Here is a 69,539-nt window from a genome sequence, read left to right on the forward strand (position 1 = left end):
CCTCTGACCGTCTTCTTCCTGTGATTTGCCTCCGCCTCTGTCGCCGCGCTGATCTTAAGTCTTATTTGGCAAGTCACAGGATGTGCTGGTTTATCAGAGATTTAAAAAAGACCAACAGGACTTTTCTTTTTTGTTTTTTTTGCCTCCTGAATTTCAGCGAAAGGGAAGCGTCTGTCTTGGCGGTTGCTGGGCTCCCCTGAGCGCGGCGCCCCGGGAGGACCGCGTTCCTGTATTTATGAAGACTCAGCACTTCATAAATGTCGAAAGGCACTTGGCTTTACCTAAGTGTCAGGGATCCGCCATCTCACAAAGTTGGCAATTATCACAAGAGCCACGTGTGCAAAGTGGAAAAATAAATAATCATCCGGGGGAAGTCGGTTGTTTTTTTTTTTTTTTAATTTTTTCTTGAGGTTGGGGAGACGAGAAACGCTCGTTGGAGGTCCGTCGTACTTGGATGGGATGTCCTGGGGCCGGGGCCCGTGGTCTGTGCGCCCCCCGGGCTCCTTTCCTCGGGGCTCTGTCTCCCGGAGCTGCTTCTCTCGTGGGGCTTGAGGATCAAGGGAGCCAACAACAACGGAAAGGCCCTGAAATGTTGGGCAGCTCACCCCGGACACGGGGAAAGGACATTGCGATCCAAAGAACCACACGAGGAAAACGTCGGGGCCCCGTAGAATTGGATTAACAATGACAAAGAAACCTTCCCCTCCTCGGAGGACAGTGTCAGTGACGATGTCACGCTGCTGCTGCTGCTGCTGGAACCGGGAGTGGAGGGCTTCTGAATAATGCTTGTGGAAGAGCTGTCCTGCACACTTCGCCTGCACGGAATTCACCCACGCTTTCGTGTCCTGTAGACAGAATCCGTGCCTGTAGGGTTTCTCCTGGTCCCCAATCAGGCCACTTGGAAAAGTTGTCATAGCAACCCTGGCCACAGATGAGAAAGCAGGGTGAGGGGGTTCCCGCCGCTGGCCGGCAGGCTTTGTGAGTTCATGCTGTCATGGGCAGCCATGGCTTGTTCAGAGGTAATATTTCATTGCGCCCCAAATGCTCCGTGCGGGAGACCCCTAGAAAAGCCTGCTCTCCAAGTGGACGGGCCATTTAAGCCTCCTGTCCCCCCCCGTGTCCCTTTCCGTCTGGACGAGGCAGGGGAGGCCGTGCGTAACCTTCTGGCAGTCTTCTCCCCCCGCGCGCTTGGTGGAGGACGCTACGTGGCGCTTCTCATCCCTTCTCATGCCTTTACACGGAGCCCGCCGCTTTGCAGAGGCCGGTGGGAGCCTCGTGCAGCTTTCTTGTGCAGTTCATTCTGCCGGCCAAGGGGTGAGATGTCCTGGGGATTTTGCCCCCCGCGCCCCCCCCAGCAGACCGCTGTCACCTACACATAGTTTTCCTGCGCATCATAACTCTCGTGTCAGATGATTGTGTTCAATGATGTCCCTTGCGTGGCTCGGAGGCGTGATTGGCAAAGCCCTGTGCATTTTAGGGCACAGCGGTAGAACTATAAATTCCATCTGTCTTTCTGGCACAGGCTTTTGTGTCGAGATTTCTGTGTTAAGGGTCCAGGACCGGCACGTGTACGTCACGTGGCAAGACTTGCCGTGATCTTCTCCATGGATGAAGAAAAGAATCTACTTTCATTTTCAGTCCTTCTTTGAGTTTTGTCTGTTTTTTCAAAGGGAAATCTCTGGGGCTGCGTTCAGAGCTGCATTTCTCCTAGTCCATCTGCCCGGGTGAGGCTTTACCTGCCTCTGTCTCTTGTCTGCCATCCAGTCCAGCGATCGCACACTTTGAGTGCACTAAGCCCGCACTCAACCACCAGGCTACACTCCCAACCCTCTATGTCTTCTTACATTGACCCTACAGGCATATGACAGGCACCTCATAAACTTTGATTGGGCTGCATCTTAGGAGGGATGGAGAGAAAGTGCGACTTGAGCAAGTGCTATTTTAGTAAGCCACCGTTATCCTGAAGCCTTTCCGGTGCTTATGCCTTACACGGAGAGGCAGAATAGGGCTGAACTTACCCTGCTGGTAACTGGCTGTTCCTTGTTGCAAACCAAGGGCAGATGGACAGGCTGCAGGTGGACTGTGTAGGTGGAGAGCCTTATAAGCTGATTTGATCAATATCAACATCAAGAGACAAAGGATAAAAAAGACAAACAACTCCAAAAGCAATACTTGCAAAACCATTTGGTGTAACCCAACTGAACAACTCATGGGGAGAGAGAGGGAAAGGGGGAGGGGGGAGGGGGAATGAGGGAGGAGGTAACAAACAGTCCAAGAAATGCACCCAAGGCCTAACGTACGGCACTATAACCTCTCTGTACCTCACTTTGACAACAAATAAGAAAAAAGCGAATATTCATATGCTAATCAACATGTGAAAAGAAGTGTATTTGAACGTTGGGAAAATGCCTGTATTGCTCTGAGAAGCCGCAGAGGGTCGGACAGTAAAGCCTGCTGGTTCTGTGTTTGGCTAGCTCCATCAGGTTGATTTGCCGTAGTGATAACATAGCCTGTGTAAAGTGAACAAGGACTGTATTTTGCCTTTGATCCTAGTAACTGCGGCGATGCCCCTCCTTGTGAGGAGCCAAGAGCATGCCCCGTGGGGGGAGGAACAGGAAACAAACGAGGACTGGGGAAGGATGGACCGCCCCATCCCGTCTACACCCCATGCCTCCCGCAGAGCCCGACTCCCGGAACACGGGAGGACCGGCCAGCAGCAGGGCCACCTGGACGGCAGCGCTGCGTGGCGGACTGTCCTTTGATGGAAGCATTGCAGCGGCCCCTTAGTGACCCCCCCACGGAGTGGCACATCTCCACAGTCAGAACGGCCTCCTCGCAACGGCCACAGGGGAAGGCACAGGGGTCAGAAAGCCGCAGGTTGAGTGACTTGGGGGCTGGCTGCTCGGAGCTCTGAGAAAAGATGGAGAGAGGAAGTCTGGGCATGACAGGGAGTAAATGGCAGCGCCTCTTGATATTGTTCCGGGCGCCCCGTTCTTCCTACAGGGCCGTGGGGCCCTGCACGCCCCAAGAATTGAATTTTTGTAATTGAAAAGATTCTAGGATAAAATGTTCACTTCCCACCTTCCCAGCGGGGACAAGAAAGTCACCCAGAAAGACTCCACATCTTCGTCTCTAGTGACTGAGATGTGGCTCTAAATGGCAAAGTTGAAAGATATTATATTTGACTATACCCGCGGTTCCAGGAGTCTGTAATGATATAACAAGCAATGGAGTCTTGCTTTCTATTCAACCCCTATTACAAAAAATGAAATGGCATGATGGTAGGGTGAAATACAACGTATTTGGTCCTCGAACGTATTTGGTGCTCAATAATTATCTGAATCAAAGATGATATTAGCTCTGCGGACACCGTGTTCTGTAATTCAGGACAATCTAATTCAGTTCCGCGTATTTCAGTTCAATTCAGCAACAAGTTAGGACCCTTATTTATAAGGCGCTGTGTCAGTTACGGCAAGATAAGAGAGGATCTTGCTGGATCCTGGCAAATCTTGTTGGACACCCGTGGCTCACGCCTGTCATCCTAGCTACTCAGGAGGCCGAGATCTGAGGACTGCAGTTCAAAGCCAACTGGACGAGGAAAATCCACAACACTCTTATCTCCAGTAACCATCCAAAAGCTCAGAGTGGTGGCGTGACTCAGGAGGTAGAGCGCCAACCTTGAGCAGCAAAAGCTAAAGAAGAGAGCAAGGCCCAGAACCGGTACAGAAGGAACAGAAAGAGAAAAATGTATTGTGCGTGGTGCTCAGTGGGATAAACAAATGTAAGAGCAGCCCGCAGACAGCTTCGCCTTCCAAGACGAGACGTTATCGAAGCACGCGAGTGCGTGGCTGCGCTAGCACTTGTTCAGTTAGCACAGTGAAGGCCGAATCAAGCGGAGTCCACATTTGTAGCCAACACAAGTGGATCGTGCCTTTCCTGAAGCTTCCTTTCACAAGAGACGTTGCTTGGTTCTGTGGGAGACACACAGCTCCTTTTGCTCCAAACGTCCTGTGGTCGGATGGTTCCCGCTCTCGTGGTTAGCTTTGGGAAAGCCGGTCGATCCCTCGATTCTCAACGCTTTCCATCTCCGAAATGCAAGTGGTATTCCCATGAACGCAACGCACTAATGTGCAGGGCTGTTTCGAGGATTACGAGACGTAATGCATGTAATGGCCTTCGTACAGCGTCTGGCACATGGAAACCCTCAACGGAGACCTCCTCCCCCTCCCAGTTCCCCCTCCCCACCAGGTAAGCCGGAGCCCGCATGTCTGTCTGTCCTTCTCATGCTCTCCCCTTCCCTGTCCATGGAAAAGGGCGCGGGTCCTTCTGGGCAGCTGTTTTCTTTTTACCAACACTAAAAAGGAACCAGGAAAAGAAAATTAACAGCCTGTAATGGATGCAACACGTTCAACTCAATGTGCTAGGGAGTCTGCTGTACGCGTTTACAATATAATAACCATGAACAATTTATAATAACCATGAACAATTTAAATAAAGAAGCCAAAATAAAGCTAGCCAGTCAGGGATTACACATTTAACACGTGTGACTTAAAATCTTTAGCATACGTGGTCCAAGATCTTGCACATGGGTGATCTAAAATTCCCTCACTCACCGTTGAGTTGTAGATGAAAAATAGCAGATTCTGGCTATAAGTGTGTGACAAATATTTTATTAGCAGTATATCTCAGATTTACTTACTTCTTTCATATGTGGAATTTTTAGAATGGGACAGCGTGTAACCTATGAAGGAAGATGATGGGGAAATGCATTTCTGAGCATCTGCTCAGCCCCCAGAGTTGGAGCTTCTTCCAGGCATTAAGCTCACTTCATTTGATAGTTTTTCTTACCTCAGATGTTTCTTGCCTTTCTTTCTTGAAGGGTTTCCAGAAATGTAGATTTTTCTGTATCTTTGTACCTCTTATGTTGTGGTTTGTACCTTATTAAGTATTTACTTACATAACAATGTCCAAGGAAATTTTTCTCAAATACAATTCCCTGTTTGTGATTTTCCAACTTTGTTCTGAGTACTCAGACATTGTTCATCATGGAACATTGTTCCTCTCGCTCAGATATGAGAGAAACACAAAATGCTATGCCTGGAAAAGTTAACAGAAAGTGGATACTTATATTCACTCTATTCAATGAAAATCTAAAAAAATAGGATAGATTATTCAAGTGAAAATACTTAAATTTATTATTTTCCTATATTAGGTGTGAACAGATTTTTACTTCCTTCTTTTTCTTCATTTCTCCATTTCATTTTCACTGAGTAATGGTGTGAAATGGGTGGGGTATATATAGAATCACAGTGGCTTGTTCTCAATATTTTTTTGTCTATGTTATTTGCCTCTGACAGCTCTATTTCATATTTAATTAGAATCATGGGCAAGTGGAAAATACACAGCAACCTACCTTATTTTTATGCTACCCTGTCTTCTCAGAGGTAAATTAAAATGGATATTCTTCACTTCATTATACAAACAAACTTAGTGAGAACTTGTGATCGGCCAAGCCCAGGGCTAGCCACTGGAAATACAGTGATGAATAGAAAAGAGCCATGAGTGAGAGTTTGGGGTCAAAAAACAGAGATTTTTCTACATCCAGGGCAGTTGCTATTCAGGCCAGGTGTTTGACAAAGTACATTCAGCGTCTCCGAAGAGTTCTGATTAGATCTGCTGGTTAAATAGATCCCTGTTTGCAGTTCTGCAAAATATCAATAGTGACGAGAAAAATCTTGTCTCTTGAAGTTCCACCATGGATTAGCGGAGGATTATTTAAACTGAAAAAAAAAATTAAATCATTTAAACTCCTTCCACCGCCACGCGTTTCCCTCATTTGCTAGGAGCACTGACCTCTGTGACTGACAGCGGCTCGAAGGACCGCGCGGAGAGCCGAGTTAGGAGTCCGTGGTGCCGACCCGTGCCAAGGCCGGGAAGTTGGAGGGAATACTTGTCTAACAGGCAAGTGTTATCATTTTTAATAAATGATAAAAATAACCTTTCCGATATTTAAATCATTTTACTGCCAAGGGCATTTAATCAGGCCCATTGCCAAATGCTAATTAACGATACAAGTGGAGGATTTTATTTAAATTTGTTATACTAATATGTTGAAATATAAATAGAAATGCCAACTGGGAGGAACCGTCAAGGGTGGAGTGCTGTAAGGTGAAGGCACCGGCACGGAACTGGAAAGCAACGCACCTACCCGCTGGGCGAGCAGAAAGAAGGTAACGGATGCGGAGGGCCGGCGAGGCAAGGAGCTTGCTTGCCCAGATCCTCTTCCCTAAGTCCTCAACGGCTGGGAAACTACACACCTGAGGATCATTTTAGATTAATGGACATTACGTAGCCAAGTTAACTCAGTTGTAAGAGAGGTTGCTGCTCAATCAGTGTTACGACACACATCTCCTTTGTTGTGCATGCATGTCTGTGTGTGTATCTATCTGTCTGTGTATCTGTCTATCTATCTACCTACTTACCTACTGGGGCTTGAACTCAGGGTGTGGGTGCTTTTTTTTGTTTAAGGCTGGTGCTCACTTAAGCCACAACTCCACATCTGGCTTTTTGGTGATTCATCGAAGATAGGCGTCTCAGGGGCTTTCTTGTCTGGGTTGGCTTTGATCTCAGTCCTCAGATCTCAGCCTCCTGAGTAGTTGGAATTTAGGCATGTACCACGGATCCCTGACTTAGGCACAGTTAGGAGTAGCTTAACGGTGGGGATCCATTGTGATGACTATGTCACTAGGAGACTGTGTGGTGGGAATGTCAGAGAGCACAATTACATACACCTAGAAGGTGCAGGTCAGCTACTCAACATGGCCTTTTTTTTGTTGTTGTTTTAAAACCCACCGGATAAACGGCACTCGCGGCCTCGGATGGCAGGGTTCCCGGGGTGGGCCTTGATTTGTCACTGCCGGTCTGCGCCTGGACCTCGCAGCTGGGGAGGCCGGGCCTGTCCACTTCGGGCTCCCTCGCCAACCGCCTCGCGCGGTGAAGGTCAGCGATGAGCGCGGCTGGGAGGGTGTCTGCCGACGGCTCCCATCGCGGCCGGGACGCCGGCTCCGGGAAGGCGAGTGGCCCGTCCCTCGCGCCTCGCGGTGGCTCTGCCGCTTCCGAGGGGCCCGGCGGCGTCTCGTTAAGGGAAGCGTGCGCTGTGCGCCCCGCATCCACGTGGCGCGAACATCTGGGTGCGCCCAAGATAGACTGGCTGGGATCCGCGTCGCCGGCCCACTGCGAAATGCCTGACGAGGCGTTTCTGGGCTTCTTTCTGCTTACAGAAGAACTCAGTCGACATTTGGATTCGTCTAAGTGCTTCGTGATCCAACTCCAGTTGTCCCCCCCCCCCCCCCAAGGGCAGCAATTTCCACTTGCCCTTTTCCACATGGGCCTTGCTCTACCTAGACCTCTTCCCTTCGGAGCTAGGACAGGGGGGTTACAGGACGTGTTCAAGGTCACTTGGCTTGTCCTTGGTAGAGCCACTGGGGGTCTGCCCTGCAGTTCCCTCCTGTCTGAATGCCGTATCAGCGCACAGATGGCTGCACTCTTCCACCATCAGTTACAGACCCAAGTCTAAATTTCTCAACTGTGCTTTGTGTGTGGCATGTTCTCTATATATCATCTCAGGCTATTTTGATCTTCATCCATCAGTCGTCGAGAGTCTCTGTCGGCGAGGCTATTTCACAGACGAGGCGCCGGTGGTTTGTAAAGTGAGCAGCGTGTGCTTGCGTTAGGCTCAGCCCACGGAGGCAGCATCGTTACCACCATTTGAACTCGGGTTTTGACATTTTGTTCTGCTAAAGAACAAGCGTTCGTTTTTCCTCTGCTCTAGCGTGGCCAGCTCCTGTTAGGCCTAATAACCCACATTTATAATGAAAATGGTGACAGTAATACCCGCCCGCCTGCTGGTGTGAAGCATAGCGTGGTGACATCCATGAGTCAAAGTTCTGGGCTGAGCGCCGGTGGCTCACGCCCAGAACCCTAGCTCACCAGGAGGCTGCGCCCCGAGGACCGTGGTCCAGAGCCAGCCTGGGCAGGAACGGCTACGCGGCTCCTACCTCCAATGAACCACTAACTACTGCTTCCCAACCCCCCCCCACGCCCAAGACGTGGCGCCGTGGCCCAAGTGTAGAGCACCAATCTTGAGCAAAAAAAGCTGAAGGACAGAATCAGCCCTGAGTTCAAGCCCCAGCGCGCACACACACACACACACACACACACACACACACACACACACTCTGACTCTCCAAAATTCTTGGTCCTGTACCTTACTTCAATGACAGCCGGAGGGGTGTGTGTGTGTGTGTGTGTGTGTGTGTGTGTGTGCGCGCGCGTGTGTTCCCAAGAGAGGCCTGGTATGTGTGTACAACTGACGTTCATGCTTAGGGAAGGGGTGGCTACCGGCCCTGGGCCCACGTGAGGGGACCTTCCATTCCTGCTCGTCCTGGCCACAGATTCTTACACCGAGCCCCCATTCTATTTTCCCCAGTGCTGCCTGACTTCCAGAGCGGCGGGGATTCCAGTCGGAAGCGGAGAGTGGCTGTCCTCCTTCCTCTGTCTTGCTGCCTGGGTACCGTCTCCGCATCTCTTAGAAAACGGTTTCTGTCCACCATGCACCATGTGGGCACCATTATAAACCCCAGTGGCTGGGAGGAGGGGGGACCCCACACGCCTGGGTCCTACCCGGGCCACTGTCACAAAGAGCCGCAAACTAGCACCTGGGTTCTTCTGGTGGCACTGGGGTCGAACTCAGGGACTGTCTCTTTTGATTTATTTCTGTGGTGCCAGTACTGCGGCTTGAACACGGGTCTTGGGTGCTGCCTCTGAGCCTTTTTGCTCAAGGCTAGAACCCTACTACTGCTCCACTTCTAGCCTTTCGGTGACTAATTGGAGGTAAGTGTCTCATAGACTTTCCTGCCCTGGCTGGCTTCGAACCACAATCCGCGGATCATAATCTCTTGAGCCACTGGGATTGCAGGCATGAACCACTCCCCCCGGCATTGAGCTCGCATTTTTTTTTTTTTTTGTTTTTTGGCCAGTCCTGGGCCTTGGACTCAGGGCCTGAGCACTGTCCCTGGCTTCTTCCCGCTCAAGGCTAGCACTCTGCCACTTGAGCCACAGTGCCGCTTCTGGCCATTTTCTGTATATGTGGTGCTGGGGAACCGAACCTAGGGCCTCGTGTATCCGAGGCAGGCACTCTTGCCACTAGGCTATATCCCCAGCCCCTGAGCTCGCATTTTTAACATGCCGTTAGCCGCGTATTACGTACATGCAACATTAGACACACGACACACAATTAAAAACAGTTCAACAATCGATTCAGGGATAACTTTTTAATCCCATTTCCACAATCACGCTGTTTGAATGATAAATACATGTGAGAAAATAACAAAGGCGTCTCCAGACGTTGCTTTAATTATATTTGGCGGCTGGGCTCTGCCGACCTGTTTAAATCAATACAACAGAAAGATTGGCAGTGACCACGTCGGCGAAGCCTGGGAATTCAGCGTAGGGGGGGACGGTGCCCTGACTCTTCCAGTGAAGCGTGCATTTTCTAGAAGTTTCCCTCAGAGGCTTTCATAATGGATGGCGGGGACCACTGCAAGTTGACTGAGACCGGGAGAACATTGGAGCATAAGGGCTGGAATTAATTAGCATCCTTAAAACAGCAGCACGAGGCCTTTGGATTTGGGGAACATATGAATGGTAACTGTTGATTTCTCAACCCAAAGCTGAACATCTGTTCCTTTGCAAAGAGTGAAACGCAGAATTGGAGGGGGGTGGGGAGGGGAGTTGTTAGGAGAAGCAGTTTGAATCATGGCTGTCCTTTGGATGTATTATTAGACGGTGCTGGGTGTAATTGCTTTCTGGAGAATTTTTAGATGTCTGAGCCATGCATTGTACATCATGTCGGCTTTTAGTGGCCTAATCCTCTGTGAAGTTATTCCAGTCAGAAATGACACGGCACCATGTAACCAATGGCCTAGGGAGTTCATTTTGAATTAAATGCAATTCATTAATTGAGGATTTTTTTTTTCTGTTGTCCTATTGCCTGCCTGAATATTTGAGTGATATAAACATGTATAGAGAGAAACATGTGATATAAAGAAAGGAAAGAATGAGGAGGAAGCAACAGAAAGAATACACGGAGGTCAGGAAAAGACGGCCCTCCTGTAGGGTATGATCATACAGAAAGTGCCGGATTTTCCTTCAGGGTGGTGGGATTTGAACTCACAGCCTTGGGCTCGCGAGGCAGGTATTGTTCCGGCAGTCCCTGTCCGTGATGGCTGGTTTTCAAGATCCAGCAGTCTCCGTTTATTCTCAGGCTGGCCTAGACGGAGCTTTGCTCTGTGGCCGGGGTGACAGCGACACAGCGCCGCGTGGAGCCGCTGGTTGGGATGGCGTCCCATGAATGTTCATGCTGGCCTGGGCACGACAGTGGCTTCTCACGTCCGGGATTCCCCAATCGCCAGGACCACGGGCCTCGGCCACCCGCCTGGCCACGCATCGGGCGTAACCATGTCCACTTGAATGCTAGGAGTCAGGGGGACGTTGGACCTCAAGCCAGCGCCGCAGCGTTCTTCTCCGCTGGTCTTTGGGAGACGATTTCAATTTTGGTGGAAGGGGAGCTTATGTAAAATCGAGACGCTGCTTCCTTCCCGCGGGCCTCCTGTGGGGATGAAAGGGAAGAAGAGTGTGTTCCAGGGCCCAGTCCAGGCCCTCGCCCCGGGTCGACTAGGTGTTTTCGCATCCAGACTTGGTGGAGCTGGATTACTCAGTGACCGCTTCGCTAAATGAATAGGCAAGTAGATGGCTGACGGGCACTCACTGTCTGGCTGGTGCACTCTAAACAACCATGGTGTCTGTTCCGCACAAGGCGGGGTGCAGGAGGGGCCCGCGCCCGCTCCAGGGCTTCTCGGCTCCCAGTTCTCAAGGGGAGACTGCTCGGCCTTCTGTTCCAGGTGGAGGATGTACTGCTGGGCTTCAGGAGCATTGACAAACACTTTTTCCGTGAGTTTGTTCCAAAGGCACACGCGGCAGTCTGCTGTAAGGTATTGAGTGAGAGGGGAGGGGAGGGAGAGCGGCCCGCGGGTTTCGATCGTTAGCATCGCCGGGACGCCGCTCCTTCCGGTGTCTCCTGCGGTGGCTCCATCTCTGGACGTGGTTCCCCTGGCTCCTCGCTGAGCAATCGGTGCCGGGGAGCCACGGCGCCAGCCTCCCCGACGCCTCAGCTGTGCTTCCGAATCACGCCTGCTGTTAATGGAATTAATTCAGCCCGCGGATCTGACCGCGGGAGCTGGCTTTCGTGGCGCCCGTCCCTGTGTCCCGCGCAGGGCTTGGGGAGAGGCCGGGCGGGGGTCAGCCGCGGGGGTCCCGAGCCGCTTCGTCCGGACGGCCGCAAGCCAGAATTCCCGCGTGGCCAGAGGGGAGAAGATAAAACCTCGGTGTGAGAAGGGGCGTCTTCACTGCTGGCTTTCACCGCAGAGCCTCCGCGACGTGTTTCCACCGTTCCTCAAGCCTTTGGGCCCTCAGGCAAGGGACGGCCGTTTAAGAAACAAAACACACCAAGCAGCACGATGCTGTCAGGCAGTCGAAGGGTTGTCAGGTCACCTTCGGCCTTGTTTCTCTTGGATACGAGTGACCCGGAGGTACAAGGACTCCGTGGGGCTGGGGATTAGGTGACCGCCATGAAGTCAGCACTAGAAATTGGGACTGACATTTCTATTTACTCGTTTTTTTTTCTCTGTAAGAACTGGGGCGTCCACGCAGGGTCTCAAGCTCTCCCCTGGGTCTTCTGCTCAAGGGTGGAGTCTACAGCCTTTTGCTTCCTGCCTGGTAAGTGGAGACAGAGTCTGACCGGCTCCTCTGCCCGCTCTGGCTGTGAGCTGTGATTCTCAGATCCCAGCCCCCTGAGCTCTCTAGGGTCACGGGCGTGAGCCGGGGTGCCCTGTTTGCCATCGGCGTTCTTGCTTCCCACTGAAGCGAGACTCAACTTCCTTCCACAGGAAATGTGGCAAGGAGCCGGGCCGGGGCGTTCTCCAGTGGTTTTGATTTGTTTATGTTTTGGGCAGCTAGGATGTGGGGTAAGCCAGTGCAGGATAGTAGTGAAGCTGCAATGGATATATAGTACTGATACTGGAGAGCAGGATGGAGGCGGTGGCGGGGATCAAGATGCGTTGTATTCATAAACTACCTGGCCGAATGGCCGCTCCTTCGTGCGACTCCTGAAAGATAGCGACAGAGAAAGAAGAACTTGAAAAACAAGATTAAAAGGAGTGCTTGCGCTAGCCGAGGTGCCCCGCGACGGAATCACGCCCCTTCCCCGGGAGTTCTCCTTCCCCCCTTTGCCCGAGACGCACCTTTCTCTCTCTCTTAGGGTGTTGGGGTTTTTGTTTTTGAGTGAGTGCCAGAAGGAAGACACACAGGTGTCACACGCGTGATTCCCCTCTCCTTTCCCCCCTCCCCCGCCCCCCGCCGCCATCGCCTCCAAAGGAAATTTCAGGCAGATTTCGCTAGGGGATGGTATTCATGGCTGAACCGCAAATTAGATTGCAAGCGCTTTGGGCATTCTTAGTAAATTATACAGTGAAAGCCTGGAGCGGTACGAAGCCCTTTGAATCTAACTGGACGCTGGCAGCCGCCAGTGGTTTAAGGATTTCAGCGACCCCGGCCGCGGACGCTTGCTTGAACGCACGGGGAGGGGCGGCTGCGGAAAGGACAGGCGGCCGGAGAAGGGGACGCCCGGCGCTGGCCTTCCACCGGCCGTGCGGAGGGCCGCGCCGCCGGGGCGGACACGGCGCATCGCGAGCCCTCGGGGAGGCGGGAGCACGGCCCTCAGGGCGCGGAGCCGCCGCCGCGTGGCTGGGCCCGTGTCCTCCGCAGTCTCCATTCCGGGCAGCGGGGTTCGTTTGCGTGCTAACCTGAGGGTGACGGATGAGCGGGCGTCCCCCGCTCTCTCCGCCGGGCCGAGTCGCAGCCCGCGGGGGCGCGCTGCTGGTCTTCAACAGCCCTAAGCGTCTTTCACAGGGAATTCAATTAAACCGTTTTCCAGTCCAAGTGTCTGCTCGGTTTCTTACCTTTCGGCAGAAGGAGGTTTTTTTCCCTTCCTGTGAAACTGCTTAAGAGCCGGCAGTTGGGGGGAGCGGGGAGCGGGGAGCCGGCGGGGCCGAGGGGGCCCCCCACGCCGTTTGCCTCCGTCGGCTGATTGTTTCAGCCTTTGTTGCTCGGTCCCCCTGGAAGATGAGCTGTGTTTTAATTACCGCGGGAGCGATGAGTCTTGATTAGATGGCGGAGGTGTCGGTGCTGCTGAAGGGATGGAAATGCGCGGTGGGGGGGGGGGGGGAGGCAGGCTAAGAGGATGTCGTCCTCCTGGTTCTCCCTGGGCCCTGGCCGGCGGCACCTGGCCCTGCTCGGACCCGAACTGGGCCCTGGCCGGGACACCCAGCTCCGAAGCAGACTCCTCCTGGCTGGGGGCCGAGGAAAGTGGGGGTGAAGGCCGGGCTGCCTCGAACCCAGGGCTTTCCCAAACAAGGCTTTGGATTTCTCTTTGGCGACGTCCACTTGTGGAAGGAAGGACAAAGGTGGACCCCTACTTGGAGGCAGGCGTGGGGTGTGGGCGTTGTTGGCAGCGTCTCGCGATACCGGGAGGCGCGTAGAGACGGGAGAGCAGCTTTGGAGGGACTACGCGATGCAGGAGTTGGCTGGTGTGGAAGGACAAGCCACGGGCCGAAGCCAGCGAGCAGGGGCGCCTGGCAGGGTTGACCCCTAACGCGTTACTGCGTATCTTGTTTTTCCCCTTCAGTTTGACAGTGCACACGTATTTAAAGGTCTGTGTCTCCCTAGATCTTAGAATGTTGGAGAAAATAATGAAGGCATCTAATAAGGGGTGTGTCCTGGGGCTCTGGCTCCTCCTTCTGGGCCGAGGTAGGTGTGTTGCAACTCACGTCCTCTGTGTGTGAACCTCTGGGCCCTCCCTGCTCCTGCATGACTGAGGGCCTTTTCATGTGTATTGCTGTCACCATGGCCCTGCCCTGCTGGCCCCATCAATTCGAGAGGGTTTGAAAGTTTCATCCAAGCAATCACTAGGACTAGGATCCCTGGACAAAGCAGGAACTTGCCGGAAAGCAACTCCTCATTCGTAACAGCATGTAGCTTCACTAAAAGAGCTTCTTGGAAGAGGGCAGCTGCCCTTAAAAATGGTGGCTGCCCATGTCAAGCAATCACCTTGACAACAAAGATGCTAACGTCTACAGCTTGAAGGTAAGGGGTGAAGTAGGTATCTTGGTATATCAGGTCCCAAAGCCTTGCTGTTAAAAAGAACAGAAAAGCAGACTCTATTAGGTTGGCGTTTTCCTGACAGTTGACACAATTAAATGAACCCAAAAGATCATGCTGCCCCTCAATTTAAGATGGGGACACCCCTCATTTGGGGATTTGTGGAGGCGTCTTCCTTTCCCTCTGTTCATTTTTTGATAGTTTTTTTAAAAAAATAACAAAGATAAAAGACCTGGTTTAGTTAAGGAAACTATTTGGTTCAAAATATGTGTATGCGGTATAGATTAGCTTAATTTCACACAATAGAGACACAAAACCTAAGTGGATATTTAACCTAAGGCAACGTTCAGATGAATAACTAGCTCCTGCCTCTAGACTCACAAAACATGCCGCATCCATCCATTAAGAAACGATAACGTCTACCCAGACGCCCGTGGCTCACGCCTGTAATCCTAGACACTTAGGAGGCCAAGATCTGAGGCCTGAGGTTGGAAGCCAGCCCAGGCAGGAAAGTCCCTGAGATTCTTATCTCCAGTTAACCACCAGAAAACCAGAAGTGGAGCTGTGAGTAAAGTGGTAGAGTACAAAAAAGCTCAGGGACAATAGCTAGGCCCTGAGTTCCAGCCCCATGACTGACAAAACAAAATGAAAACAAAGCAAAAAAAAAAAAAAAAACAAACAACCTTCCAATTTCTTTATAAAAGTCACTGGGAGACTCATAAATGCCATTTCCTTTTTTGTCAGTGCTCTCAGTGAAATGGCTCTCCTGAAGCTGGTTGTTAGGAGCATAAACATTGCTCTTCCCACCTGACGGAGAAGAACAATCAGAAGCAGGCAGAGGGGCTACATTCGGGCACCGGGCCGTCTGTGTTGGGGAGTCGGCCCTTCGGCTCTTGAGGTTGTGGCTGAGGCTGGAATAAGTATACGTGCTACCCTTGGAGTTTAAGATTTTGATATCCGAGACTACTTCCGACAAGTTGAAATGAGGTAAAAAAAAAGTAAGGAAAGTGTTAAAAATAAAAAAGGAACATTGCCGGTTCTGGAAGAATTTGCGTCATAAAATAGCATCTTTTTTTTTTTTTCATCATCATAGAAGGCATAATTTCGCCCATCATCACGACCAGAATTTGTTTTACTTAAAGTACGGGATTATTGAATGCCTGATAAGTACGTACTCTATATATGGTGCCTCCATTCATATTTAGGTGTATGGGTCCCCTCCCCCAATCTTGCTTCTTGAAAGTTTTATTTTGGGGGAATAAGAAGGACATTTTGAGGTCCTGGAAGATCAATGAAAGTTGAAACTTGGTTTTATGGAGATACTATCCTAAGTCTGATTAGATTGTTTCTAAGTAGGAAGTATACATTCATCTTTTAAAAAAAAGTAAAATTGGGGGGAAATTTTATTTATTTTAAATTACTTTCATCCTCAAGTGTGAAAGTGAATGTTAGTGGGGTGTTGGTGCATGTCTTCTCCTGGCTTAGGCTTGGTTTGGGGAGGAACTGAGGGAGGGCTAGGTTATCAAGCAAGAGGAAAATAACCACACGGAACAAAGGCCAGTCAGTGCTCTTCCAGATTCTTGTGGGAACGTGCCATTAGATAAACGTTGAGCAAGGAGGCCGGAGTCAGAAAGCAGGTTCATTGGTGGCACAATTTTCCCTGGCTGGAAGCTTCCAGAACTAAAAACGGTGAAGTCACTCATCAGGGTGGCTCAGGTTTGCCTCTTCACAATGACCAAGAAGAATCATAATGAAGGGGATGCTGTTGAAAACCAGTAGAGGACAAGTAAGCCTTTTGGAAAGCCTTGATTTTCTCAAGTTAGGAGGAAAATGGCAAGATTTTCTGGGCGGGCAACACAAATTGTGCATACACTGGGTAAAGCCAGTCTAATCATTATGAGCAAAGGAAAGGTTGAAAACAATTCTTGTTGGAAAGTCTTGGAGAGTCCGCTTGGATCTGTAGGCACAGAGATAGGTTTTAATCGGTGACCCAGGGCAGTAGAGAGATAGAATCCCCCCGAGTCTGTCTGATCACCGACTGTTCACCCGTAAGGCCCCGAAGAAGCTTTGTACACTCTATCTTACTCATGTTTGTTGTGGAGGAGAGCCACCCACTTAAATTGAGTTGCTTCATCCAGGGGAGTCAGGTTGTGATTCTCCCTCCAAGAAAAACAGTGTCAGAGAGATAGTTTGTTAGAAGGTCTGGAGAGGCCTGCCTTCACCTGCTGAGTTTCAGTTTTAGGGTGGGGTATGCGGACCTGGGGGTTCCCGAGGCACCTGTTAAAGCGAGCTGGGGGCAGGGCTAGGCTGCTGTTCGTGTGGCTCTGCCGGAGCGTAGCGTTCCTGCGGCCTATCCGGCCCGAAGAGGGTGAGAGGGCGGCGGCCCTGCCTTCCAGCTCCCAGAAACCTCAGACTCTTCCACTACCAAGTTTTCGGGAAATGGTACCTTGCTGAGATCTATTGATCTGGCATGTGGAACACGACTATACATAACTCATCTTTTGGTTTGCAGATTTTGTTGCCTAGGATGACAAAGAAATTAGTTCATTTTCCACTTTGTGTGTTGTAGGGTTTCGGTAGGGCAGGATGGGGTTAGCATTAATGTGATGTGTGTGTGTGTGTGTGTGTGTGTGTGTGTGTGTGTGTGTGTGTGTGTGTCAGGATTGACTGTCCCTCTCTCTCTTTTTTTTTTCTTTCTTTCTTGAGATTGGCTCACTGTCCCTTGAACCACAGCTCTGATTATGAATTTTTAGAGGTTTGTTGGAGATAAGAGTCTCACAGATGCCCCTGCTCAGGTTGACTTTGAACCTTGATCCTCAAATCTCAGCCTCCTCGGTAGGTGGGATTACAGGCATGAGCCGCTGGCACCCAGCTAGGATTAATGTGCTTTATCCGTGAAATAAATTCTAGCAAACATGTTGGTAAGTACATGACTTTTTTTTTTTTTTTTTGTCAGTTGTGGGGCTTGAACTCTCGGCCTGACCACTGTCCCTGAGCTCTTCAGCTCAAGGCGAGGCTCTACCACTTGAGCCACAGCGCCGCTTCCTACATGAAGTTTTTTAAGAACTGGAAATTTAGGATCTTTATTGGGAGAGCAGTTGCAAGTCCCTGCCACCAAATAATCAGAAATGGATTCTTCTTGACTAGACTAGAGGCGCCCTATCTCACTTATTAGCATAATCCTCCAGCGTGTGGAAGGGAGTTGGGAGATAAAACTCCAATCAGCTTTGTTCCCTGCTCACAACTCTGGCAAACTGTTGACACTTCTGGCTAGCATCAAGTTGGGGAATTCTCTACGGATTTTTGTCATCTGTGTGGGCCTTGTTGCCATAGATAATCAGTCCTTCATTGCGTAGCACACAGCAGATGCAACCTGGCTCTTTCTTTGAATGAGAAATCAGAGGTAATGCAAATGAACGCCTTCACCTTGTCGGGAGGGGTAACATTAAGGGACGCATTGAAAAACTCACCCAGTCTAGGAAACAGAAGAAGTAATCTTAATCATTGGGTTTTAAAGATAAAGACTTCAAGGAGAAAGCAAGACATCTATTTGTCTTCTCCTTTTTTTTTTCAGCAGAAAACTATACATTTTCATTTTCTTTGATATCAACCAAAGGCGACAATTCAAATTGGGTAGATGCTATATTTTAACAAAAGAGGATTTATAAAAACACCCATATGTGAAAAACAACTCAAGTGAATTCTCTCTTCCTTCTTTTTTTCCTGTGACATCTGTGTAGGTAATTAATACAATATTGAGGAATATTTAATAGTTAGAATTTAGAAGTGGTAATTAAAAAAAACCCTGTACTTTCTTGTTTCAATAGTACTTACTCATGGCACAGACTTCAGAAGTAACACCAGAATATTAACAGGAAAATAGATATTTTTATATTCTGTGTGTGTATGTGTGTGTTGTGGTCTGTGTGTGTGTGTGTGTATGTGTGTGTGTGTGTGTGTATGTGTGTGTGTGTGTGTATGTGTGTGTGTGTGTGTGTGGTGTGTGCTAGTACTGGGGCTTGAACTTAGGGCCTAAGCACTGAGTTTTGCTTTTGTTTGTTTGTTTTGATAGGCTAGCACTGTACCACTTGAACCACAGCTTCACTACTGTCTTTTTGGTGGTTAATTGCTGAGACGAGTCTCCGGAATTTTTCTGCCTGGGCTGGCTTTGAACATGAGTCCTCAGGTCTCAGCCTCCTGAGTAGCTGGGATTATGCGTATGGGCCACAGTGCCGGCCTGGTGTTCTTAATCAACTGCTTACTTACGTTTATTTTGTACCTTCCCTAAGTGGAATCATACTTCTCAGGTTTTCTTTTTAGTTATATATGAAATCATGAAATATGCTCTATAATAGTTTGTCAACAAGTTTTTCTTAAAAAACAGCATACATTAAATGAACAAAGAATTTCATTGTGATATGTCCGTACATACATACATATAATGTGCTTTGATCTAATTTATTTCCTCTATTCGTGTTTGTTTTCCCCACCCCACCATTTTAAAAATGAATTTTAATGGTATTCATTATTCTGTTTTTATGCTTGCATATAAAGTACTTTGATCATATTAACTTATTTTCCACTGGTCTCTCCTATAATACTAGTTTAAAATGGAACATAGCATTTGACACTAATATTCTAGGATTTATCTCTTCAGTCCTCTAAAGCTAGACATTTAGTAATTTCCAGTTTTGTTCAACTACTTTAAAGAGGCAAAGGCTGAATATCTTTGCTAAATCTTCACATGAATCTGTGATCTTTCCTGCTATGTAGGGAATAGCTGGCTCCCAGGGCATCTGCGGGTTCTACTGTTTCATACCGGGTAACCTGAAAGGGGAGTTTTGTTTTACTCACTGGTTGCAGGGGGTTATGCAGAAGATCTTTTTTTTTTTGGCCAGTCCTGGGCCTTGGACTCAGGGCCTGAGCACTGTCCCTGGCTTCTTCCCGCTCAAGGCTAGCACTCTGCCACTTGAGCCACAGCGCCGCTTCTGGCCGTTTTCTGTATATGTGGTGCTGGGGAATCGAACCTAGGGCCTCGTGTATCCGAGGCAGGCACTCTTGCCGCTAGGCCATATCCCCAGCCCATGCAGAAGATCTTTGACAGTGATTGAACTATCCTTGGAACAGGTGCAGCGGCGTGACTACCATGTCTATGTGTATGCGTTCTCGTGTTCATTTGGCAGGAGCTCCACCACTTGAGCTACGCCTCCTCCGGTGTGTGCATACTCTTGTTTGTCTTCCTTTTGCTTCTATCCATATTTAAAATGAAAGTGTTATTGATGCTGTAGTGTGTTTGGAAATACGTTGCTTTTTAGCTTGTTGTGCTACTTGGGCAATCTCCAGTACACGTGAAAAGAACAAGGACGACGCTGGTATCTGTCGCCTTGGCGCATTTGTGGAGAACAGTCAGCTGGGGGGAGAAGGAAATCCTTCTTGCTGCTACTTGGGGGGAAAGCGGAGCAGCAGCACCCCCATCTCACACGGTTCTGTAAAGCGAGCGCCTCCGTCTCCGTTTTGCCGGTGAACGAATAAGGACTTGGCGCGAGTGAGCGGTCCGTACCGGGTAAGTCATTTACACAGGCCGGGAGGGGCCGATCCGCACCAACATCTTCTGGCTCCATTTGCTTCGTTATGAAGTGCACAAACAATAAAATGTTCCACAAGCCTAAAACTGAAAAAGAAAAAAGAAGAACAGACGCGCATTCCTGTGGCTTTTGAAAGGCGTGGTCCCGTTGTCCGGGTTCCCGCCGTGGGGGTCTGTGTGGACTTGGGGAGGCCTGTGGCCCGGAGCTTAGTCTCTAGAAGGTGCTGTACGGGGTGTTCGGTGGTCGCTGCCTGGTGCCTGGTGGGCAAGGTGCTGATTCCCGCTGGAGCGTGGGGAGGTTTGGGGGTGCGAGGGGCTCCATCCCCCCTGGGAGATGGCCTCCAGCCTCGTCCGAGCCCCCGTCTCTCCCGGCCGAGGCCTTCGGGCAGGTGGCTGAGGCGGGAAGGGGTGGTGGATGGCTTCTGCCCTCACGAAAGGGAACGGGCGTGGGCCCTGGGCCTTCCTGGGTCTTCCTGTGGGGAGAGGAAGCCGGAGGCGCCGCCTTGGAGGGAGAAGACGGTCTTCATCTCGGTTGCGGCCTTCGGAACGACGAGGCCACGCGCCTGTCCTTGTGAAGGACTCGGCGTCAGCTCGGGGCGGGAGTGCCGTGGGGGCCCCGCGTGCCGTGGGCTGGGGGGGGCCGGGGCGGCGTCCACGTCGGCGAGTTCTCGCCCTCGGGGCTCAAGCCTGGCGGGCGAGGAGACCCTGGGCGAGCTTGCTCCACGTGCCCGGTGGTCCTCCGCCCGGAGAAACATTGCCATCGCGTACGCGGGGACTGGGAGTCCAGACTAATCTCGATTTAAAAGAAAAACAGTGCGCCGGCTACATCCCGAATGCACGAAGGCGCTGGCTTTAATCAATCACGCGCATCGATCCTGGCAGCTTCATCGGGGCGTCAGACGCCAGCTGCAGGTGTCCGCGTAGAGAGATGGTCTTCTCGGAACTGCACAGCCCCGTTCAGTACCTGCTGCGGCTCTGACACAGGTGTTCAGGGCGATGCCAGCCGCTGCCAAGACCACAGACGACGGGCCGGCCACCTCAGGGGGTCGGTAGTGAGGATCTGCACGCGCCCCTCTGCTTCTCCCTTGTCACACGTGAAAGCTAATGCGTGCCCTTTGCACCGCCGCACGCCTCCCGGGGTTTGCGCTCAGTGCGGCTGGAGGCTGGAGGTCGAGAGTCTGTTAGACGGGTATGTTACAGACCAAAAACAACAACAACTCCTCTTCTAGACCATGACAAAACGGACTGGTAGTTTGTCAGCTAAATTAGTAAGATAATATGTATGCACGCTAGTGCGCAGTGTTTGCCTTTCATGTTTCCAAATTGAATAGCTTTCCCACCATTTGCTGTGGTGACTCACCCCCAGAAATCCTAGTGACTTAAGAAGTGGAGACTAGGAAGGTCCGGGTTCAAGGCCAGTCCAGGCAAACAATTCAAAACACCCCCCCCCCCCACAAAACTGGGCGTGGTGGCAAAGCTCAGCATCCCTAGGACGGTCCCTGTGTAGGTTAGTTGGGAAATAAAGGCAAGCACGTATCTAAACAGTAACTAGATTCAAAGGGCTGTCATATTTTTAAACCCAAGTTAAAGTATTGGCGTGTTCTCTGTGTGGATGTAGAGCTTCCGTGGACCAGGTCTTGGATTTTTTAAAATCTCGGTTTGATTCTTTTCTACGATGTTCGTCGTACTGGAGGCGTTTCTCGGGCCGCAGATCACCCTCTGCGTTTTGGGAAACAATTGCAGCTCCATGATGGCCCGGGCCCCATCCGCTTTCCACCAGGGGCCTCCTTGGTGCTCTGAAGTCTCCCGTCCCTGGACCGGATGGGCCCCGGTGACACTCAGAAGGAACAACACTGGACTCAGGCGGGGGAGCCCAGGGAAAGGTGTTCGAGGTTTGCGTCCCCCAAGTTCTGGTGCATTTGAAAGACCGGAGAAGGAGATGAAGGGAAGACATCCCATCTGCGTCCTGCACGCGCGCCGTCATCCATCACGGGAGCTCTGTCTTCCGCGGGGGCCCTGGGCCAGCGCCCCGGGAGGAAGTCACGCGTGAAGGATGTTCTCGGGCTCCACGGCCGCCCGCGGGAGGCATCGTAAAGCGGCCTGCCAGGGGGATGTGTGAGCGAGTGACAAACGGCGCCGGGCTCCAGGGGAAAATAGACTTTGGGAAGCTTTTAATGCCAAGCTTCATAATGTTTAGGATGAAATACTGCATCGGGTTTCTCATGGGGATGGAAACGACCTCAGATCAGTGCACAAAGCCCTTTTCCAGCAGGAGAGACCGGGCTTGAAGAGAAAGAAAATAACCGACTCCTTACCGCTCACAGAGGAACCCCTCTGCCCCCCACAGCCCGGCGCGCCCCCCTTTCATCCTTACTCCCACTCTGTAACGCCCTCCCACCTTCACCTTCAAAAAAACACGACGGTATGGATTTTTCGGAGTTGGTTCAGAGAGCAAGTACTCGGCCCCATTGAACTCAGCAGCACCTGCGTGATTTCCCAGCCGCGCAGCCTATTTGTTGTTGTTTAGAAAATACGGGTGCCATATTGACATCTAACCACAAAACCAGTTATCAATTCCTTCCTTGCCCTTCAGAAAATCATTTTTAATTTCCATCCTCCTCATTCTCATTGTCAGTATCTTAGCCCAGATCACTTCAGTAGGAGTGGTATCTTTCACCCAGACTGGTAGAAAGAGAAAGTATAAGGTAGGTGCAAGAGATAGCGCTAGGGAAGATGTGTGTGGCTTATACCGTAATAAAGGAGTGGATGGCGGAGTCCAAAGTCATTCCTAAGTGAAGCCCTCCCCACTTGAAGTATTTGTGAGTGCTTCTGATTGGCTGTGTTAAGGTAGACTTTGATAGTTCATGGCACTACCCTTCCATTTGAGTTGCTTAGTTTAATTTGATCCCTCAATTTAATCTAAGATTGTGCTTCTAAGCTTGGGCATCTGGCTGCAATGAACCTGTGGGGATTGATTCTTCCTTGTTTTGTCACAAAAGCTTCTACAAAATGGAGTAAGATTAGCTATTTTAAAAGGACTTCCAATACCTAATGCACTCGACTTACATTCTTAGGAAAGAAATGATTTTCTAATCTATCTCTTTATTCTACCTCTCAATTATGTTATCTAATTTGAGAATTGAGATCACTTTATACTTTTGCTCTTTTTCTTTTGTTTCATGACTTGGTTTGATAAAGGGAGCAGACAGATATTATTGAATATTATTATACTGAATATTGAATATTATTCAAAAATGAAGATACATTGAGTATTGATTATTTGATTCTGTTTTCTTTTTCTCCCCTTCAAAGCAACCGAGGCATGAGTTGATTTGATGTTATTTTCCCTGGCTTGGGATTTGCAGGTGATAAGTGGAGAACCCATTTGATGTGTTCAATGGAAACAAAGAAAGGAAGGCCAGGGAAGAGAAAAATATCATGTCTTCAGCTTCTGTAAGGTCATGGCAGAATTCACTCACCCTGGGTATTTACGTGGTTGAGGTTGACAAACGTGAAATTAGTGCAGATTCAGTTTCTTTGGCCTCAGTCAACTTTTACAGCAACGAGAATGTTTTCACAATATCCCAACTATTATTTTTTAAAACATAGACTAGCTAGTCAGCTCGCTTTAATGCTTAACTATATAGGGCTGAAGTTCCAGAGAACTCAGTTGTTTTTTATGGGGTTTATTTTTTCCATTGTGAAAACAATATGTGCTCATTACAATGTCAAAATCTAAAATAGAAGGGGAAAAACTTTTACCCATACTGCACTCTCTACTTAAGGCAACCGAAGCCAGGCTTTCATAGATTAGGTGTTATATGAACTATACATGCATGTGTATTAGTGAAATGATGCTTGTAGGAGGGTCTTTCTGCTTATTTTTTAACGGATTTATAATACCACATTAATTATAATCCTGTAACTTCTGCAACATAACTTATTTGTTGGGCATTGAAGTAACCGACAATTTTTGTTATCTTACATAAAAAACAATGCTTCACTGAGCTTCTTTGACTTTTCCCAGCAATTAGACACAATTATTTTTTAGGCTGGAGTATGTGAAGTGGATGTTTTTAAGGCTCATAATTTTGCCAAATTAATCATGGAAACGTCTTCAGTGTTCGAGTGTTGTGTGGGATCTTTCACTAAAACAATATTAATTTGCATTTAATTTAGTTTTTTAAAAAAAATTCTATCGGGGCTGAAAATTTTCCAGTGCGAATTCTTCCCCTAGTCTTCTCATTGAGGTCCCTGTCACCAATTATTTATGTGAATCGTTGGCAAGTTGTTTGCAATATTAGTGCTTTCTAAGTCTACAGTCACTTTGGATGATGGTTACAGGAACTTTCCACATGTTGGACCTTCTCTTTTGTCACTAGTTACTGTGCCACATTGCACTTTGTTATACAGCAAATGCATAATCACTCAACTTTCTTGGCAATTAAAATCAATTCTAGGGTGGGCTTAGAAATTTGTCCTCCTACCTAAATATTGTTCTTTATTTCTTTTCTTCCTCTCCAGGGTGACTGAAAAGGAAACAAAGCAGAACAGTGTAAATGGGAATTAACGTTCAATTGGTAGGACTTGTAAATGCTAAGTAGCTTTTTTTGAGTCCGGGTCTTGCTGTGTAGCTCGGGCTGGTCTGGGAGTCGAGAGCCTCTTGTCTCTCAGGTGCTGGGATTACAGATATGTATTACTAAACTCCGCAATAGGCATTTAAAAAATTGGAATAGGGGCTGGGAATATGGCCTAGTGGCAAGAGTGCTTGCCTCCTACACATGAAGCTCTCGGTTCGATTCCCCAGCACCACATATATGGAAAACGGCCAGAAGTGGCGCTGTGGCTCAGTTGGCAGAGTGCTAGCCTTGAGCAAAAAGAAGCCAGGGACAGTGCTCAGGCCCTGAGTCCAAGGCCCAGGACTGGCCAAAAAAAAAAAAAAAAAATTGGAAATAAATAATATTATGTGATTTTTTTTGAAACCCATTTATCCTTATTTTGTGATATGATTGAATAAACCAGAAAAGAGACCGAGGCTGGGCTGCATAATGTTTTCTCTAAAGGAATGCAGAGTAGTGGGCTGTCATGTTTTCCTCACAGGGACATTGAGCAATGTCAGGAGACCTGTCAGGAGTAGAAATGCGAGCTGCTGGAGGGAGATGGGAACGGAAGCCGCTGGCCTCTGAAAGACAGAAGCCAGAGACGCTGCCAAACACCTGCCGGTGCGCAGAGGAGCCCGGGGTAAATAACCATCCCGCTACCCAGGCCTCGGTGCTCGCGCGGAGACCTCTTGCTTCGAATACTGATGTCTGTCCGCAGGTGGGAGAGGCGTTTACTGCCACCCGATGTGGCGCTCCCTCCCCCACCGCCGCGTCTTCCCCGGGCTCCCGTATTTCCCGCTTTGTCTTCCTCCGGCGTTGTTTTCGCGGCTGGCTCTCGGGGCCTCTTCCGGCACTTGGCAAGCCTGGGAAGCGTGTTCGCGGGCGGGGCGGCTGCCCTTCCTGCCCGTGTGAATGTTCCCGCGGTGGACACCCAGCTCCGGGGCACCGGCAAGCTCTGTTTTCCGTTTCCCGTCCCCTTCCTGCTTGGAGTTGATCACCCAGAGATCATGATGCCAGCAGGGAGCTGGTGGCCGCACCGCTTCCGTGGGCCACGGCTGGCTCTTCTGGGCGGCGCTGAGCCAGGTGGAACTCAGAAAGGGGGAGGGGGCGAGTGAGCAAATAGAAACCTGCCCGGGAGCAACATGGGCACAGAATGATCTGGAAACAGCTAGGCTACCCCCGAAAAAATGGAGCAACAGCCTCTCTTTAGGTTGTTTTCGCTCTCTGTACAAGAGACGGCCACACAGCCGCAAACCCGACAAGTTCCACAGGCAGTTCAGTTTGGAGCACAGACTCGAGCGCATTTAAACGAATCCACAGAACAACTAAGTCGGATTCTTGGTTGGTAGGACATCTAGAATCTTCCGTACGTCCGTTCTCGCTGGGAATCTGAGGGAAGAAAGGCCTTACGGAACTGCATTGTCCCATAGGTTTTTTTTTTTTCCCCCATGGCTTGCACCAGTGGATCTAGCTCGAAGCTGTAGGGCTACGTAAAAATGGTGGCGTGGCCCCATCCTGAAAGCTCACAGGCCTCCCGGGGCACAGCCCTGGACTGAATGGGTTTGGGCAGCGGTCTTGCCACGGGCAAGGCCTTCCTTCCTTCTCCCTGCCTTCCTGCCTTCCCACTGTGTACCCCAAACTGGGCTCAACATCACTGTGTAGTTCAACCCGTCCTGGAACCTGTGTTCCTCCTGCCTCAGCCTCCTGCACACTGGCATTAGCGGTCTGTACCATCACACCTGGATCCAGAGTATGTTTTTAGGTCCCTTGCAGGCCCAGAGACATCTTAACTGTGCATATATATATTTTCCCCCTCAAATGCGTAGAAAATAATTCACTCCCAAAGGCTTACTGATGGTTCTGTCCTTCTAGCCTCCTTCCTTTCAGTATCCTCAGGAGATTCCGGGTTGCAACAGGACTTTTTAGAAATAAAACGCATGGCTGGTCTTCCATATTGAAAGGCCAATAATGGTGGGCATGGGAGGAAGAGTGGTACGGCGGAGCCTGATAAGCAACCAGAGCCTGAACGGTAGGACAAAGACCTGGCTTGAGACAGAGCCGTCGGTATCCGCCCTGAGTCCGAAGTCATGATCGGTGGGTGGCCTGGGACTGAACTTCAGACGGAGCAGCGTCCTGAGGCAGCCGCTCCTGCACCAACGCCAGCACGTTGCATTAATCTTGCTGATGCTTTTTTTTTTTTTTTATCTGATTCTCTTCTAGACTTTGAAAGCCCAACTCAGCAATTATTTTAAGGAGAGGTCAAACAAGCAGGCTGAAACTACAAAAGATTATTGCTGTTTTGGTTAAAGCTACTAGAAGCTGTTAACAGCTAAGTGGTAGGTTTGGCTCTAAGAGAAGGGAAGAGTCAGAAAACATTTATCGTCTGGGCAACTCCCTTTAGGGGAACAACAGCTAGCTTCTTAGTGAGTGCATGGGGAACAGGAACTTGCTTCCTCTGTCTGATGTGATTGAAGCAGAACTCTCAAGTTAGGCAGAGAGAGAGAGAGAGAGAGAGAGAGAGAGAGAGAGAGAGAGAGAGAGAGAGAGAGAGAGAGAGAGGAGTTTAGACCTACGATCACCCAGCCATTACTTACCACGTTTCTCTGCTAGGTAGAGGATGGCTTTTTAGGAGAGAGAATAGTAGAGGTGTCTCGGCCGTGCCGGTGGTTGTCACTGTCAGTGAACGAGCCGGGCTCCATGCCCTGACACTTGTTGTGTACAGCGGACCAGGCCTCATGAAGATCCCTTCCCTTCCCTCCTCCCCCCCCCAGGCCTGCAGAACACAAGGTAAACGTGGCACAGCGCCTCATAGCGTGGTCAGCGCCCCATCACCCTAACAACATGCCCAGGACACTCAGCTTTTCAGAGACAAAGCTTAGCATGGCCCCCGTGGTTTATACCCGCAATCCTAGTGACTCCAGAGGCTGAGATCTGAGAATCATGGGTTGAGACCAGCCTGGGCAGGAAAGTCTCTGACACTCTTATCTCCAACTAACACTCCCCAAAGCCTGAGGTGGAGCTGCGGATCTCTAGTGGTAGAGTACTAACCTTGAGCATGAAAGTTCAGGGACAGTGCCCAGGCCCTGAGTTCAAGCCCCACAACAGCACACACACACACACACACACACACACACACACACACACACACACACACACACACACACCCAACACAAACCAAAACCAAAACCCCAAACCTCTTGCATAGAGAGGTTGACTGTGACTCGCAGTTTGGGAGGGCCCATTGCTTGGGACCGGTGGTTAAATCAGCACAAAATGACCGGGATACTTGGTGGACCAAGCTCTCTTCCGTCATGCGTAAGGGAACAAAGAGAGAAAGCAGAAGGGGCCAGGGTTCCTCGGTCCTCTTCCAGGCCACACCCCCGATGACCTAAAGGCTTCTCCGTAAGCCCCGCCTCGTAAAGAGGCCGCTCTCCTGGCAGCATGCCCCGAGACCACGTCTTCAACACGTGGGCCTTGTCCTCGAGCAAGGATGAGCTCCTTCTTCAGGAACTTGCCCTTACGCGGTAGAGCCCTTGCCTAGCCCCGCGTGAACAGAAAAAGCCAGAAGGGGCGCTGTGGCTCAGGTGGCAGAGTGCTAGCCTTGAGCACAAGGAAGCCAGGCACAGTGCTCAGGCCCTGAGTTCAAGCCCCAGGCCTGGCGAGAAAATAAATAAATACAAAGAAGAATTTGAGGCCCTAACTCTGTGAGCCCCTGGTCCAGAGGTGAGAGGCGACCTTGACTCAGGGGACGCTGGGCAGACGGGCCTGGCCTGGCGGGCTAAACCGAATGGGAGGAAAGAAAGCGGGGTGGTATGCAGACAGGGGCAGTGACCTTGTGACTTGGGGTCTCTAAGGGGCTGATGGAGAGAAGGGCATTAATTGGTGATGCCTTTTATGCCCTCATTCTTAGGAAGCCGCGGGGCTCCCTCTCCTCGCCCCGAGTCTCTCTCGAAAGGAATTGGGCGACGGCGTAGTAGGCAAAGGACTGGTGGGGAGCGCAACCGCTCCCCTCTGGAGAAACGAGGAGAGAGTGGAGCGCCGCGGCTAACGAGAGCTCACGCGATGAGGTCCGAGGGAGAGAGACGGTGAAGGGCTCAGTAAACCTCGTTAAGGACCCGGGAGTTTATTCTGTGTGCAGGGGAGATATCCTGGGAGCTTAAGTAGGGGAGTTAAGTATGATTTACTTAGGAGGATGGCTGGTTCTTGGGGGGGGGGTGAGCACAGGAAGCCCAGGGGAAGGGCCCGCGGCAGCAGAGGGAGATGATGGAGTCCTGGCACTGGGCGGGAGCTGCCACCGCCGCGGGTCATTTGAGAGGGGCAGGGACGGGTGACCACAGAGCTGAGGAGGAGTCCCGGGCGTGCAGCTTGGGATAGGCTCAGTCGTAGCTGCGTCTCGCTGGCGCTTTGGGGGTTGAACCAGGGTGGCATTAGAGGGCGTGGCTTTACGGGGGGCATGGGAGCCGGAGGCCAGAGACTCTAGCGGGCCAAGTGGGAACGGAGGGGAGGGCGGAAGGTCTTGGAGGGCAGGAGCAGCAAGAGGATGGTTCCACCCGCACGAGCTCTGCCCTCGGGGTGCGCGAGAACCCAGGACCGCGACGTGGGTCCCCTAGAAGAACGAGGGCGGCGCGGCCGTTGCCAGCGGAGGCGGCGTGGGGCTGGGGCTCAGGGCTGCCGAGGCGTGGGTGGATAGCACGTTGGCCAGTGCTCCATCGCCGGAGGCAAACACTTGCGACGAGGAGGTGGCGACCGGGGCTGGCGGGTTGGGAGGTTTGACTGACTGGCTGCGTGGACTTTTGCTTTGGGTCCTGTAGCGCAGAGAAACCTGTTCACTCACTGAGATGGTAACACCACGGAGAGAGGAAGAGGCCCCCCTTCCTCGAGTCCCCTCCCCACGCACCACATCTGCCCCTCTCTTGCCCCTCTCTTGCCCCTCTCTTGCCCCTCTCTTGCCCCTGTCTTGCCCCTGTCTTGCCCTGTGCTTGTGGCTGGGGGCTCAGCGCCTGAGCTGGGCGTGGAGAGGGACTTGCACTCGGTGCCCCGCCGATAGAGGACTTGGGGGAGACACCGAATGCCTTGCATGCCGCCTTCTCCTCGCCGTGGCCGGGGGGGGGGGGGGTGGATTTTTCCTTTCTTCTTCTTTAAATTTTTCTTCAGAGGCAGAGCCAATTTATAGTAATTAATGTGCTGAGGACAGCAGCTGCCGCAGTCATGAATTCCTTAATCTGGGAGAGGAGGGAGAAATGGATTAGCGGGAGATAAATATAGCGTGTAGCATTTTATCCCGAGAACAGCTCGTGTAGGAAGCGTGTTCCTGCCGCAGCGTGGGGGCGGGGGATGTCGGGGCCTCTCCCCTTTCCTGTGGGGAGCGACCCCCCCCACGCAGGATGGGGTACGGGCGAGGGGAAATGGAGGTTCTTTTGCAGTGGGGGAAAGGTGACCCCAGCCCCAGGGGCTTCTAGGTGAAGATTCAACATCTAAGTTTCCACGAGTGTTTTATGCACGCATCAAATCTCTGCCAAGCTAAGGGAGGAAAAAAAGAAAAAACACACACCCAGAAACCCCACAACCAACGAGCCAGCTTGTCTTCTGGTGAGCGAGCCATTTGTTTTAAAATGAGATGAGAGGTTGCTCAAAGATGTTAATGGAAATCTTTGCAAACACAGGCTGAAAGTTTCTGCAATCCGCAGAGTCACTCAGCCATAAATATGTGTGGGTTATTTAGACGCTTCCAAAGGTTACTTGAAAATTGCCTATTTTTCCACAAAGAAGGGAGCTGTTTATTGCTTCAAAGCGTGCCTCCCAGTGAGTGCTTTTCTTCATCTGAGAAGGGAAAATACTGAAGGATGAGATGCTGGGAGAGGGTTTGATGGGTGAGCCGGGTGGGGTGCAGAGCGGGATTTTAGGGCGGCAGAAGAAGGCGTCCTCAGCCTTGGAGCGGTGGGGAAAGGCAGGGGCGTTTGCCCTTAGGTGGCATGAGCCCACGCTAGTCTCTTCACGGATCAGATAAAGGCCTTGGGGCAGGTTGCGGGGCAGAGAGGAGCCTTTGTGTGTGTGTGTGGGGGCAGTGGGTGTGCCCCAATATGGACCAAGGAGGGGAAGGAGCCCCCACTCATCGACCCCCAGCAGTAAAGCCGGACTCCAAACGCTCTTGATGGAGTCTTGTTCAAGCATGGTGCAGGAACCCTACCGAAGGGTCCCAACGAAGGGGGGCCCGTCTCATTCTCGGGAGAGACCTAGGGCGTTTTCTGGCTGTCTGGATGGATGGGCGCCGGCTCTCAGCGTGCCGTGGTTCAGGTGCATCTCTCTGTGGACTGTTGAGGTAGCCATATTGGAGGTAAATTTGTGTCTAGTTAGTTGGGGCCCAGGGCGTAGTAAGCGTGGCTGTCGCTCTGTCCCTGCGGTAAGGAGCCCAGAGGATCGGCGCCCACCAGCTCCTTGGCACGGGGGCCTTCGGGGAGGCTGGGAAATGGCATCTGCTGGGCTGGGGACTTGTTACTGGGATTTGTGTGTATGTGTGTATGTGTGTGTGTGTGGGGGGGGGATTCCTGGGACTTGAACTCAGGGCCTGAGCACTGTCGCTAAGCTTTTGTGCTCAAGGCTAGCATCCTCCACTTTGAGCCACAACTCCATTTCTGGCTCTTTTGGTAGTTAATTGGGGCGACAAGTCTCATGGACGGCTTTGAACCTCAGTCCTAGATCACAACCTCTGGAGTAGCTAGGATTACAGGCATGAACTACCGTCTTCCAGCTTTCTGAAGGAGTTTAATTAAACCTCATAAAACAGTCCTGAAAGAATCTGCTCACTTTTATATACAAGTTACTTCGGTAACATGTCTGCAATTGGAAGAGATAGAGAGAGAGAGAGAGAGAGAGAGAGAGAGAGAGAGAGAGAGAGAGAGAGAGAGAGAGAGGCCCCGATAGAAGTCTCTTCCACTGGTGAAGGCGGCAGTCCCCTGCTCCAGCCTTGAAGAGGGCAGAGTCAGCCCGGCTCACCTGGCTCCCGGCTCCCCGCCGCTTTGATGAAGCATCTGAAGGTTTACTGTGGTGCACATTGCCCTTCCTCTACCGCGTCTCAGCAGGCTGCGGAAATCACAGCCCTTCCACTGATGTTGATCAAGGCGATAGAGGTTTTCTTCTCCTCTCTCAAAGCCCCGAGGACTGAGACCAAATGGAAATCACATCGTGTTGTTATTTGCACACTAACTGAAAAATTTATGACTCTTTGTAAAAATATAGACAAATATGTTGTCTGCTGAGAACTGAAGATAAGAAATAAACCAAGTTATTGGCAACATTTCCCATGGGTTCCTCTTGAACGAGAATGAATCATTCATTGAATGTTCATGGCGACAGCTACCACCAACCCTGCTTCTTTCAGAGACTGGGGAAAAAAGAGTCAGTTTGTGGCACTGCAGCAAGAGGAAATAATAAAACAAATTAATTTTGAATCCACACAATGCCCAGGTCTTCTTTTAGGATGATTTAGATTCATGAGTCTGTTTGTGGAGAGGCCTGTCTTACTTATTCACTCTGATGTTTTGAACCTTCTGGAAGATACTCCTGCATAGGCAGGCTGGTTTCAGGTCTTGTGTTTTATTAATTTTTTTTTTTTTTTGGTTCCCAAAGCCTGACTCAGTTTATAGAGCTTTAAGGCTAGGTATCAATCAATCACTCCCTTCCTATTTCAGTGCTGGTAGTAGGGTTTGAACTCAGGGCCTCAAAAATAAATCATGCTCTCACTTTGCTCTTTGTTCTGTTTTTTGCTCAAGGCCGACCTCTACCACTTGAGCCACATCTCTATTTCCAATATGACCCATTTTTACCAAGCCTCCAGGCAGTGCAGAATAGTACATTGCTAACGGGGTAAGAGTTCCATCGGCATTTGATTTTGATCATTAAAACTGATAGAAGATAAACTGCTTAGCAACTCCCCACAACGATGTAAATTGGGTGTCCAACAGAGTAAAACTCCAAAATGCATCTTTGAAACCTGTGGAAAGGAGCATTAGCAGAAGAATTTCAAATTTGCTTCCGTGGAGTTTGCAGTAATCCCAGAGATGAGGGCAGCAATCATTACTTTGAAAACCGATAGGTTGCTAGGTCAACATAGCAATACTGAAAACTGATGTGTTGAGAGCACTCGCTCTGCAGGGAAAAGAATGTCACATCATCATGACTAGCCCTTGAGTTTCTGTGCTCTCACTGAGGACAGTCTGTTGAAGTCGGGCTTCACTCCATCATGGGGCTGTGTAGCCAGATGCCTCCAAAGGTAATTGTGTTCTAATTTTTGGGACCTGTGGCTCTGTCACCTTGTGTGGCAGAAGGAACCTTGTCAGCACGGGGTCTTCACAAATGAGTGGGCAGAACCCTCAAAGGACAGGACAGGAAGGAGACAGAGGAGAGAGAGAGGACTAGATCATTTAAAGCTGGCTGCACTGCTGGCGTTGAGGACAGAGGAAGGAGGCTACAAGCCAAAGAATGCCGGCAGCCTCCGGAAGCCAAGGCGGAAGGTGGGCGTCAGCGCCTCGGCCGGAGCCCCTGGGCGCGGCTGCCCTCCCGGCGCCCCGGCTTTCGCCTCACGCCCCCCACTTCCAACTCCTGACGGACGCGAGTGAGTGTGTTTCCGTGGGGGTTGCGTGAAGGTCCTCGGTGTGTCATGACTTAGTGTGCAGCGACAGGAAACGGAACAGTCGATGAGATCCGGCACGGGAGCCCCAAACTGCTCACCCAGGCGCCCGCGGGTCCCCCGGGGAGGGAGGAGCCGGGCTGGTGGCCCTGAGCTCAGGCTCGGGTCCCAGGAGCACGGAGGGAGGAGCCGGGCTGGTGGCCCTGAGCTCAGGCTCGGGTCCCGGGAGCACGGAGGGAGGAGCCGGGCTGGTGGCCCTGAGCTCAGGCTCGGGTCCCGGGAGCACGGAGGGAGGAGCCGGGCTGGTGGCCCTGAGCTCAGGCTCGGGTCCCGGGAGCACGGAGGGAGGAGCCGGGCTGGTGGCCCTGAGCTCAGGCTCGGGTCCCAGGAGCACGGACGGGTCCAGAAGGAGGTGACGTGGTGGAAACGATGCGGTTGCGACGTGGTGGCTGCCCACGAGCAAGTGGGTGAAGGCTGAGGGTCTCCCGCGGGACAAGGGGGGCGGCTCGTGACCCCACTCAGGAAAGAGGGCGAGTGAGTGCGAGGGCACGTGCGCGTGCAAGAGCACACTTCTACTCAGTCGAGAGGCGGCGTGCTTCGGAGATAGGTTTATTGCTGGCGGCCTAGAGTCACAGAAGGGCATCTAATGAAGGATGTGTGGTTTTTTAAAATGATGATGATGTGTGTGTGTGTGTGTGTGTGTGTGTTTAAGTGTGCGTGAGAGAGAAAGAGCAGAGACGGAGAACTCACAGAGCACTATATATATATGAGAGAGAGAGAGAGAGAAACAGAAATCACAGATCGTTACAGACTCTTCTGGCTATTCTCACAGGCACAGTTGGACTTCACAACTAGTCAGGAAGGTATTAGGGGATGCATTTTGACTTCTAAGACATTAGTCCTTCCCAGAAGCATTGCATATAATTTTAGTGACAGCCAGTGTGGGAAGTGTTTGACTTTTGGCTTGGAAGTTTCATGGTCCAGATGAATCAATACTATCTGACACATCTTTTAACTCCCCCCCCAATCACGTCTATAAAAGGCCCTCTCTAAGCGGAGCATCCGCATTCGGGCAGGATCAGATGGTCTATTAATTCCAATTTGCATGAAACCTCAGCTCTCTCGCCTTCACCGCCGGGGTGTGGTGCTCATAAGTTATTAAAGCCAACGCGTACACCGGCCGCAGTGCCGCACCTAATCCTCCGTATGGCCCCGGAGTGAAGTCTCTCCACATTACACTTTTGTCTTTGGCTATTTCAGACCCAAAGCACAATTAAACTTGGCTGTCAGGCAGTGGGAAATCTGTCATATTTCCCCTATAGGACCTGCACTTGGTCCAGACCAATAAATACAAAGCCACTTGCCCATAGATTGCAAACCGAGCTTGCAGCTCGAATACACATGGGCTTAGATTCACTTGTCGCTGGCGTGCACGGCTTCCTGGCCCAACAGTCTGTTTCCGTGATTAGTGCAATTTCATAGCTGGCCCAGAAAAACAAGGCTGAAAAGCATCACGCTAAAGCAGCAGATGGCTCCGGCCCGCCTTCCCGCGAAGGGCAGCTCCCCCAGAAAAATGGGCTGTTTAGCTGCTTGCTGTCTAGAATGGAACTTCAGAATTGGGATGGGTTCAAATCATTTCCTGAGTATGGCTCCATAAAGCCGTTGTTATTATTTTTGTCCCCCATTCCTTCTCGAGATTTCAAACTGCATTTGTAATACGCTTTGCCTGGGCACGACCTGTCACGGGAGAGCGACGTGATCGATCGCCGGCGGTGTGAGCTTCTCCGTCGATGTCTTCCAGGGCCAGCTTCTGCTTGGGGAGACACACACAGCGGCCTAGCTTCACGGACGCAGGGACGCCACGGGCCTCTTTTTTTTTTTTTTCTCTCCAGAGACTGTTAACTACCGTGAGATTTATTGGGGGAAAGAGGGGGATGCTAACGCCAATTTCCTCTCCCACTACTGGTCTAACTTAGAGACACAATTTCACACAAAGATATGTGTTGTTTTTTTTTTTCCCTAGCGTGTCATTGAGTTAGGCTGTAGAATTCGCTGCTGTGAGGGTATTCAGTGAGGTGATTACCCTAGACTATTTAGAGGCAGGAATTAGACAGTTGCTGTATGTGAAACAGAAGAACATCTCTATTTGCGGGCGCCGCTGTGGAATGGAACCCCCAGACTTCCGCATATGGTGCCTGCTAAGCAAAGTGATTAGGAAATCAGGTCGAGGGGAAAAAAAGAAAATCCCAGGCGACACACAACAGAAAAAGAGGCGGCCCGTGGGGGGTACAGCCTCCTCGAAAGCCGCTTCCGTTGGACTTAGAACACAAGAAGACGACCAAGTCCAGCACCCTCTCCTGGCTTCGTCTGGCCATTTCCTGTTTGGAAATGGGAAAAGCTCGGCTAATGTTGTGTAGCACTGCGTGCGTGGGGGTGCTTGCCTTGCCCGCGAAGCTTCTCACAAGTGGAAAACAGCTACCTGTTCTTTGAGGGCTGTTGAAGCCAATAAACGGAACAGGCGGAGCAAATCGTACCCGTGGTGTTTGGGCAGGGGTATGCTGTTACTGAAGTGAATTCGTCTTGAATTCATACGAGACTTTAGATGTGTTCCTGACCCCAGATCAAGCTGTGGACTGCTCTAGACTAAGGATCACAATCGTGGGTGAGGGAAGGGTGAAGGCTGAGTGTCCGGGAAAACAAAGATGCTTTACACAGTGCTTTGTGGTCAGGAAAGACGCCGTGTCTGGTCCCTACGTCTTGCTCCGGTGGGGATGGTGGATGGAGAGGTGAGAGATGATCGGAGGGTCACTTCCGAGCCAGAGCTCAAATCTTATTCCCTTAGCTTGCTGTCCACTCAACTTCTCTCCCTTCTCCCTGGATAAGCGTCAATGGTGTGCGTTTCACCAAGGTTCTTACTCGACAGCGTCCACCTTGTGCGTGGCACTTAGGAATGTTGTTTCCTATGCCTCAGGTAGAAAAATGAGTAACAGTAGACCAGGAAGCGACCTAATACCTGTTGTGTATTCTGTGTCCGCAAGGGCTTGACCAGCTACACTGTCCAGTGCGTGGCTGTCCATTTCTGCCATTGCTGTTTTCTTCTGACTCGCTCTTGGTTCTCCATATTTTCATTCCCATCTTTGTCTCATGAAGCCCTCTCTTTGATTTTATTTATTTATTTGGCCAGTCCTGGGCCTTGGACTCAGGGCCTGAGCACTGTTCCTGGCTTCTTTTTGCTCAAGGCTAGCACTCTACCTCTTGAGCCACAGCGCCACTTCTGGCCGTTTTCGGTCTATGTGGTGCTGGGGAATCGAACCCAGGGCTTCATGTATACGAGGCAAACATTTTTGCCACTAGGCCATATTTCCAGCCCTGATTTTTTAAAAATGATAATCCTGGGGTTTGAACTCAGGGCTGTGACCTTGCTTTATCATTTGGGGTACTCTGCCAGCCCCTTTTTGTGTTGGCTGCTTTCAAGATGGAGTCTTGCTTTATCCTCAGGCCAGCTCGGACTGTGTCCCTCCCTCCTACCTGTGCCTCCCATTTTCGCTGGATGACAGGCACCCACCACTGTGCCAAGTATCTTTTATGTCTGGCCTGGAACCATGATCCCTCCATTTCCACCTCCCGTGATTGCAGGCTTGAACCATAGTGCCCAGCTATTTTTTTAATTTTTAATCAGCATACTGTTTCTTACCTTGATTGGCTTTATTCTTGCTTACTGCTCCTTCTCTCTTATTGTGGGTTTGACTGTTTGTGTTCCTGAGTTTAGCTCCCAGACCACACTGAAGATATGCTTTCCGTAAGAGGAACAGGGCATGAAACTTCCCGTGTGTTGAGCATAGACCCAGGAATCTGGAAGGATCTTGAAGGCAAGAGATGGAGACATCTACTGGAGATCTGTGTGCTTTGACGGGCAGAGAAACATCAGAAAGCAAGGGCCATGGTGGAAGTTCCTCTGCTCTAATGACTGCTGCTTTGTAGTCTGTAGATAAAACCTTCTGCTGGAGCTGGAACTGCCTTCCTAGAAATTGTTATGACCACAAAAGCTTGGAACTCATGAGCATGTAGGAACAGAAAATAGAAACATTGAGGAAGTGACACATGGCAGAGGTAACAGAACCCTGCACAGAATGACAGATAATGCCTTCAACAGATAAATTATGGATGAAATGGGGTCTCGTGGTATTCGACACCTGGTTTTGGGCATATACCAATAAGCCCAGAAGTTTCTGGCATGCTGGTAGACAGGTGATCCTTGTATGTTAACGAATGAATAACTAAGGTAGAGATTGGCCATCGTTAGTTAATTTGTTCTCCCGGTTTGCTTTTTATAATTCATCTGTTCAAAAAGTCTTTGCCTGTTCTCTCCCTTTTGATGTTTCACGACGCACATCGGTGTGAATTCTGAGGTAGCTGATAGTGGACAGTTGATGGGGAGCTTTTACCTGAAGAAAAGAACTTGGTGAGATGAACTCGTAGTGGCCACCTCACCGTTGGCACATCCTCACCGAGCTCTTCCCTATGGACACAGAGGCGGGCGTGCAGAGGTCAGGCCCGGGAGGACAGACCCGACCCCAAGGTCTCCCTGAGCGCCTCTCGGGGGAGCCTCTCTCTCCCATCATCCTCTCTGCTACCCCAGTTTCCCAGGGGTCTGCTTCTTACCAGGGCACAAGACCCGAAGGACTGCGAGGCTTAGCTGCTGCGTGAAGATTCTGTCGGCACCCTAGAGAGGAAGAGGGAAGGAGAGACGGGCGCGAAAGCTCTCGGGTAATGGGGAGATCTGGGCTACGGCCCTGGCTCCTGCAGGCAGGACGCCATACCACCCCTTTGTGCCAGCGTGGATGTCAAGGCCAGGGCTGGCTACATGCTCTCCTGGGGGGGGGGGCGGCCATCGTGGTCACCCCGGCCTCCTGCAGGAGTCAGGATATAAATGTGGGTGTTTACGACAGTCAGTGGGGCTGATGAATGCCCTCCAGGCAGTACTTATGAGGCATTTTTTGGCCCATCAAATGGCTAATAACAAAGTACAGTCGTGCAATTTGTATTTTTACTGCAGGCCAATTAAGAGCGGGGAGGGCAAGTGGTAAGCGAAATGACATGTCCTTGCAGAACAGAAACAACAGTCATCGCAGCAGGAGGGAGAGAAGACACCAGAGGAGAAAACAGGCAGCTACTTAGAGCAGTTAAAAGGGTCAGGCGCGCAGGTCCGAGGCCCACCTCCCGGGCGCCTTCCCTTCCCCGCGGCGGGCGGGCCACCCAGGGCCGCGACAGGAGCTCCTCCCGCCAGGGGCCCGGGCTCAGAAATCAAATTAGTATCTTCAGAAAGGAAGGCTCGGGTGAGGAAATGCGTTTTGTGACCGTCTTACCAGGATGCTGTGACGACTTGGCATTCTTGGGCTTTGTGCCTTAGTCTTCTCCCCTGCATGGGTTTCTACTCTGCCAGTTGAAAGGAAAATGATATTGTTTGTCCTTCCTTCCTTCCTTCCTTCCTTCCTTCCTTCCTTCCTTCCTTCCTTCCTTCCTTCCTTCCTCCCTCCCTCCCTCCTCCCTCCCTCCCTCCCTCCCTCCCTCCCTCCCTCCCTCCCTTCCTTCCTCCCTCCCTCCCTCCCTCCCTCCCTCCCTTCCTTCCTCCCTCTCTCCTTCTCCCCTCCCTTCCCCTCCTCTTCCTTCCTTCCCCTCCCTTTAGTGAAGGCCAGTGTGTGCACGTGGGTTTATAACAACTAGCCCCTTGGGTAAGGTTGGGATGTGCTAATCCGTATCTTTCTCTTTGGACACACACGTGTCTCTCACCAGGCTATTTCTTCATTTTCCGTTGTTTCCTTTGGAGCACCTGGAATTGCTGGAGATTAGGAATGAGAGAGATGGAGGACAGAAGAAGAGTGCAAGAGAGCAGAGTCTAAGGGGAGGTCCAGAGAAAAGAAGCCAGGGCCTACGTGATGCTCTGCAGAGCCTACCTGACGCAGGAAGGGGCGGAGGAAGGAAGGGGGAAGGGCGGCTTCCTGAATTTCACGGAAGATGAGTAGCCCTGGAACCACCCCAAGTAACACATTGGCAATCAAAAAGAAAAGTAGAAAATGAATGATATAGTTCCCCTCTTGGGAAGAGGAAAAAAAAAAGCAAGGTTTTATCGATATTCTGCAGTTTGTGCTTTTCTAAGCATATTCGTTCACGTCGGGGACTGCGAGTGAATAAAAAGGTTTTCAGAAGCAAGGGGGAGGAACTATCACTTCTGGATGAAAAGAATTCCTTAAGTTTTCCTTAGCCTCCCGACTATATCCTTTCCCTCTCCCTGGCTATGATTGCTTTCTGGGGGTGCCAGTCCAGGGCCGGGGTGCTGTCCCTCAGCTTGGCGCTCTGTCACTTGAGTCGCAGATCTACTTCCAGCTTTTTTTTTTTTTTTTTTTTTTGGTTAGAGTCTCATGAGGGAGAGAGGGGAAAACCGGGGAGAAAATGAGGGAGAGGTGGCACTGTTCAGTAAGGCAATGTACTCAGTACCTGACTTAGGTAACTGTAACCCCTCTGTACATCACCTTTACGATAAAAATTGAAATTTAAATGGAAAGGAGTCTCGGGAGACTCCTTTGACTTTGAACCGTGATCCTCAGATCTCACCCTCCCGAGTAGCTAGGATGACAGACAGGCGTGAGCCTCCAGTGCCTGGCCTTTCTTGCTGTTTTAATTTCCCTTCTTAAAAGGTAATGTTTAGCTTTATGCTTTTGTCTTCATTATGAAAATCCAACCCAAACATCAGCACGGGGCCCCCCGTTTTCAGGGGGTCAGGGGAGCTGGTGTTGGCAGTTTCTTGTTCCCCGCTTGGGTTCTTGTGGGTTAGAAAGCAGAGCCAGTGGCGTGAGGAAAGGAAATGCTCACACCGCAATCAGCTTGACCCTTGATCGGAACTAGACATTCACAGGAACGACTACTGGCAAAACAACACCTTTGTCTGGGGTTCACATTCTCTGTGTTCACAGCCACAGTCTGCCCTGCTTTCTTAGCTGTGTTGTTATCTCTAAGGAGTTGCAGGACGGGGTTGCAATGCAAGGTGCTCGTTTATGAGCTCAGTGCTCCTGATGGAGGTATTTCCTCCATCGCCCCGCCCCCATCTCCCCTTGCTGGTCCTTGAAGCCCTGCCATTTTTCCTCCCTGGCTCTCCAACCATAACTTCTGTGAAAGGCTCTCTTGAGGCAAATCTCACAATGGGCTCCAGGCTACATCCAGTGCCTTCAAAGACATGGCCAGATAAAGGACCGCTGGTATCGTAGCTCCTGGAAAGTTCTCCAAAACCCAAGCCTCACGCCTCCAAACACCTTCCCTGCTGCGATCCCACAAAGGGACGTGTCTCTTAAACTGTTTAGCAGATCCACGAATCTAAATTTTTATCAATGATTGCCCATTTCTAACATCCATTATGCTCATTAACACCCCATTAGTTTCCCCTATGAAAACCCATTTCTGAAATTCCGTATGCTAATTAGCAAAACCTTTCTTGTTGATTAGAGATGTGGATTACAGAAGGGCTTTTAGTGATCCCCTTGGAGTGGGAGTATGGCCTCTTTGATAAAATGCTATCTGATCACCCCAGGGTGTGGATTCTTGATTACAACAATTGCCCCCTCCTAGGGCAAGCTTAAACCATAAAGAGAAAACCCATGGCTACATATCATGTGTATCACACTATATTTGCTAATGTATTTAGTAAATTACAGATACCACAGCTCATGCAAATAGAAATATTTGTACTGAAAACTTCAATGGCTACATTAATGGTCCCTATGTCATAGTAACTCCTTTATTTTTTGTTGGTCCTGGGGCTTGAACTCTGGGCCTGGGTGCTGTCCCTGAGCTCTTCAGCTCAATGCTAGTGCTATGCCACTTGAGCCACAGCACCACTTCTGGTTTTCTGGTGCTTAATTGGAGATAAGAGTCTCATGGACTTTCCCTGCCTGGGCTGGCTTTGAACTGTGATCCTCAGATCTCAGCCTCCTGAGTAGCTAGGATTACACGGACACCTGGCTCTGAAATCTCCCTTTTATTTGCATTCTTAACTGGTTTTTAATAATCTTGTTGTATCAAAAGTCAAATGACATAGATACATCAGAAAAGTGTTTACTATCATGCCACTTTTTCTTAAATGTGCTTCCTTCACATCAGAGAGAATTTTCATTTCCTCTTGCTTTCAATTTCATCTTCCCTGAATTTAATTTCCAAGAAACTTTCTTATTTTCTCTAACAACCACAGAGCATTTCCAGCTGTTTTTCCCTAAGCAAAGAGCTCTCAGTCTTGACAATCGCGCTCTCCCTCCTTCTTCCTCTTTGTCCGCCCCCTCCCACCCCGCCATGGTCTATTATCATGGGCAAAATTCCCCCCGCATTGCTATCTGCTGGCCATGATGCTTTGCTCCACCGTAGAGAGAGAATTGTGAGGTGAAGACCAATGCCATGCTTATATATTTAGTAGCAGCTCTATTACAAATATTTTGAATCCCACAAAATGTGCAGATTTGCTATTTCAACAACCATAAAGACCTGCTTGACTCACAGAGCCTTTAATGAGCAAACGTGCCTGGAATGCTGACGGACGCCATTTGGCTGTAGCGTTCCCTACACTTGTTTTGGGCAAAGTTTGTAAACTTAGGCTCTGAAGTTATTTTTCATCTGTGCTTGCTACGTGTAGTCCGTCCACCTCATTTGGAAGCGAGCCTTACGCCTCATCCACACGACGTATCTGTGAAGACAGGAGGGAACAAGAACCAGGAAACGAGGACTCGAGCAAAGCAGGCAGCGGAAGAGGCAGACAAGGAAGGCCAAAGCCTGTTGAGACTCTGGAAAGGAGAGCATCCTCCGCAGACACCTGCTCTCATGGAAGGCCTCAGCACCCCTAGAGGCGTGAGAACAGAACCTGCCCCCCCCCCCCAGCCCTCCTCCCTGCCGGACCCCCGGCTGGTGACTGTGTTCCTCTACGGGACAAGAGGAACTCGGCCAATGTGATTACGATCTGGATATTTAGATAGGAGACAGGAGGGAGGCGGGAGAACCAGAATGAGACGGGCAGAGGCTGGGTGGGCACACAAGCCGAGGCGTGGGGGGAAGCTGGAGCTGCTCCTGGCGTCCCGCTGTGCGGCTGTTGGTGACTCAGGCTGTAGGTCCCGGCTGTTCATGGCCGCTGCTCTGGGGCCGTCGGGGCTGATTAAGATGATGGAATGACTTGCAGAAGAGTCCACGCAGTTACAGATGCTTGGTCGGCAGGCATGTGGAAATTTACAGTGAGGAAAAACTCACCCCCAGGTTTTCTTTGGCTCGGGGAATAAGCCAAGTAAAGGCTTTCTCCTCGTCTTACAACCTATTTCTCTGCAACACTGAGGTCTCTCCTTCTCTTTTCTTATCTGAGATTCTAATTCTTGGACGTATCTTTGAAGAATGAGGAAAAGGGAAGAATCACAAAGGCACGGATTTTACCCGAAGCTCCTGAAATGCATTGTTTATCAAAGCGGATAAAGGTGTCATTAACATTTTCTTGTTTTAAGGAAAACATTTTTATTTGTAACTAAGAAGAATACACTTGCTGGTTGATGGCTCTGTCGCCATGGAGACATAGAATTGTTTTTTTTTTTTTTAAGGAAAATGTTATAATATATTAACTTTATTATTATTTTTTAAGATCATCTCACCCAACCTACCTTTTCCCTTCAGGTGCGGCACCGCGGAAGAGCCTGACTCAGCCCTCGGCGGCGCGCAGGGACGTCGGGGGGGGGGGTGAGCCACGGGTCCCTTTGTCTCACGACTGCTGTGGATTGGCCAGATGTACGCTGTGCTTTTAACTTGTTTGGATGCTGGCAGTGGAGCCCAGCCAGGGTCGGGGTGCGCGCGAGGGGAATGTTCTGCCCTCGCCGCGGGGCACCCCTCCTTCGAACGTGGCCTCCCCACACCAAGGGCCGCGGAGGAGAGGGCTCCGGTACGTGTGCGGAGACCCGCGGACTCTGCAGACGCTTCGCAAAGCACACTGCATGGCGGGAACACTCAGACGTGAAAGGGACGTCACTTGGGACGGCTTTTAGGTAACGTCTTAGTCCAAAGTAGCTACTGTAACCAGGTGCCTTAGACTGGGTACTCTCTAGGCAACAGAGATTGACTGCTCGTAGTTCTGGAGGCTGAGAATGAAAGATCAAGACACGGCAGAGAAGTTATGAAAATAGCCCAAACGCTCTACCTATGATGAATGGGTCAAGGATACACACACACACACACACACACACACACACACACCGGAAACACACACACACACACACACACACACACACACACACACACACACACACACACCCCAGAATTTTATCCATTAGGAAGAATAGTATGTCATTTGCAGGGACATAGATGAGCCCAGAAAAATGGATGCTGAATGAACTAAGATAAAGGGCTGGCCCATGTTTACGCTTGTATGGGAAAGTTAACTCTAACATATAAACATAGGAAAACACACACAGGGCCATGTGCATATGTGTTCAATCAAACTGCCTAGAACAGGTGGCGTTGGAATGGATGAGGCGTCAGGGAGAATCGAGACGGGGTGAATAAGCGGCGTGGTGTGCCGCAATGGGCACGTTGAGTTGAAACCCCTTTGCACAACTACTTAAAGATAAGAGAGAAGATGGAAGAAAGGGAGTCTCCTGAGAGGGTGTTCACGGCAGTGTTGCTGAGCCGGTTATTCCCGGGGCTCCGGCTGGCTGTGAGGGGGAGCCGGCCCCGGCCTGGCATGAGCTCGGGCTGGAAGGCAGGCAGGCTTGGGGCTTGGTTCTTCCTCTGCTTCTGACTACGATGGCAGCCTGGACAAGCTGACCAAATCTCTGTAAGCCTTAAGGTCATCATCTGGAGGGTGGAGTCAGTACTTCCGACGTCACAGTGAGGGTGCTGTGTTGGTAAGGTGCTGAGTGCTTGGTGGACGGTGGCCATCACGCTTGGAGCTCCTGAGATGTGTAGGCTTCGCTCCCGGTGCTTTGAATGGAAGAGGAGAGCCTTCTCCCTCAGCCTGGGGTTCCCGGAGCTTCTGAGTCCCTCACGGCAGCCCCCCAGGAGCCTCGACCCTTCCTGCAGCTCTCCTGGAGGTCGGTGAAACACCACCACATTTCACTTCAGCGCCAACGTGAAGTTGCGTTCTCCTACCTCAGCGCGCTTCTCTTTTATGGACTCAGCCATCGGCTCCCAGGCTCGGTGCCAACCCCGGGGAGGCGATGGGAGGAACGCAGACCCGGCCTCTCGGCGGAGGGTAGAGGCCGTGCCCGGCCACGGGGGTGGAAGGAAACAGAGGCGTGGCACCGGAGGGCGGAGCGCAGGGCGGGGTGAGAGCCGTCGGCAGGAGGACTCGACCCCCTGTAACCCGGGGAGACCTGTGAGCTGGTTGGGGGTGGGGGTTTGTTCAGGGCGGCGGAGCCCTGGGGGGCCGGGCCCGGGCTGGGCTGTGGGAACCCGGCCCTTGGAGGGATGGAGAGACGTCCCGACAGCTGCAGGCGGACAGACGTAGGACGAACGCGGGATGTGGGGGGGAGGGGTGGGGGATGGGGGGGCGGAGGGGTGGGGGGGGGAGGTAGCCGCCCCCGCTCGGTGCTTTGACTTGCTCATGAGCGTGTGGTGGGTGTCAGCCAAGTATCCCCACAACCGGCTGTGGAGAGCACTGAGCAAGTGAATGCTTGAAATTATAGGGGAACAACAGGCAGGATAATCACCAGCTTGTGGCCATTTCCACGGTGCCCCGTAATCTTTGCATCAGGTGTCTTGTCTGCTTTGTAAGTGTTAAAATAAATAAAATCTCCAAACTCCTATCTGGGATGGATTTTCAATTTCTCCCATTACAACGGGCGGTAAAATGGATGTCTTACTCCGTCCCCGCGTTTGACAGTCAGGGCTGACCGCCGGGCTGGAGCGAGCGGCTCGGAGATGCGGTCAGTCACAGATCTCTGGCAGATGTGCAAACGTGGCGCGCTAGTGACTTGTCACATCATCTTACCTCTCCGTCTCTTCCCGATTGCGTTTTTTTTTTTTTTTAAAGTAACGCGGTTTATTTTCACGCGTAGCTTAAACCCGAATTAATCTTAGGTTGCGAACCCCGCAGAAGCTGCACAGGATCTTGTGAAACAAAGGCAAGCGACTCCCCCAAAGTCTGAATGAAACCCAGAGCCAAACTCGGACGGAGAGCACGCTCACGGGCCCCGGCGGCTCCGGCGCTGCGGGGGCGACGCCCGCGGACCCGTCCTCGAGGCTCTGGGCCTCGGGCAGGTCTGGGGCGGCCCGGGCCCTCGGGCTGCTTTGCCTTTGCTGCGTGTCTCTGGAGTGATGGAAAGGGTCCTGGGGCGTGTCAGCCCGCGCTGGGGTAACGAGCGCGAGGCGGCCCGGGCGGGGGAGCAGCCCTCCCCAGCCAGGCGGCCCTTCCTCCCCGTGCGCGGCTGGGAGTCCGGGCCGCGGTCGGCGTCCGGCTCCCGGCTCGCTGGAGAAGGAAGCCCTGGCTCGCCGCCCTCTCCGCCCGCCAGCGCCTCCCTCTCGAGATGCGGGCTGCGCGCCCTGCGCCTGGTTGTTTTGGCTCCATCTGTCTTTCATCTTCCCTCCCTCCCTCTCTCAAGGCTGCCTTGCACACATTCCTCACGTGTGCAATCCACTGACGCGTGCTTCCCTGACCTTCCTCCCTCCACGTCCCCCCTTTTCTCTTCGTTATATAACTAGGCTCGGCAAATAGCCTGCCCGGGTGCGAGCTATTATGTAAGTAGAGACCTCAGCCTGCGGAGGAGGCTGGCGGTGGCGGGGGAGGATTGAGGGGCAGCCTTCGGGGAGGGGCTGGGGCGGCCCGGGGAGGAGGGACCAGCGCGGGGGTCGTGTGCAGGTGCAGAGACAGCATCGAAGACCCCGAGGTCTGGGGTTGTGGCCTGCTGTGTGCCCCCAAATTCAGCCTTGTCTCAGCCCCCCCACCCCAGTCCCACTTGAAGCTTGCAGGGAGGACTTGGCCTGCAGTGGGCACCCCCTCTGTGTCCTCTCGACGAGGCGTCTGCCATGAGGGCGGGGGGGGGTCCTTGGGGACCGGTGGATGCGTTGGGGTGACAGGCAGGGTGCCGGAGAGGGCGTCCGGCTCCACCATCTTTCCCTCCCGGCTGCCCGAGGGCCAGCTGGGCTCGTTCCCCCGGGTGCTGCAGGTGCCCGGGGCTGGGCACGGACGGGGCTTCCCCACAGGAGGCAGAGGGGCAGCGAGGAAAAGGGCAGCAGGTTCCTGCGGCTCCTTCATCAGAAAATTGATTTCCTCTAAGGAGGTCAGAGGTCAACTGCTTTAAAAGACCCATCTCCCGGCTGGGCTCCAGGCGAGGGCTGCACGGAGAAGTCTCCGGAGAAGATTCGGGCGGCAGGCGAGGAAAGGGTGGGCGGCCAGGACTTTTCACTGACTTTCCTGGGACCTTGGGTTCAGCGGATCCGTGTGGGGTCGCCGGTGGGCGTGGACCCCAGGCGAAGGCCGGTGCAGATTGCTCCTGGGCTTCCGGTGAGGGGTGAGAGGGCAGATCAAAGGCTTCTCTGCAGATCATCATTATCTCTGCATTCGGGGGAAAATGGACAAACGAGTCGCTAAGCCCACGGTCCGAGCACCGGTCACCCTGGAAGGATGGCTGTGAGCCGCTTCTCCACACGCTTCCTCAGGGGACGGACGCGGGCTGGTCTTCCGGTCTTCCTGCCGGGAGACAGACCAGGCCCATCGATTTCCCCAAGCCACCGCTCTGGGCTGTGGTGCCGACACTGGCTTCTCTCAGCCCGAGCCAGGAAGATAGATGGCTTGTTTGTGTGATTGCCGGAGTGAGTCTCTCGTGGCCTCTTCATTTTCCACCTTCTTTCTCTTCCAAACACACTTCTTACCCCTGGCCAACTCCTGAGATACAGTTAATCTAGAAAGCAAGAGACCAAAATGGGAGAGAAAAACAAAGCCCAGACTCTTAGAAGCGAAACTTCCAGTGCTGGAAAACAAACGCATCAAAGGTTGTGGTATTTCAGTGGGGTTTGGAAAAGGCCAACGTATTCATTTATATGTATATTTTAAAAATTCCAAGTCTTTCCTGCGTTTAACTTCCAGAATAAGGACTTACTCATTAGAAGAAGGTTCAAGGTCTTGATTACAGAATGGTCTCTGATGTGCTTTCCAAGTGGGATTGTTCACTCCAGATATTTTTTTTTTTCCCCTGAGCTAGCTGGAGAAGAGGCAATACGCAGGGGCCAGTTCAAAGGCAGGTCGTTGTATGACAGATCAGACGTTGTTACGTCCCTTCCTGGTGATGGGTGGACGCTACCTGCTTCCCCTCGGGAGGAAGGTGGCGTTTTGTGAAGGCTTTTATACACTCCCATCTTTCCCCTGGTCTTCTAAGATGGTTATGCACTTAGCCCTTCCATTTTATGGCCAGACAAACACCTGAGAATCTTGTTTCATCTGGTAGGTAGAAGAATACGAAGGCCATTTTAGTGGGGCAGTCTCTTATTCTAAAACCTGTTCTTTGCCAGTTGTTTACTATTTGTTAAATTGTGAGGAACAACGGAGATCATAAACAATTAAAATCGTTGCAAGTCAACGTACATGAGCATAGCTCATCATTCCAACATATTTATTTTCGACCAATCCTTAATATTCCTTTCTTTGAAAGAGAAAATGTTCCATATTTTTTGCTAGTTCACTGGTGATTGGTACCTAGAGGTATAAATTATGTGCCAGATTCTAATTACAGCCAAGAATATCCCCAACATCGGGTGGCCGTTACCGTGTTGTATCGTCGGTTTGTGAAAAGTAGACAACGGCAATCCCAATTATCTCCAGAAATGACGTAAAAACGGTACTGGTTTCCTACAGCTGCCTTTACAAACTCAGTGGCTTAATGCACCAAAGCGTTATTGCGGTTCCGGGGGCCTGACGTTCACAATGGTCTGAGAGACCGGAGAGGTCTGCTCCTGCCCCGGGACTGGGAGGGGGCTGGCTTCTAGGGACGCTCTGGTTCCCTGGGTGGAGGTCTTCCGTGCTGAGCTCCAGCAAGGCCTCATGCTACGCTGTCGTGAGACAGTTGGGACACTTCTCGTCTCAAGTCCTGCACGGCACCCATCGCCAGGTCTCTCGCCTAACCGCATCTGCGACCCTCCTTCCCCGTGCACGGTCACACGCCTGTGGGAGTCCCGCACGCAGACACATCAGGGTTGGGGGTGCCATGTTGCCTGTTAGAGACGCAGAGGGAACAGCAGACGAGAACATCACTTTTGTAAGCAAGCAACAGGAATGCTCCTTTGGAGAAGTGTTTCCCCCCCTTCCTTTGTTGTTTTCAATTCCACACAGGCTTGAAAATGGCAAAAACATTAATTGGATTTTTGTTCAACTTTGATTCATGATTTATTTCATGAGTGTGGAAAGTACGATAGCTTGGGAGTATGGAAAATTTACTTCCTAATGTTTTAAAGGTCGAATGGAAGAGAGAACCCGTTTCAAATGCAAGTTGCTACATGGAGGAGCCATTTAAGGAGAGAGGGTAAGAGTGTGGATTGTAAATGGACGCGGGCAGATTCAGATGGAGGGGAGCCTACTGAGGCCACAGGGGACTCAGGAAAATTCAGAGCCTGCCTTTGGGAGAACCCATGGAGATAGATATATATGTATATATATATATATATATATATGTCTATCTATCTATCTATCTATCTATATCTTCATCGAAACAATGCTTCTGTTTTGTCATTAGCTTTGCAGTTAGCTTCTCTTCACATCTACATATAGACACCAAAACCCAATCTCTGGATGACGCTGTGCCCTGGGTCTGTTTTGGTGTGAGCGGGACGTCACTCCCCTTGCTGTGATGTGTCGGGATTCGTAATCAAGTGAAAGGATGCTCTGGAATATTTGAGTTCTTTTCCAGAACAAACAGTCGGACACAGTCCAAGTGCCCCTCATCAGGAAACAGCAGAGCTCTTTTTCTCATGTCGTCTGGGCTTGGAGACCTTCCTCAGAAGTGGCATTTCTAGATTTTCCCATGGCCTGCTCTTGCGGTGGGGCAGGCTGGGGGCAGATTTCTTCCCAAGGTGGTTTCCCTGGAAACTCCCTTCCCTTCCCTTCCCTTCCTCCCCTTCTCTTCCCTCCCTCCCCTCCCCTCCCTCCTCCCCTCCCCTCCCTCCTCCCTCCCCTCCCTCCTCCCCTCCCCTCCCCTCCCCTCCCCTCTCCTCCCCTCCCCTCCCCTCCCCTCCCCTCCCCTCCCCTCCCCTCCCCTTCTCTTTTCATCCACTCCCTCTTTTCTGTTTGCTTTATTCATGTCTTTCTCTTCCAGGATAAAAGGCTAACTGTGGAACGGCCTCATCTCGTGCCAGTTTCTCTGGAATAAGTTATTTTGTGCTTCTCACGACTGGCGCTTTCTGGAGGGATGGCTTTGCAGTAACAAGCACCATTAGAAATGATTGTCAGGGGCTGGGAATATGGCCTAGTGGCAAGAGTGCCTGCCTCGTATACATGAGGCCCTGGGTTCGATTCCCCAGCACCACATATACAGAAAATGGCCAGAAGTGGCGCTGTGGCTCAAGTGGCAGAGTGCTAGCCTTGAGCAAAAAGAAGCCAGGGACAGTGCTCAGGCCCTGAGACCAAGGCCCAGGACTGGCCAAAAAAAAAAAAAAAAAAAAAGATTGTCAGTCACCATCAATGGCATTTACGATTTTGTTGGTGATTACCATTATTTATTAGCTGGAGGGAGTCTTGCGTTACCCGATAATATCCTTTTGAGTTTTTAGAAAGCCCAGTAAAAGTATTAATCAGCACATGCTTTTTTATTATTCTATGGATTTGATAATATTTGGGAATTCTTTTCCCTTTCCTTTTTATTTTATTTTTTTTAGTATGGTCTGAGCCCGCGACTCCAACTCAGTACCTGCTGCTTTCGACGGTGCTTTCTTGTGATAGCGTCTTCTCCGAGCAGCTTGGGAAGAAGCCTTCGGCGAGCGCAGTGTGATCACCTGCGTTGCTGCTCCCAGGGCTTGCGGTTTTCGGGCTTGTTCCCCGCACACAGGTTGAAGGGTGATCTGAACTCAAACGCGCCCGCCGGGGAGCGGAGCGTCGCAGGCCCGGCATCGATCTCCTCCAGCGGGGGCGCTCCGTGAATGTCTCCCCCGTGAGATTCTAAAGGTTACACGAAATAGGCCTGATTCCTCAGCATTCTCCGCGGGGGGATCGCTTAATTTATAAGCAAAACGGGGGCGGGGGTGAGTGGGGAGGGAGGGGGGGTGGGGAGGGAGAAATCGAGGTACCGGGACGGCTTGTTTCGTAGTCAGCGCCCAGCTCGCGCTGTTGATTAGCGTGTGAACCCCGTGATCCGGACGAGGGGCTGTGCAGGGGGGAAGCTTGGAGGACGGAGGGGCTGCCCTGTGGAGGGTGGGAAGGACGGAAGGACATCCGGGCGGCGGAGACGCTCGCGCCCTCCTGCGCGCCCGCCGTTCCCTCGCCAGGGGGCAGCGTTGCACTTCGGTTGGGAGAGGATCCCGCGGCCGGGAGCCCTTTAAAGGGAAATAGAGCGACTGCGTGAACAAAGGGAAGAGCCAGAACCTCAGCAAGAGCCCCGAAAGCCAGCCACGCCGAGCCCGGAGCCCGCACCGCCTCTGGGAGGGCGTGCCATCGTTTCTCTCGGTATCGCAGCAGGAAGGCTCTCCGGGGCGTAGTCGATCAGTGCAGTCGCAGGCCTAGGGGTGGCGGGAAATGCGGCCAGGTGACTTCTCACGTCTCAGCTCACCGTGGCCTCCTTGCCGACCGGCACCTGCCCCTCCGATCGGCGTCTTCGAAGGTGGGGACGGAGGGGCTGTGCTGCCGGGCATGTGGCGGAGTCGAGTGGAGGGAGAGAGACCTCGGAGGGAACGCTTTCTCCGGTTCCCACCCGAGGTGAAGCCGGGCTCGCAGATCTCACCCCCTGGGCCAGGCCCCGGGAGATGATCGTTACGCCTATGCACCCTCATACACACACACTCTTACACCAGCCAAGCCAGGATTTTTTTTGCAGGAAGCGTCACAGAATACATACAGGCTAAAATAGTGCATAATAGCAACTGCCTAATAGTGCATGATAGCAAGTCCATATTATTAGTAGGGAAAGTGTGGACGAGTCAAACACAAATCCAGCTACTGACTTTAGAATGTAGGTTCCCCTTGGGGGGGGGGTGTGTGCCAGTGGCTCACTCCTGTAATCCTAGCTACTCACTAGGCTGAGATTCCAGGATCTGGTCCAAAACCAGACAGATGAATCAGAGAGATTCTTATCTCCAATTAGCCAGAAGTAGGCCGGACGTAGAGTTGCGGCTCAAGTGGTGGAACACTAGCCTTGAGTGAAAACAAGCTAAGCCAAGCAAGAGCAGAGGCTGTACGTTCAAGCACCAGTCCTAGAAAACAACAACAACCACCCCAAATGAACAAACAGAAACAGTATGTAGAATGTAGGTTCCATCAGTGGAGGAATCTTATTTCATTGCGTACGGGCAAACACTCAGGGGATGTGGTGCGCGGTGCCTTCGTTAGCGCGGAAGGTTCTCAGTGGAGGCCGTCGGGTGGGTGAAGGAACTTCAGTCTCTGTGCTGCGATCAGCACCCTTCGCGCACCTTGGCTTTGGGCTTGCGCAATGGCCGATGGGAGTCAGGCGAGGCTCGGTACACTCTCCTGGCTCCCTCCCTTGTCTTAGTCGCTGTGTGGTTATTTATTTTTTCCTGTCTCGGCCTGTGCAATCCCAGCAACTGAGAGTTTCAGAATGGAAAGTTCTAAACCACCCAACAGATTTGTTTCTCTGATCCTTGCACATCAATTCACATGTAATTTTTGGTGCTAACTCTGTCATTTTGTGGGGAAGTTTTCATAATAACCAGATTTGACGTTTCCTGTCTATTACTGCTCTTCTACAGAGACGTTTTCTTCCCCCTATTTTCTCTTCTTTTTCTTTCTTTCTTTCTTTCTTTGCAAGAAAGAGTCAGGTTGGGAAACTTGATGTTGAAGAGAAGCAGAAGTATGAGCAGGGCCGGAGAACAGGCACTGGGAAGATGAATGACCCTCGTTGGAATCTGGCTTGACTGGCGAAGGTGAGACCGTTCAATTATGTAATCCTCGGCGGTGCTGTTGGCACCCCAGGTCTTGGGTACTAGCACAGCCTCCCTCGCTGGTTAATTTGTAGGAGGAATCACTCTCCAACTGATGTTCCCAGGTGAACCCTCAGGCAGAGGGAGGAGAACCACCATCTGGGAAGGCCATGCTTCTCTGCATTGTTTGAAGCTGTGTGTGTGGGGTGTGTGTGTGTGTGTGTGTGATGTATGTGTGGTGTGTGATGTGTTAGTGGTTTGTGGTGTGTAGTATGTATGTGTATGGTGTGTGTATGGTGAGTGTGGTCTGTATATGATGTGTGGGTGGTGTGTAGTGTATGTGATGTATGTGTGGTGTGTGGTATATGTTGTGGAATGTGTTAGTGGTGTGTGTGGTGTGTGTATGTGTATGTGTGTGGTATGTGTGTGGTGTGTGTGGTGAGTGTGTGTGTGTGTGTAGTGATATGTGTGTGTTGTTGGTGTGGGTGTGTAGTGTATGTGGTGTGTATGTGATGTGTGTAGTGTGTATGTAGTGTGTGTGATGTGTGTGGTTTGTGGTGTGTAGTATGTATGTGTATGGTGTGTGTGTATGGTGTGTGTGGTCTGTATATGATGTGTGTGTGGTGTGTGGTATATGGTGTGTGGAATGTGTTAGTGGTGGTGTGTGGTGTGTAGTGATGTGTGTAGTGCATGTGTGTGGTGTGGTATGTAGTGTGTAGTGATGTGTGTGGTGTAGTATGTAGTGATGTGTGTGTGGTGTGTGGTGAGTGTGTGTAGTGATGTGTGTGTGTGGTGTGTGTGGTGTGTAGTGATGTATGTGGTGTGTGTAGTGTGTGGTGTGTAGTGATGTGTGTGTGTGTGTGGTGATGTGTGTAGTGGTGTGTAGTGATGTGTGTAGTGTGTGATGTGTAGTGGTGTGTAGTGATGTGTGTGTAGTGATGTGTGTGTGTAGTGCGTGTGTGGTGTAGTGTGTGGTGTGTAGTGATGTGTGTGTAGTGATGTGTGTGTGTAGTGTGTGTATAGTGTGTGTAGTGATGTGTGTGTATAGTGTGTGTGTAGTGATGTGTGTGTAGTGTGTGTGTAGTGTGTGTAGTGATGTGTGTAGTGGTGTGTAGTGATGTGTGTAGTGTGTGTGTAGTGATGTGTGTGTGTAGTGATGTGTGTGTGTAGTGATGTGTGTGTAGTGTGTGTGTAGTGTGTGTAGTGATGTGTGTGTAGTGTGTGTGTAGTGATGTGTGTAGTGTGTGTAGTGATGTGTGTGTAGTGTGTGTGTAGTGTGTGTGTAGTGATGTGTGTGTAGTGTGTGTGTAGTGATGTGTGTGTAGTGTGTGTGTAGTGATGTGTATAGTGTGTGTAGTGATGTGTGTGTAGTGTGTGTGTAGTGTGTGTGTAGTGATGTGTGTGTAGTGTGTGTGTAGTGATGTGTGTGTAGTGTGTGTGTAGTGATGTGTGTGTAGTGTGTGTAGTGATGTGTTTTGTGTGTGTAGTGATGTGTGTGTAGTGATGTGTGTGTGTAGTGATGTGTGTGTGTGGTGTGTGTGATGTGTGTAGTGGTGTGTAGTGATGTGTGTAGTGTGTGATGTGTAGTGGTGTGTAGTGATGTGTGTGTAGTGATGTGTGTGTGTAGTGCGTGTGTGGTGTAGTGTGTGGTGTGTAGTGATGTGTGTGTAGTGATGTGTGTGTGTAGTGTGTGTATAGTGTGCTGTAGTGATGTGTGTGTATAGTGTGTGTGTAGTGATGTGTGTGTAGTGTGTGTGTAGTGTGTGTAGTGATGTGTGTAGTGGTGTGTAGTGATGTGTGTAGTGTGTGTGTAGTGATGTGTGTGTGTAGTGAGTGTGTGTGTGTAGTGATGTGTGTGTAGTGTGTGTGTAGTGTGTGTAGTGATGTGTGTGTAGTGTGTGTGTAGTGATGTGTGTCGTGTGTGTAGTGATGTGTGTGTAGTGTGTGTGTAGTGTGTGTGTAGTGATGTGTGTGTAGTGTGGTGTAGTGATGTGTGTGTAGTGTGTGTGTAGTGATGTGTATAGTGTGTGTAGTGATGTGTGTGTAGTGTGTGTGTAGTGTGTGTGTAGTGATGTGTGTGTAGTGTGTGTGTAGTGATGTGTGTGTAGTGTGTGTGTAGTGATGTGTGTGTAGTGTGTGTAGTGATGTGTGTTGTGTGTGTGTAGTGATGTGTGTGTGTAGTGATGTGTGTGTGTAGTGATGTGTGTGTGTAGTGTATGTGTGTAGTGATGAGTGTGTGGTGTGTGTGGTGTGTAGTATGTATGTGTATGTGGTGTGTGTGGTGTGTGTAGTGATGTGATGTGTGTAGTGGTGTGTAGTGATGTGTGTGTGTAGTGTCTGTGTGTAGTGATGTGTGTGTAGTGATGGTATGTAGTGATGTGTGTAGTGATGTGTGTGTAGTGATGTGTGTATAGTGTGTGTGTGTGCGTGTGTGTGTGTGTGTCTCCAGCGCTCAGGGTGGAAGCTTGCTGCCCGGCTCCCGCGTCTTCCGGCTCGGGTGGGCTGGGCTCTGGCATGGCGGAGGCGCTTTCTTTCCCTCACACGGGGTCCTTCTGGCTGTCTGCGGAAGCCGCGAGTCGGAGCGCATGGTTAGACTGGAACGTTCTAGAACTGCGGTGGGCCGGTGTGCGATCGCAGAGACGTTCTACGTGTGTCCCCCCTCCTCCCCCCCCCGCAGGCCGTGCTGTTTGTGCGGGGTCTGCGTGGCGGCCCTGCGAGCCCTCGTCCCGCTGTCCCGCCCGGGCCCGAGGCGGGGACGGAGTGGGGTAAGCCCCGCACGTCCTGCCCGCCAGCCTGGCGGTCGGATGCTCGGCCCGGCGGAGGAGGTCACACCCGTCCGTCCCGAGGGGACCGGTGGACAGCTTGTCTGTCAGAGACGAGCCGTGGGAAGAACCGTCCTGTTCCCTCGCCGCGCCCCAGGCGCTGAACAACACCGACAGCGAGGAGACAAGACTGAGCCCGCCAAGCCGGCCGCGGGGTCCCGTGGTTGGCGCCGGCCGGTTGACCTGAGCCGCCCCGCGGGGCTCCCGGAGTGGCGGGAGCAGCAGCCCGTCTGCTGGGGCACAAGCAGGCGCCCAGAGCCTGGCGGCTCACACCCTTCAAAGATGTCTCCGGAAGGGCAGCTCACAGAGGGTTCTCGGGGGGGAAGCTCGGTCCGCGAGGAGCCCGTGGACCGCATGACTTGGGGCCGGATCCTTGGGCGGAATGGAATTGGAGAAGAACACAGGCTGGGGATGAACCACGAGCTGGGGCGTGGCAGGGAGGCATCCCGGGGCCTGGGGGGGGGGGGGGAAGGAAGAAGAAGAGAAGCAAAGAGGAGGCGCAGCGAGGTGGCCTGGCAAAGCCGGGGGAGGGGGAGAGGGGCATGAAGAGGCACAAAGAGCAGCTACGGCGTTCCCCGCGCTTCTCTCTGCAAAGGGGGTTATTTGGTGGCGGGTCACTAGACACAGTGATGTCCCTCCTCTGGGTTGAACCGTGATTTCATGAACAAAAACCGGCCAACCCACCCTGCCTGTCCACGCCGCTCTCTCCGGATGATCCTTTATTTTTAAAAAAGGAGGACTTTTTCAAATACAAGGTTGGCACCCTCAGATCTCCTGGAGAAGCATTCAATAGCGACAGGCAGTGATGTGCTTCTCCTAACCAGCCACGGTCCCAGAGCAGCCCTTTCCCCGTCTTGTCTGCAGAGGAAGAAAACCCGATTGCCCTGCAGTTGCAAGGACGGCTTTCTACCAGGGAGCCTCTCACTGGGATGGGCTCTAGAACCTTCTGGGAAAGCTCTTTCAGAATAAAGTAGCCTGGGCTCCAGCACGCAGACATTCGGATTCTCAGCTGAAGTCAGTGTCTCTGAAAGAAGCCCAGGCTGGGGAATTTTGGAAATGGGGAAGAGCGGTAGAATGTGAATATCTAGGGGCACAGAGGATGCGATCGTTGAGCCTATGCTAGTTAAAACCGATTTCTATGGAATCGCTTTCACTTACTCGATTGTAATGAAAGCAAGGAAGCCAGAATTTCTTTACTCACATCATGCTGTTGGTTAGTAACATTTTCCTTTTCACACAGTTATTACAGAGAGAACAAACTTCAAAACTAGATGCACATCGTGGGTTGGTTTCCAGAGTTCGGTTCCGTCTGTCTGTGACACAGGTGTACACGCTGTCTTCAGTGACCGCGATTCTTCAACGAGAGAGGCTTTGCAAGCTGAGTGTTCTGTGCCCGTGGCCAGCCTGTCGGGGTGTCTCTCTTCCTATCTAGCAGAGAATTGTTTCCGTGCCTTGTGTTCTTAGGTATAAGTCCTCCCGCCAGCCATAACTGGGGTGAAGCGGCTGGTTGGGGTTCGCAAGCTCTGGTGTCCTTTAGCAGCTCCGCAGCTTGTTCCTGCGGGTGTTGTCAGCAAGAGCCATTTCCGTGGGGAGGTCGCGCGGCCCGCGGACCAACCTGGCAGTTAAATAGACAGGAGAGAGGTGGAAGAACAGCAGAATTTTCTGGAATGGCACGGGTACCATGATTTCAAAGATCGCCGCGCCACGGTTTCGACTGAACGTTGTCCTTGACCCTTCCCGGACAGCCTAGGAGATGGAGCGTCTAACCTCGTGTGGGGATTCCAGCGTGTGGCTCGCACGGACAGGCCATCTTGCCTGTCACGAGGGAAGAAGCGCTTCCCTCGGTGAAGACCCTGTTAGGAGCGCGGCACGGTGTGCCGGGGCTGCGCTGGCGGAAGCCGCCCGCCCCCCCTCCCCGTGCTCCAGCGGTGAGAGAACCCACGCGGTGGCACCCACCCCATCGCCGACCCGCCCCTTGCAGGGTGTCATCGAAAGGACGTGCTTGTCCCATTTTGGGGGGAGGAGGGATCCTGGGATCCCCAGATATTGCTGGGGGATTATGTTGGTAGTCGTTATTGTTCAGGAGTTTTCCTAAGACTTCGGCCCTCCCACGAGGAATCGATCTTATGAACGTCTGGAGATTTGTCTCCTTCTAGCAGTTGGATCGGAGAGACTTTGCCCAGGACTTGTTTGCGAACTGTCGCGTGTTTGGGTAAATTTAAACCTCACCCTTTCTTTGTCTTCTTTTCTTTTCTTTTTTTTTTTTTTTTGACAGAGATTATTAACAAGAAGAAATAAGCAGTGTTGTTTCTCGAGGGAGTGCCAGTCGTAGTTCTATCACAGAGGCAACGATTCCTTCTAGAAAGCAGTGGCTCTGCTTCTCTTGTTTTGTTGTCCTGCTCCGGGGTAGAGAGTATGTTTGTTGTTTTCCTCTAAAAAGAGACGGGAATAGACTCACGCCCGCCCTCCCGGCAAAGTTCCGTGCAAGTTTCCCGACCTCTGCGTCAACACTGACCACGCGGCTGGCTGTGTCACGGAGATTTCCACGCAAAGCCGGCGCCTCGGGCCTCGCGTGGCGTGCTCCGTGGAGGGGACGGGGCGTCTGGCACGCGCGTCATCGCCACTTCCCGGCTGCCCGTTGCTCAGCGTGGAGCTGCCGCGTCCGCCTTCGCGTCTGTTCTGGGGGTGGGGGGGTCAGGGGTGCGCGCCGTGCGGCGGCGTCTGTCCCTGCTCCCTTCGGAGGCCGTCACGGAGCCGTCGTCACGCGTGTAGTGACGGAGAGCACCCGAGCCTGCGTCCCGGGACCTTAGCGTCACTCACTTTCTTTTTGCCTCTTTTCTTTTTTGTTGTCTTCCACTCCTGTTTTCTTGCTCACGGTGGTTCTGGGAAGAAAGCAGGACAGCTCCCATTTCCGGAGGGCTAGCATTGACCCCTCACAGACGCTAGGACCTCACTGTCGCCGGAACACCGCCGTCGGGAGGGCGGGGGCACAACAGAGGTGCTGAGCCTTGCCACCAACTTCTGGGCTCTGGAACATTCTAAGAGCCCTTAGTGATTCTCCCGCTCCTTCCTTCCCTCCCTTCCCCTTCTTTTTCTCCTCCTCCTCCTCCTCCCCTTCTTCCTCCTCCCCTTGCTCCTCCTCCTCCTCTTTCTTCTCCTCCTCCCCTTCCTCCTCCTCCTTCTCCTCTTCCTCCTCCTCCTCCTCCTCTTCCTCCTCCTCCTCCTCCTCCTCCTCCCACCCTTCCCCCCTCCTTTAGTCTGATCTGCACAATAACTCCACACCTCTAGCTGCCTTGATTGTGGCATGAAGTTACGGTTGCTGTAGACACGCGAGCTCTGCTCTGCACCCAAGGTCTCCCCCTCATTGTTCAATGGACGCCGCACTGTCACTTTTGAGACTTGGTTTTTTTTTTTTTTTTTTTTTTTTTTTTTTTGCATGCTTAGGAAAATCTGAACTTAGAATCTGGTATTTTGAGGTTTAGATCTCGGAAATCTACTGATTTTAGCAGTTCTAAATATATTAGGAAGTCCAATTACTGCCTTCATATACTTATAGTGCCCATTTGAGCCATTGAAGCAGATTTCAAATATAGACTCTTAAACAACAATGATTCTTGTTTTCTTTCTTTCCGTTTTTGCCAGTCCTGGGCCTTGGACTCAGGCCCTGAGCACTGTCCCTGGCTTCTTTTTGCTCAAGGCTAGCACTCTGCCACTTGAGCCACAGTGCCACTTCTGGCTTTTTCTGTGTCTGTGGTGCTGAGGAATTGAACCCAGGGCTTCATGCATGCTAGGCAAGCACTCTACCACTAAGCCACATGCCTAGATCTTTCCTTCCTTCCTTCCTTCCTTCCTTCCTTCCTTCCTTCCTTCCTTCCTTCCTTCCTTCCTTCCTTCCTTCCTTCCTTCCTTTCTTTCTTTCTTTCTTTCTTTCTTTCTTTCTTTCTTTCTTTCTTTCTTCTTCTTTCTTTCTTGTCCTGGGACCTGGGCTCAGGTCCTGGGCACTGCCCCTGAGTTTTTCTGCTCTAGGCTATCCCTGTACCACTTGAGCTATAATTGAAGATAAGAATCTCATAGACTTTCCTCCCTAGCCTGGCCTTGAACTGTGATCCTCAGATCTCAGCCTCCCGAGTAGCTAGGATTACAGGAAAAAAGCCACAGGCACCTGGCTAATAACCACTGGTTTGCTAAGGCATTATTGTTCCAAATAATTACAGTATTTAAGCGCATCTGCCTCTGCCTCTGCGGGGCTCTGAGCTTTCTCTCTCTCTCTGTATTGAGAGCAGGATGGACATCTCCACTGTGAGACCTGGCCGCCTGCCGTTTCCCTTTCTCTTTCCTTATCGTCATTTTAACGTGACCTGCGCGTCGCTGTGCGGAGGGGCTTCCACCACCGCTTCCCTCGCGACCCCCCTGCCCGCGGGCCCGTCGAGGGGCGCTGTGCCCTTGCCGAGCCCCCGGGCACCGGGCACGGAGGCGGGCGGCCTCGGTTCTGAGCCCGGGGCGCGCGTGGGCTCCTCCGCGCGTGGGGCTCTGCCGCCGAGAGGGGCCCGGCGCTCAGCGGCTTCTGAAGCCCGGAGGAGGCGCCCCAAAGAGCGCAGGCTCGGCGTGTGCGAGGAGAGCATCCTTCGGATTTCTCTGTGGGAGTCGGCAAAGGCTCGAGGGCGGAGAGCGTGGCTTTCAATGAACACTCGGGGTGGGGGGGCGCCGGCCCAGGCCCCCCCCCCGGGCCTTCCTTCCCAGACGCCCCGCGCGTCTCCCCGAGGGCTGACGACAGCGAGCCTCCGTCCCGGGCCCTCGGCCTCTCTCCCCAAGCCGGTCCACCCGGCCGGGCCTCAGCCCCGGCCGTTCCTCCCGCTTTGCCCCCCGGACCCCCCCCCCCCCCCGTTACCCCGAGCCCCCCCCCCCCCCGCTGCGTGCGTGGAACGCGGCCTCAGTGTTCCGCCAAGCCCGTCCCGCCCCCGGGCCCGGGCCGGGCGCAGGTGCCGACCCCCCCTCTCCGGGGAGATGGGGCGTGGTGGCCCCGCCGGCCCTGCGCGTGGCCCCGGGGTGGCGGCTCCCAGCACGCGCGGTCGCAGCTGCCACCGTCACAGACGTCACCCGAGGGGACACCGCGCAGCAGCCCCGGGCAATGGGCCAGATAAACGGGGGCGTGCCTCCTCGTAAACCGCAGGAGGCTGGGGTACCCGAGGACCACGGGGGGGGGCCGTGCCTGCCCGCGTCATGGCTTCCTCCACCGGCCCTGCTCCGGGGGGCTGGGGGGGCTGGGGTGCTGAGGGGAGCACACCCCTTCCCTGCCCCCACCCTTGCTGGCTCCCCGTGCTCCGCTTTGCCCCCAAACCGTCCCCTATCCTCTCCCACTGTGGCCCCGGCTGCCCCCCGTGGGTTGGGGGGGAGCAGGCCCCGCGGGCACTGCCCCAGTGGTTCTGAGAAGATCCTGGGGCGGACATGGGGGCCTAAGAGCAGAGCCCCCACCCCTGCCGGAGCGCCCCCCCCCAGCTCCCCTTCCCCCTGCTCCCTGTCCCGCCCAGGCCCCTCCCTGGGCATTTTGGGGGGCCCCTTCGAGGCAGTCCAGGCCCCCCCCGAGCTCCCTTGCCGCGCTGGCTTCTCGTGGTTCCCGTCTTTCTTTTCATAGCAGGCTGTGGGCATTTTCTTTGCAGATTAAAAAGTATACGACAGTGTTTCCTCAACTCAAAAAAAGAAAGAAAGAAACAATTCGCCCCCCGAAGACAAATTCTGTTGCCCGACGCCGAGCGTCGACGTAGCCGCGGGCAGCTTTCAGAGGAGCCTTGTGCTTCCTAATTACGATGACGGGGCCCTGCGCGCAAGCCGGGCGCCCTGGAGGAGACGAGGAATGAGCCGGCCTCGAACACTCAAAGCCACATGAGGGGGGGGGGCCCTGGACACACGGAGGGGGCACTTAGCTCCTCCCTCCCACCCACCCTCCGGGAAGGTTCTGCAGATGTTCCTGAGTGAGGGATTTCTCAGAGAGGTAACGGGGAGCCCGCCTTCCAAGCAGTCTGTGCGGTCACAGAGGCACGGAACAGCCTGACGGTTTGGAGGAACCGCAAGTTTGGGGACGACAGAGAGGACGGAGGGAGGGCCCGGGACCGCGTGGCTAGGCCTTGGGGGGCCACCTGGCAGGCTCAGCCACCGAGAGGGTGGGCTGGAGGCAGGCAGGGGCCCGGGAGGGGGGCCGGGGCGGCTGGGAAGAGGGGCTGGAAACCACCGCGGGGGGAGCGGGCGGATCACTGCACCCCGAGTGCCCAGGGAGCGCTGCCTTCAGCCTCTGGAAGTCAGCACTGGAGCGAATGCCAGCTGAATGAATGAATGAATGAATGAAGGGTAGAGCTGCGCCAAGATGCGCGTGACTGTATGTGTGCAAAGCTGGCCGAAGAGCGTGCGCGGCACCCGCAGGGACAACGTGAGTTTGTGCCGGGCACCGCGTTTCTAGCAGGTTCCCGGGGAATCGGGGGGCGGGTTCCATCGAGAGGCGGGTTCTACGTGGACGGGGTCAGGTGCGGCAACGCTCCAAGGGGGGGGGCGGGGTGGACCACGCCACGGACTCCGCAGCCAGGCCCCGGAGCGACGGGACGGCGTCGGTGGAGGACGGGGTCCCCCGAGACGCCCCGTCCGGACGCGGCGCGGGCGGGAGGACCCGGCGGTGGGCCGCAGGGCCGCGCTGCGGACGCCGCGTCTCAGCTCCGGCCAGGGCCGTTTCCCAGTGCCGCCGCTGCACGTGCGCCCCGCGTGGGGTCCCCTCGGCCACGAGGTCCCCGAGCCCGGGCCGTCGCGGGACCGGAGCGCTCGGAGAGTTAAACTGGGGGTCGAGTGACCGGGGCCGTCCCAGGACGACCTCGCCGGCGCTTCCCGTCCCCGCGCACCCGCTCCGCCACGCTCCGGAACGTGTGCCAGGCTTTGGGGAATTAAACGAATGCAAAACCGCTGCGGGGAATCGCCGCCACAGCTGGATGGAGTGCGGCGGCGATTAAAGAACACCCCTTCGTGGGGCGGCCAAGCGTAGAGCGTGGGGCCCCGCGGAAGCCAGGGGAAAATCTGAATAGACGCAGCAGAGAGGCTCAGGAGGGGCTTCACTAGGCTAATACCACTTCGTGGGTATAGAAACCTGTAATTTCGCCTCCGGATTTCTCCCCTCTGCTGCCCTTCTCTCCTGGCTTTTCTCATGTGCTTTCCAGCAAGGAAAATAAGGCTGTCATAAACCTCCCACCTCAGCTGATGGATTCATTGCCGGCGGACCGGGCTTTTATTACAAACGACAATTAGGAGTCAACAGGGCTCAGTGTAGTAGAGGAGTCTGTGCAGTTGAGTAAGAAGCTAGCAGGTTTGTGGGAAGTCTCTCTCTCTCTCTCGCACAGGTGCCCATGCACACCCATCTTGGGCCTTGAACTCTGGGCCTGGGCGCTGCTCCTGGACTCCTTTTGCTCACGTGTAGGCTGGCTGTGCTGGGAAGAGTGAGGCGATCTTCCCTGATCGTGACTGACGTCTGAAAATGCCCAAGCAGACTGCAGCACCAGGGTAGCCGGCCCGAGACGGCAGGGGCGCGTCAGCCGGGAGGCGAAGACGCTCAGAGCCAAGGTGGCTGTGTCACTGGATGGGAAGGACGGCCGGGCTCTGGTTGGAGGACACTGAGAGGGAGAAAGCAAGGCTGGCAGAACCAGCGTGGCAACCCGGGGGGCCCAGGGCCCCGGCCGGGAAAGTCACGTCCGGCCTCTAGAACCTGATCATCAAGAAGAGTGAAAGACCAAGGTCATCGGTGATCTGAAACGCGCACATTTCTAACTTCAGTGTCCCTCAATCATCCCCGGCTGGGGACATATGGAATTCTAGTGTCTAAAGCAAGCCGCGACCTATAAGAAATAATGTCAGATGGCTCCGGCAGTCAGGCGTAGTGGTCCAGGGAGACAGGTAGGTCATTACACTGACAATGCGATTCTGCTGAATGAACAAGACCGTTCGGCTTCCGCAGAAACCATTGGCTTGGTACGCTTATTAATTTCCAGCGTGCCATTCTGGGATCTTTCCCAGAAATGTCATCCCTGACTCCTGGGAGGAATTTTTCCAAGCAGGTGTCACTGCTTCGCCGCTTAGAGAGCGAGTCTCTGAAGGCGACAGGAGTGGCGTTTCCCGTTCCAGGTATCCTAGGCAGAAGCAGAACTGCCCAGCCTAGGAGAGAGGGGGAGGAAATGGAACTGGAGTTCCCCACGTAGCCATGCCTGGGAACGCAGGACAACGTGCCCCCTTTCTTTGTTGGTTCCACTCGTACTGACAGAAGGTGTGGCCTCGGCGTTGCTGGGCCTGATTGTCTAGAACGCCACCTTTCCAGCCTCTTGTCACTGTAGGGTCTTGTGTCCAAATGGATTCCTAGGGAGAATGTAGAAGAGACGAGCTGGTTTTGCTCGGGCACAGGGGAAGAAGGCTCACGTCAGTGTATCCGTCGTATGCGGTCCGTGTTGAGGGACGCTGTAGCCCGCGCCTGAAATAAGTCAGCTTACCAAGGGAAGTGTTGTTCTGGCTCCCCAGCTTGGAGGTTTCGTTGGTGACTTTAGGCCTATGTATGGTGAGGCAGTACGCGGCAGCAGGAGCAGGTGGTAGAAAAAGCCGCTCGCCTCAGGGTACTGGCAGCCAAAGGTGAGGGACAAGGGGGTGGGGCCCACAGTTCCCATTGGGGGTGTGCCCCAATGACCTCACTTCCTTCCGCCAGGCCCAGCCTCCTACAGAGACCCAGCTGAGGACAGCGTTTGTCACAGGGGCTTTGGGGGAGTACTTGGGAGGTGCAAGCTGTACCAGGTAGCTTGCTTTATTCGTTGGAGAAATTGCAAGGCCATACGCATGGAAACATCCAGGAAACTTCTTAGGGCTTTGATATAGGAGACGTATAATCCTAAACAACAAAGCTGTCAGGTAAGTTTTGATTCCCAAATGTTTCACTATTATTTACTGGCTGGAAATAGCCATGCTCGTTTCCTGGCTTCGGAATTGCAGCTTGGGGCTGGGCGGGGTCGGCTTGTCCCTGCCCGGTGTCAGGGACTGCGATCTCTGCGGTCTGTGGGCTGCTGGACTCACTTCCGAGACGGCGAATGGGGCTGGCGGTGCGGACTGCTGGCCAGGAGCCGGGATTTCCTTCACACACGCGTCCTGTCTGCTTTCCAGACTGACGGCGAGCTGGGATTGTGGCTCAGTGGCAGAGTACTTGCCACGCAAGCATGAAGCCCTGGGTTCGATTCCTCAGTACCACAAGAACAGAAAAAGCTGGAAGTGGAGCTGTGGTTCAAGTGCAAGCCCTGAGCAAAAGCAGCTCAGGGACAGTGTCCAGGCCCTGAGTTCGAGCCCCAGGACTGGCAAACAAAACAAAACAAAACAAAAAAGATTACAGAAAGTAAGGGAAGGGTATCTAGGGGAGGGATGGGTGAGAATGTGGAAAGGGATAACATTGCCCATAACATATTGTATTTGTAAACTTTTTTGTCAAATGATAACTCCTTTGCACAATTACTTAGAGATAATAAAAAAATAGAAATGATATTGCCTTCTACATGTAGCATTAGGAAGACCCGGGACTCGGCTTTCAATGACTTTCTCGTCGACAGTGATTGCACAAGACAGTGGGAGCTGGTGCTCAGAGATTGTCAAGTCCTGGGTGTCTGTAGGGGATAAGGCTTCTGGGTTTGGGTAGGAGTTGGAAGTGCCTGGGAGCGGTGGGAGGTAGGGGCGGATCGGTGGTGAGCTCCAACCCCGCCTCTCTGTCTCGGAACACTTCCCATTCTCACCCCTCACCTGAGGTTCCTTCAGTTGTGCATGCCATGTACATCCTTCATAGACCCGCCTCCCCGGTCTGTGCTTCTCCGTGCTTGGGGGTCTGCACTGCAAGCGTGCTCATTCGGTTCCCTTCATCGTTGTTGGCTGTAACCCCAAGGCAGGCATGTTGCAGGCCGTCAGGGTCCTGGCCTTCCCTGTGGGGTCCGGTGCCCGGAGCATAGAGGACAATACGTAACTATTTACGGAGTGACTGCCTACAGCGGCTTTCTGTAGGGAGTGTGGTGGAGGAAGTGATGTCTCTTTGGGGTAATCCCCCTCTCACCTCTCCCCCCTTGCTGTTCTCCAAGTGCAACGGTTGTCTGGAACACAGATACAACTGCACACAGTACACTGAAATTTCCTCGCATTTCCTTTGAGGATACATATTTAGTCTGTGCTCACAAAGGTGAGCAGCTCTAAAAATGCCATCCACGGGGCTGTGAGAGCCAATCTTGTCCCCCCTGGAGGGTGGCTGGAGGGGACAGGTAGCTCTTTCTGTTGCCTTTGTCCAGCAGTGCCCTTCTGGAAAGTTGCTTTTCTCAGAGCGAGGACTCTGTCCTCCTCCAGGGTCTTCTTGTTGGGGTTTTAGAGGCTTGCCTGCTGGTGAGGAACGTTTTCCTGAGCAGCCATTGTTCACTTTGGTAGGAAAACCTATGGTCAACTGGAGACGGACAAACCGGATCTGGAGCTCAGGGGTTGTAGAAACAGCCAGGTTGGGGCTTCTGCCAAAGACAGCAGGATCTTGAAGAAGAACAAAGAAGCAGATGGGATGTGTGTGTGTGTGGCTAGGGGTGAGGGCCCCTCCTTTGGGGCTTAGAGGGCGAGGGGAATGGAGGGGACCCCGATGGTGAATCTAGGTTAAAAGTTAATGTCATAGCCCAAGGAATTTCCAGAAAAAAAAACAAAAAAAAAAACCCCACAGGAAATCACTTTAAAGATGAATCAAAGAGTTTGAGTGAGGTTGTTATCAGCCCCACCATTTTGAAGGAAAGGAGAAAAATGATTTGAAAAATAGAGTGAAACGTGGGAAACAACTCTTTATAAACTGCATTTTGGATCTTCCCGAGTCTGATAGAGAAGTTGGGCAAGGTTTCTAGGCACACCGAGGCAGTTCTAGAGGTTGGATTAAAGCATGGAGCTTTAATGACTGCTGCTCTCTTGGCTACTCCGGGATGCATGGCTGCAGAAATAGGAGGAAGGGAAGCGCAGGGACCTGCTCTGGGGCATCGTGAGTCTAAGGAGAGCGGCCAGTTTATCTGCCAGGGGTGTGGTCGCCTCCGCCTGTGGGATCATAGACAGGGCCCCCTCCACCCCCGCCCGTCCAAAGCGCCCAGGAAGCGGCCCTTCCTCACAGGTAGAAGAGTCACCGCAGGGTGACCGATGGGGACTCAGCACAAGCGCATTGCCCTTGGGGCCTCTTCAAGGTCATGGCCTGTGAGCTTTGGCAGAACTCTGCGTGAAGAAGTCACCGACATGTCATTATCTTGCTGCGTTCTGTTTCTTTGATCTTGGTTCCTCTCCTGCCCACCCCCCCACCCTTGGGCGAGGACCCAGGCCACACAGGAGACTTACCCCCCCCCCCCCCCCACCATATAAAGGTCGACTGCCAGCACCATGGCTGGCTCACGGACCCGGGCCATAAAAAGTGGTTGAGCGGGTGCCGGGGGGCCTGTCTGGCTGCCCAGGAGCTGGAGATCTGAGGGTAGCAGCTCAAGGCCAGCTCAGGCCCAGGAGTCCAGGAGACTCTGGTAATGGCGTCCCGGCCAGGACCACATCCGTTCAACAGGCCGGGTGCGTAGCGCAGCCACGCCAGCTGGGTTCGGATGAGCACATGTTACGTCCACGGTGACACACGTCTCAGAACACGTCCTGTCGTGACGCGATGTGGGGTCAGACCATGCAAACCTGAGGACGCCACAGCGAGGCGGTAAGCGAGTCCATGTCTGGGGGGACGAGGAAAAGGCTTTCTTCTCTTGGTTCAGCCCAGTGCACCCCAAGGGGAGAACAGGTCGAGGAGAATTTCCTGCCCTGTAGCCTTAGCCCCGATGCATTCTGGATGTGGAGGTAGCTCACGCATTTGAGGAACCGTGCAGCGCATTGCACAGCCCACGAACAGGTGCGATTTTATTTTAACAACTTAGGTGATAGGTTAATTTTTTTTGGAGCCCGGATTTCAGCTGAGATGAAGTCTTGAATGACTGCCGATTCGCATGGTTTCTTTTTTTGCCACATTGTTGTATGAACGACGGGAGGGCCTTTTCCGCTCCACATTTTAATTAATCTTTTAATTCTGTTTAGCTGTTAGAGAGCAGAGAATCTCAATTGCTTTACCAAGAAGGCCACATGAAGCCCAGCGTAGGTCGGAAGGGTGGAGAGGAGCACTGCTCCCCTCTGCGTGGGCTTCTCCGGAATGTTCAGCCCTCCGCGGTCTCCCACGAGCTCTTCCTCCAGCCTCAGTGCTGAGCCCACCGTGCACCCGCATAGGAAGCGAGGCGGCCTGGTCCCCGCTTCCCGGGGGGGGGGGGCGTGTGTTCCGAGGGGAAGCCCACCGGACAGGACGGAGCGTGAGGGAAGGGAAGGAGAGGTCAGGGACTCCCGGGGTGGGGTGGGGGGCTCTGCCAGGCCCGCCCTTTGCGGAACGGATCCAAATGCAAATGCCGTCCGCTCCTCGGAGTTCTGGAGGCTGCGGGCTAGAGGCCCTGGGAGCCTGGCGCTTTCACGGACGCTGAAGAATCAATCTGCCTTCTCCTCGGTGCCTGCGGAGCAGACTCTCAGCCGCTCCATTCTGTGGTAGAAAAGATAAAGGGAAAGCCCATTATTCAGCACAGGCTACTGTGATGGCAGTTTCCTTTGAGTCTCCTGGCAAGCCCCTGCTTGCTTTAGAACTGTACATCACATCGGATCCATTGAGAGCCATTATTTATCTGACAGGGTATTTATAAAAGCTAGCATTAGCTTGCAGCTCCTAGTCAATATGCTCCTCTCCGGCTGACACGCATCACACCAACAGACTTGAAATATTTAAATACAATAGTCCCTTTAAGAAATCATTAATTTTTCTATCACTGCTAGAAGTGATAATTTGATGGGAATGGATTTCCTTGGAATAGCTGAGCAGAGCGGAGTGGAGACGTTGAAGAGCCAGGTCTTCAGAGGAAGCCGCATGGGGCTCAGGGAGAGCTGGGGGCCCGCGGGGACCCTCTGGGCAGAGCCCCAGCGCCCCCCCACCCCGCCCGGCCCCGGCCCACCCACGCCGGTCAGGGGGGCGTTTCAATATCAAGGAGAGGACACGACGCAGAGCACCAGCCACGACCCCCTCGTTACCGGCCGGCCGGGCCCCGGGTCTCTGTCCCTGCCCACACGCCCGCCTCCCGCCTCTCCCTCCCTCTTCTTTGCCCTCCTCTCTCTTTTATCCCCCTCTCCATTTTTCTCTGCCTCTCTCTTCCTTTGGCTTCGACTTTTGCTCTTTGATCTTCCTCTTCCCTTGTTCACGTTCCCTGCTGTGTGCGGCTGTACTGAAACGGAGGACCGTCTTCAGTGTCCCCCCGGGGGTCTCTGCTCCTGAGGAGGGGGGGTCAGGATAGGGCAGGGGTGTCTGGCTGTTGGCTCCACCTCTGTCCAGGATGCCTCGTCCATCATGAATACAGAACGTCCCTGTGACCCTCCCAGCACGGGACGAGGAAGCAGGCCGTGAGCCTTTCTGGAGGCAGGAAGGATGAACTTGGGGGGGGGGGTGCTGTCCCCTAGGAACCTGGGTGTGTTTCCTGAGCAGAGGAGACAGGTGTGTGCGGTGGGGGACACCGGCACAGGAGGAAAATCTTCACAAAGGAGCATCCCAGCCTTTCTGCACCGGAAGATGCCCCTCTGCCCCAAGGCCGAGCAAGCTGGGAGCCGCCGACACGTTTCGTGTGTCCCGAGAGACAAACGTGGTGGAAGCCAGGGGCAGAAGGAAGGCAGAGCAAGGTGGGGAGCTGCAAGGTCACGCCGGGCCTCGCCTCGGCACTGCCCCCTCCCTCCGCCGCGTGGGGGGCTCAGAGGGAAGGACGGTGATGTGGTTTACCTCCCCCCTCTCCGGTCCCCACACCCCCAGTGCTGTGGGGACCCCATGGACCCCACGTATGCCCGCCGGGAGCCCGCCCGCCCGCCCTCTGCCCCATTCGCAAGGCCTCGCTCCTGTCCCATTCCGTCCTTCTCGCCTCTGACCTCCGTCAGCGCACCGTCAGGATCGGCTCCGCGCGTTTGGCGGGCGCTGGTCGCGTGCGTGAGGGAGGGAGAGGACGGGAAGCAGGGAGGAGGCGAGGGAAAGCGAGAGAGAGCGAGGGGAACCGTCGGGCAGACAGAAAGGGACACGAATCCAAAGATCTCACCGTGGGTTTTCAATTTAGCTGTGGCGACAGAAAAGAGTGAACCCCAGGCAAAACCTGGGGGGCAGCAAAGCGTAAGAAGGTAGAGAGGGTGGGTGGCTCCCGGAAGCTGGGGGGGGGGGCAGGGAGATAGCAGGAGGCATTTGCACAGGATGCCCAAGGGGCTGTGGGGTGTTAGGAAGAGGCCACGGAGCCTGAGCAAGGGCTCGGTGACAGGGATTAAATAATGTTTTATGAGCCTGTAACTCAACTCCTCTGCCCCGGAGTATTTGCTCATGAGGAAGGATGGGGGGGGGGGTGGGGAATAAAACAACAGCCGCCTTATTACCAGTCCTGGCCCTGTCTGGTCTGTCTGCTGGTGTTGGTGATCACGTT

General features: G+C 52.6%; 2 protein-coding genes across 2 annotated transcripts; both read right to left on the reverse strand.

The window, feature by feature from the left end:
* Window positions 1–29,065: 29,065 nt before the first annotated feature.
* On the reverse strand, window positions 29,066–38,475 carry LOC125341506 (extensin-like). Its single transcript, XM_048333557.1, has 5 exons — window positions 38,452–38,475; window positions 37,748–37,808; window positions 37,577–37,604; window positions 33,187–33,708; window positions 29,066–29,264 (listed from the first exon to the last, which is right to left on the reverse strand). The coding sequence occupies exons 1-5, from the start codon at window positions 38,473–38,475 to the stop codon at window positions 29,066–29,068; spliced, it is 834 nt and encodes a 277-aa protein (XP_048189514.1).
* A 3,274-nt stretch (window positions 38,476–41,749) lies between these two features.
* Window positions 41,750–56,948, reverse strand: LOC125341508 (basic proline-rich protein-like). Its single transcript, XM_048333558.1, has 8 exons — window positions 56,944–56,948; window positions 55,171–55,359; window positions 50,706–50,791; window positions 50,363–50,608; window positions 50,072–50,234; window positions 45,260–45,401; window positions 44,396–44,580; window positions 41,750–41,810 (listed from the first exon to the last, which is right to left on the reverse strand). The coding sequence occupies exons 1-8, from the start codon at window positions 56,946–56,948 to the stop codon at window positions 41,750–41,752; spliced, it is 1,077 nt and encodes a 358-aa protein (XP_048189515.1).
* Window positions 56,949–69,539: the final 12,591 nt, after the last annotated feature.

The sequence above is a fragment of the Perognathus longimembris genome, chromosome 24 (genome assembly GCF_023159225.1).
Source record: "Perognathus longimembris pacificus isolate PPM17 chromosome 24, ASM2315922v1, whole genome shotgun sequence".
NCBI classification, from domain to species: domain Eukaryota; kingdom Metazoa; phylum Chordata; class Mammalia; order Rodentia; family Heteromyidae; genus Perognathus; species Perognathus longimembris.

What these genes read in the sequence shown, in the direction of transcription:
- LOC125341506 (XM_048333557.1), bottom strand. Translation starts at nt 38,475, where the DNA reads ATGCCAAGTCGTCACAGCATCCTG. An exon ending in CAAGTCGTCACAGCATCCTG is followed by an intron (nt 37,809 to 38,451) that starts GTAAGACGGTCA and finishes CTTCCTCTCTAG; the next exon opens with GGTGCCGACAGAATCTTCAC. An exon ending in CCTTCGGGTCTTGTGCCCTG is followed by an intron (nt 37,605 to 37,747) that starts GTAAGAAGCAGA and finishes CTGTGTCCATAG; the next exon opens with GGAAGAGCTCGGTGAGGATG.
- LOC125341508 (XM_048333558.1), bottom strand. An exon ending in AGCCCCGCGGGGCGGCTCAG is followed by an intron (nt 50,792 to 55,170) that starts GTCAACCGGCCG and finishes CGCCACCCCTAG; the next exon opens with GCCTGCGACTGCACTGATCG. An exon ending in CTACGAAACAAGCCGTCCCG is followed by an intron (nt 50,235 to 50,362) that starts GTACCTCGATTT and finishes TGTAACCTTTAG; the next exon opens with AATCTCACGGGGGAGACATT.